The 69,833-nt window shown below is 51.4% G+C and overlaps 3 protein-coding genes across 52 annotated transcripts in view; all 3 read left to right on the forward strand.

Annotated features, from left to right (window-relative positions):
- Positions 1-3,217: 3,217 nt before the first annotated feature.
- Positions 3,218-18,079, forward strand: AMHR2 (anti-Mullerian hormone receptor type 2). The gene is made up of 11 exons (XM_038379311.2): positions 3,218-4,645; positions 4,808-4,990; positions 5,824-5,976; positions 8,564-8,650; positions 9,978-10,117; positions 11,637-11,864; positions 12,258-12,372; positions 12,868-13,028; positions 13,533-13,680; positions 15,422-15,558; positions 15,880-18,079. Exons 1-11 carry the CDS (start codon positions 4,348-4,350, stop codon positions 16,006-16,008), a joined length of 1,779 nt encoding a protein of 592 aa, XP_038235239.2. The 5' UTR covers positions 3,218-4,347; the 3' UTR covers positions 16,009-18,079.
- A 4,426-nt stretch (positions 18,080-22,505) lies between these two features.
- On the forward strand, positions 22,506-36,646 carry PRR13 (proline rich 13; the record flags this gene model as incomplete). The annotated part of the gene is made up of 4 exons (XM_038379314.2): positions 22,506-22,649; positions 25,652-25,697; positions 28,142-28,533; positions 35,945-36,646. Coding segments are annotated over 4 exons (630 nt in total), but the record flags the coding sequence as incomplete, so codon positions are not given.
- Positions 36,647-46,411: 9,765 nt separating this feature from the next.
- Positions 46,412-69,833, forward strand: part of PCBP2 (poly(rC) binding protein 2) — a 26,220-nt gene continuing 2,798 nt past the window's right edge. The window contains exons 1-15 of one of the 50 annotated variants that reach the window (XM_043506690.1): positions 46,451-46,756; positions 49,549-49,684; positions 50,635-50,658; positions 50,754-50,786; positions 51,222-51,338; positions 54,783-54,914; positions 55,708-55,836; positions 56,663-56,737; positions 58,684-58,770; positions 59,684-59,725; positions 60,917-60,989; positions 61,418-61,456; positions 62,570-62,622; positions 63,477-63,646; positions 66,672-68,636. In XM_043506690.1, coding sequence (XP_043362625.1) covers positions 49,616-49,684; positions 50,635-50,658; positions 50,754-50,786; positions 51,222-51,338; positions 54,783-54,914; positions 55,708-55,836; positions 56,663-56,737; positions 58,684-58,770; positions 59,684-59,725; positions 60,917-60,989; positions 61,418-61,456; positions 62,570-62,622; positions 63,477-63,646; positions 66,672-67,002 — 1,374 coding nt within the window. In that variant the 5' untranslated portion in view covers positions 46,451-46,756; positions 49,549-49,615 and the 3' untranslated portion in view covers positions 67,003-68,636. Of the gene's footprint in view, positions 46,757-46,992; positions 47,259-49,529; positions 49,685-50,634; positions 50,659-50,753; positions 50,787-51,221; positions 51,339-54,782; positions 54,915-55,707; positions 55,837-56,662; positions 56,738-58,683; positions 58,771-59,683; positions 59,726-60,916; positions 60,990-61,417; positions 61,457-62,566; positions 62,623-63,476; positions 63,647-66,671; positions 68,637-69,833 lie in introns of those variants that run through there. The other 49 variants (XM_038379388.2, XM_043506688.1, XM_038379368.2 and 46 more) reach the window with 49 other exon arrangements.

A 69,833-nucleotide genomic window follows, 5' to 3' on the forward strand; every position in this document is an offset into this window, starting at 1 on the left:
TGCCTACTGGAGATTTCCTAGGAGGTTTTATCCCAGAGACCGCGGTATGGGCCTGCTATCTGTTAAAGCACTTGGCAAAGGGGAATCTATACAGATAGTGACTTGCCCATCATGCCCGTGGCAGAGCTGGGAATAGACCCAGGTCTCCTGAGTCCCAGTCTAAGCTGCCCCCTCTCTCTCCAATGTACTAATGTTTTGACCCTCTGTAATGTCTCTTGGTCATGGGATACAATGTCCCAAAGCACCTAAGTCACTTAGGTTATGTCTAGACAGGGATAAAGAAGCCATAGCTAGCTCAGGCTCACAGGGCTTGGACTCGGGGGGGGGGGGAGGGGAGGGGTTACACTAATTTTTTTAAGACATCCAGCCTCGAGCCCCAGCTTTGGGACCTTTTGAGGGGGAAGAGTCCCAGAGCTCCGGCTCGAGCCCAAATGCCTACACAGCAATTTTTAGCCTTGCAGCCACAGCCCCCTATGAGCCTGAGGCAGCTGACCCTGGCCAGCCGTGGCTGGGTTGTGGGGCTTTTATCCCTAGATACGTGTACCCTTAGGTTCTTTTGAAAATTTCATGCCGTGATCTCCAAGCTCATTGATCGTGATCTCTTTTACAAACATTCATTAACTTCCTTCCATGAGATCTACTGATTACAATATGTAAGAGCTATGCATTGCTACCATTTAAAGGGGCACCAACAACTTAAGTCACATGGTTCTGAAGAACCTCTCCGTGGTATTGTTACCAAGGAATCACACAGAGGAAAGGGACGGTGAACCAAGTAATGTGAAATGTGCGAAGTAAACAACATGGGGAAACAAACTGCCCCTTCCTGTAACCTTCCTTCGATGCTACTCATAGCTACAGCAAGTTTCTTCTCAAAGAGGTGGGGGATTTAGGTTGATTATCCCTCCTGAAACCTCTTGATGAAAGCTGAGTCAATAATATCCCTCTTTGTTTAGCTGTGGAAATGGAGACAGAGGCGGTTGCCTTGAGCTTACTCAGCAAGGAAAGGGCAGTTAGGAACAGAACCCAGGAGTCCTGATTTCTATATTTCCTGCTCAAACAAGCCTCATTCCCCTCCCATAGGGCTTGTGCTGACCACTAGCTAGCACTAACTCTTAGGGCCTGATCCACATGAATACCCCTTAGTTCTGCTGCCCCCATATGGTTCCAAATGTTGAGGGCTCCATGGTGTTTCCAGCCTCTAGCTCTGGTCAGCACAGGCTGACCTGGGTTAAAGATGCTGGGCCCAGTGTGGATGAGGAGGGCTAGGGAGAGGGAGGGCTGCCTGGTAGTTACTGTCAGGCTCTCCTGCCCCTGGGGTGGAGTGGGGGAAATGTTCTTGATCTGAGAACCTGGCCATCAGAGCAGTGCAGGGAATTGATTAGCTGACAGGTGCCCGGATGATTCCCACTCTAAGCTGCAGAGAAAGGTAGGTAAAAACCCTTCTGAGGTACCAAGCGATCCAGCTTCAATTCTCTGCTCCACCACAGATTTCCAGTGTGACCCTGGGACAGTCTCTTAGCCTCTCTGTGCCTCAATTCCCCTGCTGTACAATGGGGATAATAGCACTGCCTTGCCTCACTGGGGCATGCTGAGGCTAAAAACATTAAAGACTGGGAGCTGCCCAGATACCATGGTGGTGGGTGCCATGTTGTACATACCAGCCCCACAACACAGCTCTCCTGCAGGGTTGCCAAATCTCACAACATTTCCACAAGTCACTGCTACTCTTGTGAATTTCAGCCTGGATGGGGGGGGAATGGGATACCCCTTCTGATTGGCTGCCCTTCCCCACTTGCCTGCCTTTTAGGAAGAGCAGCCAATCAGGAGCACTGCAGGAAGGTGGTAGAGTGCATGTCCCCAGCAAGGAACAGACATTCTCACCAGTGTGCTGCCCCTGACACATGGGGGAGGGGACTGAGAACTCAAAAGCCAGTGTAATGATTTGGGGGGTGAGGGAGAAGGCAGGAGGCTGCCTATAGGCTGCTGGCCTGACTCCCTAGGGCAGGAAAGAGTCTGTTGGATCCAGCACAATTTTATTCTCCAGACAGAAAACTCTGGCAAAACCTCAACCGCAAAACAGCTCCTTGGCCCAACCTGGGCTACTGCCCCTGTCCCGCTCCTGCTTCAGAGCCTTGGGCCAGAAGGCCAATTACGGGCCAGTAAACCTGATTTCAGTACCGGGCAAATTGGTTGAAACTATAGCAAAGAACAAAATTGCTGGACACATAGATGAACATAATTTGTTGGGGAAAAGCCAACATGGTTTTAGAAAAGGGAGGGTCAACAAGCATGTGGACGAATGGATATATGGGCCAATGGATATAGTGTATTTAGATTTTCAGAAAGCTTTTGACAAGTTCCCTCACCAAAGGCTCTTAAGTAAAGTAAGCTGTCATGGGATAAGAAGGAAGGTCCTCTCATGGATTGGTAGCTGGTTAAAAGATAGGAAACAAAGGGTAGGAATAAATGGTCAGTTTTCAGAATGGATAGTGAATGGGCCCCCCAGGAGTTTGTTCTGGGACCAGTCCTATTCAACATATTCATAAATGATCTGGAAAAAGGGGTAAACGGGGCAACATTTGCAGATGTTACAAAACTACTCAAGATAGTTAAGTCCCAAGCAGACTGCAAAGAGCTACAAAAGGCGCTTACAAAACTGTGTGACTGGGCAACTAAATGGCAGATGAAATTCAATGTCGATAAATGCAAAGTAATGCACATTGCAAAGCATAATCCCAACTATACATATAAAATGATGGGGTCTAAATTAGCTGTTACTGCTCGAGAAAGAGATCTTGGAGTTATTGTGGAGAGTTTTCTCAAAACATCCATTCAATGTGCAGCGGCAGTCAAAAAAGCGAACAGAATGTTGGGAATCATTAAGAAAGGAATAGATGATAAGACAGAAAATATCATGTTGCCTCTATATAAATCCATGGTCCACCCACATCTTGAATACTGTGTGCAGATGTGGTCACCCCATCTCAAAAAAGATATATTGGAATTAGAAAAGTTTCAAAAAAGGGCAACAAAAATGATTAGCGGTATTGAACGGCTTCCATATGAGGAGAGAATAAGAAGACTGGGACTTTTCAGCTTGGAAAAGAGACGACTAAGGGGGGATAGGACAGAGGTCTATAAAATCATGCCTGGTGAGGAGAAAGTAAATAAAGAAGTGTTATTTACTCCTCAACACAAAAACTAGGGGTCACCAAATGAAATTAATAGGCTGCAGGTTTAAAACAAAAGGAAGTATTTTTTCACACAACGCATAGTCAACCTGTGGAACTCCTTGTCAGAGGATGCTATGAAGGCTAAGACCATAATCAGGTTCAAAAAAGAACTAGATAAGTTCATGGAGGATAGGTCCATCAATGGCTATTAGTCCGGATGGGCAGGGAGGTGTCCCTAGCCTCTGTTTGCCAGAAGCTGGGAATGGGCGACGGGGGATGGATCACTTGACGATGACCTGCTCTGTTCATTCCCTCTGGGGCACCTGGCACTGGCCACTGTCGCCAGACAGGATACTGGGCTAGATGGACCTTTGGTCTGACCCAGTATGGCCGTTCTTACGTTTTTATGATCCCTTTCCAGCTGGGTCTAATAATTGAACAGGGCCATATGATCAGCTGGGAGGGTAGCTGATCTATCACCAGACCTTAATGCCCCCTACAGGGCCAGCCAGCCTGTGACAGGATCTGGCTCATGAGTTTTACACCTTTGGGGAGAGCGATACCGTTACCTCCTTGTCTGTAAGTGGGCATAGGAGCCCCACTACCCTGAAGCTCAGGCTGGTGGTGGTGCCACTGTGCTGGCAAAAAGCAGGGGATCGCTCTTTTGAGCAGCTTTGATGCAGCCCTTTTCCCTGGGAAATGCTTTTGCCAACAATTGCTGAATTGCAGCTGCCTCTGGGGTGGGGCACGGCAGCTGTTAACAGCCACACAGAAGTTCAGGCCCTGATCCAAGGAGGTATTTAGCCCAATCCAGCTGCAGCTCAGTGGGGTGAGGGTGTATTTAGGGAGGCAGGATAATTACTCCAGCTGGCATTGGTACTGCATCTGCGGGCCTTCTGCTGGGGCTAGAGGCACGGAGCCCAGTGTACGTACCTGACCCCTGGACTCTGATTATAAATGGAGACTGGGCTTTATGAGGAAGGCTCTGGGCTGGGAACGGGTCTTGGAGCTGTTTGCTTCTAGATGAGGGACCTGGGCACTGAAATTGCTGCCCAGCTCCCAGCAGGCTCTGAGCAGGCGAGAGTCACTGATACAGAACCCAGCAGGATACGCTGAGCTCGGGGCTGAGCACCAGCCTGCAGGCCAGGGGCCAAGGTGAGGAGCAGGGCCCATGGGGGCTGAGTCTCAGGGTGGGAGCAGGATCAGAGCGGGGCGCGGGGGAGCGCCACCCTCCTTCCCTGCACTCCTTTTGCTTCCTCCGGCCGTTGACAACATCTCGGCCCCATCCCACGCGCGGAGCCAGCCAAGTCCTTCCCACCTGTGCTGGGCCCTGGGGGAGGGCCAGCTGGGCTCACAGGCACGCTCCAGGTGCTGGAAGAAGGACCACTGGATGGATGGGGCGACCATGCATCCCCGGGCCCCCTGCCTGCTTCGGGGGCTCTGCCTCTGGCTGAGCCTGGGGCTGCCGGGTACGGGGCAGGGTGGCGCCCCCCCCGCCCCGTGCTCTCCTAGTGCACAGGCAGGGGGAGACGGACGGAGGGCCAGGCTGCTGCCCCTGGGGGGGTGGGCGGGAGGGAGAGAGCAAGTGTATGTCCTGCACCCACCCAGCTGAACCTCCTGTGTCTCTCCAGGCACCCTGAGCTGGAACCGGAGCTGCGTCTTCTATGAGCACCCCCACAACCTGCAGGGCTCCATGCGGCATCGGGGGCATCTCCTGGGGGGGGCCGAGAGCAGCACCATCCTCTGCAACTCCAGCCAGTGCTGCTTCGGGATCTGGAACCAAAGCCACGGCAGGCTCCAGGCAGTGATGCAAGGTGAGGGGCTGCTGAAGTGATGGGGTGCGGGTGGGGCATAGGGTGACCAGACAGCAAGTATGAAAAATGGGGACACTTTTATTTCGGTGTGGGGGTGGGGATAGTTGCCTATATAAGACAAAGCCCTTAATATTGGGACGTCTGGTTACCCCAAGAAGGCAGGATGCCTGGGATCTATATCTGCTCTGGGAAGGGAGTGGGGGCTGGTGGTTAAAGTGCTGGGTCTGGCTCTCTCTCAGGGCTGGGAGTCAGGACTCCTGGGTTCTATCCCTAGCTCTCCCAGGGGAGAAGGGTCTAGTGGTTTGAGCAGGGGACGCTGGGAGGCTGGACTCCTGGTTTTACCCCTGGTTCTCTCAGGGAAGTGGGATCTCGTGGTTTGAGCAAGGGGGGGGGGGGCTGGGAGCCAAGACTCCTGAGTTCTGTCCCTGGATCTGGCACCAACCTTTTGTGCGCTCTTGGGTGAGCCACTTCCCATGTGTTTGTGAAAAGTGAGTATAAAAGCGGCGGGTGGGTTTATTGCCCCTGCAACTTCCCATGGAAGGAAAGGCCTGTCTGCTGAATTCGCAGTGGCTGCCCCCTGCTCAGACAGCACCCCCCCCCGTGTCCAATTGGGCTGCGGCTGGCTCGGGCCAGCGAGGGGGGAAGGTCTCCCCCATCCCCAGGTAGCTGCAGGATCAGGGCTTGGGCACCCACATGGCGGACACTATACCTGAGGGCACGGCATGGGGAGGGAATTGTTCTGGGGTGGGGGGTAGAAGAGATTAGGCTGCGGGGGGCGGGGGGCTCAGTCCCCTGACGGCTGTCTGTCTGTCTGTGTCTCTGCGGGAGGCCAGGTTGCTGGGGCAGTGACCGAGATGGCTGCGACTCCCCAGCCTGCAAAACCAGCCCCATCCACACCATGGGGGCCATCCTTCAGCGCTGCCTGTGCCACTCTGACCTCTGCAATGCCAACATCAGCTGGCTTGGGGCCCCTGCAGCACCGCAAGGTGAGGTATCGCCGGGGAACATGTCCCCAGAGATAGGGGGCCCAGGGTGGGGTTAGCAGGGGGCTGCGGGTCAGGATTGAGAGGCACTGGCAGAGCTGGAGAAGGGAGATGTCTGAAGTAGCGGGAGGAGGGGTATGTGTTGGGTTTTAGGGGCACTGGCAGAGCTGGGGGGGCCCCAGAGTGGGCTTAGCAGGGGGCTGCGGGTCAGGATTGAGGGGCACTGGCAGAACTGGGGGAGGGAGATGTCTGAGGTCGTGGGGGGGATGTGTTGAGAAAAAATTGAGGAGGACACAAGATAAAGCATAAATAATTGCCCTTGCCCTTCCTGTCATGTCTGTCCCGTGCCTCCCCTCTTGCCCCCCTCCCCCAATGTCTGGCCCAGCTCCCCTCCCCAAAGTGTCCCCATCCCAGTCTCCTCTGTCCATCCCCTCTGCAAACTCCCTCCCCCCCAGGCTGGGAGAAGGACCCTGTTTAGCATGGGGCAGTCAGTGTGTAACCACCCCCCCAGCCAGACCCATGAAGGCCAGGCTCTCCTCTCCCTGCCCCCCAGCAGGTGCACAGTCCTGGGGGAGACCCCAGCTATCTGGATGCTCTTGCCTGGACGGTGCCCCACAGACCTTGGGGAGGCGAGCCAGGCAGGGGAGTGCGAGCACCAGAGCTCTGAGTCACCCTGATAAGCAGCTGGGAGGCAGGCGAACCCGGCACTCACACGAGACCGGGTTGGGCCGGCGGGACTGGGTCCAACCCAGCGATGCTGCCCACGACGCGTCCCCCCGAGCAGCTGCCATGTGGCTGCTGGACTTCCTGTGGGGAGTGGGGTCTAGTGGGGGGAGCCAGGATGCCTGAGTTCTGTACCCAGCTTGGGGGAGGAGTGCGGTTTAGTGGGTTAGAGCTGGGGGGTGGGGAGCCAGGACTCCTGGGTTCTATGCCCAGCTCTGAGAGTGGGGGGAGTGGTGTATAGTAGTTAGAGCTGGGGGATGGGGAGCCAGGACTCCTGGGTTCCATGCCCAGCTCTGAGGGGGGGGGAAGTGGAGTATAATAGTTAGAGCAGGAGAGTGGGGTTCACATCCTGATTCTTACTCTATCCCTGGCTATCTGGACCCAGGCTATGGGCTGCGGGATGGGGTGGCTATGGATGGGGGGCTGACCCGGAGGGCTCAGCACAGGGAAGGGAGTTGTGCCCTGGGGCTGTGCCCTGGGTGGCACCCAATGGGCTGCTCCTATGGTGCCGATCCCTGACCCTCTCGTGTGGGCTCCTGACCTAGGTTTGCCCTGATCAGGCACGAGGGACCCATGCTGGACCCCTGGCCGAGCCTCTGCCTGGCTCCCCAGTGAGAGCGCTCGGGGCCAGGGAGAGACCAGGGAGTGAGCTCTGGCCCCTGATGCTGTAGCCCGGGCCAGTCTGATTCCAGTGCATTAGATCTCGGGGGGCACGGGTGGAGAATGGGGGTGGGGGACCTCTGGAGCCCCAGCACAGGGCAGCAGGGTGCAGCGGGGCCAAAGGGGCAGTGGAGGGGTGTCACAGAGCAGCAGAGGAGGGGTAATTCCCCCTGCACCCCTCCATCCTGCTGCTTCCCTCTCATCTCCGGTTCCTTCGTTCCTGCAGCAGGAGGAAGCACTTAGCCGCAGACAGGCTCAGTGGGCAGGAGAGAAAGGGATGGGACGAGCCCCCTGTGCCTTGCCCCGAGATGCAGCTCCCCTGCACTAACCACTAGACCCAACTCCCTTCCCCAAGCTAACAATAGAACCCAGGAGTCCTGACTCCCCAGCCCCTGCTCTGACCACTAAACCCCACTCCCTGCAAGGGGACTATCTTGGCATCTGCCAGTAAGGATGCCTAGCTGGAATTGGCCAGGCCCAGGATCTGACTGCCCTGCTCCTTTAACAGCATGGCCGGGGCTGGATTGGGTCCCCCCCACCTAGCTTTGTAGTGCTGTGACACAGCTCCTCCCCCCCCCCCCAACCGGCTTTGATGGGCTGCAGCAGAGGGAGGATACAGGAATGTTGGCAGCTGAGAGGAGGGGGGGCAAAGCCGTCCTTTCTCCTGGAGTTTAATTAAAACTCGAGCAGAGGAGCAGAGGAGTGTCCCGTGGGCGGGTCGGGGAGCGAGGGCCAGATGTGAGGGGCTCTGACAGCCCCCGTCCAGTCTGCGCCTCTCTGCTCCAGGAGGGGGCTGGCTAGTGGCTAGAAGGGAAAGGTGGCCACTGGGCCCCGAGGAGACGGGAGGGAGGGAGGGAGGGAGGGTCATGGGAGCTGATTAAGAAAAGGGTCACTTAGGCTGAACATTAGGGGTGGTGGGCACCCCGACAGGCAGCATCCGGACAAGGAATCGCCCCCTGGGGGACGGGCTGGGACAGATCCAGCCGGGAGCGGTGCCCCCAGGGAGGTTTAGCACAGGACTGGGCCTGGTGCAGGGGGGAGCACCCGAGGGGGCAGCCAGGCGACGGCTGGATCCCAACGCCCCAGCGGGAGCGATATCTCGGGCGTCCTTCTCATCCGACCCCGGGCCCCGTCGCCCGCTGCCCACGGGCCGTGCCTGGGGCTGAGTTCTCAGTTCGGCCTCCGCCTCTCTCGGCCTTTTCCGCAGCCTCGGCTGGGTCTGCTCCGACGGGCACCATCTGGATCGCCGTGGCCTGCCCGCTGCTGCTCTTCCTCGGCTGTCTGGCCTTCCTAGGTATGGCCCCTGCCCCCCCCCCAGCTCCTCCAGGCCCTCGGCCCAACGGGGAATCTGGGGTTTTAGATGCCCCGGATCAAGCCGTCCTGCCGCCCCCTGCCCCCCATCACGGGTCTCCTGGTCGTCCCAGTCGTGGAACATGGGCCCCATTAGCACGGGCCCCAGTGGTGTGAGGGAGGCAGTGGCTCCGTAATGCGGCTGTGGTCCCTGGTCCCAGCCAGCAGGGAGCGCCCTGGCCAGGGACACAAAGCCAGTTAATTGCCCATGGACAGTCTGGACGCGGGTTGCCCTCTAGTGGGCGCAGCCTGAATTCTGTACAAGGCCCAACACCGACAGCCCCCGCGGGGAACCCCCTTCAGCTCGAGCGGCTTGTTAAGATCACAGGGCTTGGGGTGCTGGGGGGGTTCTTAGTATTTATTAGACTCCCTCCCCCTCCCCCTCAATCCCTGCCTCTGCCTCACACGTAGGTACACACACAGCCTGACACACGCACGCACTGGGTTGGTTTACAATTCACACACACACACAGGATCTGTCTACACAGTCTGTCTCTCTCTACACACACACACACACACACACACACACACAAACACACACATATCTGGATGTCTAAACACACACACACACACACACACAAACACACACATATCTGGATGTCTAAACACACAGACAGAGTCTGTTTGTCTCTCTCTACACACACAAACTGGGTTAGTGCACAATTTACACATACACACGCGCACACAGTTCATCTGTCTGTCTGTATACACAGTCCGTCTCTCTCTTTATACACACATGCACACACACTCAGAGTCTGGATGTCTGTATACACAGTCTGTCTCTCTCTAAACACACAGTCTGTTTGTCTCTCTATATACACACAAACAAACTGAGTTGGTGTATAACACACAAACATACACACCCACACTGTCTGTCTGTCTATGCACAAAGCATCTGTCTCTCTCTCTACACACACACACACACACTCTGTGTTCGTGTCTGACTCACACATACATACACACCCACACTATCTGTGTATACACTGTCTTTCTGTACACACACAGTCTGTCTCTCTCTCTCTACACACACACACATACTGGGTTAGTATATGACTCACCCTGTCTGTCTATACACACACACACACACACACGCATGCTGTGGGTTGATTGGTGATTCAAACCCTCACACATTCTCTATCTCTGCTGAGCAGCTCTGTGTGCTAGTCCCAGGGCACTGCACCATGGTTGGGCATTCGTCCAGTCCCAGTGTCACCGCCCCAGAGGAGCCCCTGTGTTACTGCAGGGGGAAATCTCTCACTTTCTCTCCGCAGTGCTGAGAAAGATGAAGGTCTGTGCAGTGCTGCTGCACCAGGAAGAGAGCAGGGAGCTGACCAAAGTCACCATGGACCCCCATTCCAGCCCTGAGAGGGAACCCCCCAGCCAGGAGCTGCCATCGCTCCAGTTCCTCCAGGTCTCGCTTGGTGGCTGCGTTGGGGTTGACAGCACGGACTGGCCTTTGCCTCTGTCTCACCTCTGTCTGTACGAGTTGCAGGCTGGTTCTGCAGGGGGAGAGCACGTGTCGCCTGGCATGTCCCCGTTGAGCTTAGGGAGGAGGTGGATCAGTTTTGGCCCATGCAAGCAGGTGTTTGTGCTGGCAGTGCCAGGCGGGGGCTCCAGCGCTGCGAGCTTCCCCGGGGCAGTGCCAGGTTGTGTCTCCAGCGCTGCAAGCTTCCTCGCAGCAGTGCCAGGCAGGGTCTCCAGTGCTGCAAGCTTCAGGGTGGACTGGTTTAAATCCCTGATTTTAATCTTGATTTAAATCAACAAGCAGGAAACCTTGACTTAAATCACTGATTTTAATTGCATTTTATATTTGTGTTTTTTACTTCTTTTCCTAACAGTTCGTTCTCGTTTGTGGGTAACCATTCAAACATGTTGATTCGCTACTAAATATAGCCTGTTCTCTAAATTTGGTCCTTCTCTTTGCTAACCGGAGGACACATTATGTCTATACACATTTATTTAAGCAGTTGCGTCGCTTAGCATTTATTTAGTGAGAATCTTAAATTTGACATTTTTGATTATGTTCAGAAAAGGCCAAGGACACGTTTCTTATTTGCTAGCAGATGATTGTTTACTTGTGATTTGTCTCAAGCTGCAGCTGGATGGAAATGGGCATTCCAATAAAAATGCACAAAACCAACATTTTAAAACGTTTTGATTAGTGAAATAAAACTCCTTAAATGCCCTGGATACTTAAGGGGCCAAAACTGTAAGTTTATCCAAACACATTTTGTATTCGAAACTAACTGGCTTATTCAACAGTGGGAGAATGATCTGTTGTTAGTGAATTGAAGGATTGTTTATGGTCACTATGGAGACTTTCAAAGGTATTTAGGCACCTAAAGATTCAAATAGGTGCCTAGAGGTATTTTCAAAGCTTAGGAACCTAACTCCCATGGGAGTTAAACAAAATAAAATAAATTTTATCCACCCTGCAGTAGTGCCCAGCCATGGACTCCAGTGCTGCGAGCTTCCCTGCCGCAGTGCCCAGCCATGAATTCCAGCGCTATGAGCTTCCCTGCAGCAGTGCCCAGCCATGGACCCCAGCACTCCGAGCTTCCCTGCAGCAGTGTCCAACCATGGACTCCAGTGCTGTGAGCTTCCCTGTAGCAGTGCCCAGCCATGGACTCCAGTGCTGCGAGCTTCCCTGCACCAGTGCCCAGCCATGGACTCTAGCACTGCGAGCTTCCCCACAGCAGTGCCCAACCATGGACTCCACAATGCTGCAAGCTTCCCCGCAGCAGTGCGCAGCCATGGACTCCAGCACTGTGACCTTCCCCGCGGCAGTGCCCAGCTGGGACACCAGTGCTGTGACCTTCCCCGCAGCAGTGCCTTACCTAGGATAAGGCTAGGTTCTGTGCTCCCCTCTCCATCCCAGGGAGCTGTCAGACAGGTCAGCATGTCACCCTATCTGTCTTTGTCCCCCACAGGTGCTCCAGGACGGGCGCTTCTCCGTGGTGTGGCAGGGCACCCTGCATCAGACGCCCGTCGCGATCAAGGCCTTCCCCGACGCCTGCTTCCAGCACTTTGCTGCCGAGTGGTCCGTGCACAGCCTGCCCCTGATGAACCACGACAATGTGGCCCGGCTCCTGGCGGCTGGGCGAGGAGAGGTGTGCGGGGATCAGGGGAGCCTGCTGGTGCTGCAGCTCTACCCGGCGGTGAGTGCTCGCCTAGGGCCAGCCCTGGGCATGGGGGGTGGGTGGGTGCCATTGCCCTCTGCTGGGCATGTGCAGAACTGCACAGGGACTGAGTGACTGCATGTGCACGGTCAGGGAGGGGATTTTGCTCGGGGATTCTGCTTATGCTCCAATATGGAGAGAGAGAATTTAGTGTATTCAGAAAACTCTTCCTGATGGGGGATGAATCCAAGCGGGGAATCATCCCCGGGGAAAGGGCTGGGGGCCCCGTTGCTTCCCGTCAGGGGGATGGATCTAGCCAGGGGAAGGACTGGGGACCCGCCTCCCCACTTGGGGTTTCACAGCCAGACTGAACGATGGGCCCCTGTGATTCTGGCCTGAGGTCTGACTGAACAGGGCTCTGTCTGCCTGCAGGGCTCCCTGAGACACTTCCTGAGCCAGCACGTCAGCGCCTGGGACGGCACCGTCAGACTGGCCCTGTCGCTGGCCCGGGGGCTGGCCTTCCTGCATGAGGAGCTCTGGCACAACGGTGAGAGCCGCCCTGGCTCCTGGAGCCCTGCAGAGGAAACAGCAGGCCCCTGGGGCAACACCCTGCACTACCCGAGCCCCAGGGCTGCGATTGCAGCTGTGATCCCCTTTTCCCCGCCCTCCTGGTGCCCAGCCGGCCGCAATGTGGCGAGTTAGCCCCCCCTACCGCCTCCACGCAGTGAGTTTGCCCATCCTCAAGGGTGAGCCCAGGAGCTGGGAGGTGGGGATAGGACACATGGCCCAGCAGCCTTTCCCTCCACTAGCCAGTCACAGCCAAGGGTTCGCCATGCCCCCACCAGCCCGTCCAGTGCACCCAGGCCCACGAGCGGAGCTGGTGGGGTCTCTGCAATGTCCCATTCTCCGTGCCTATCCCAGGGGTGGGGGCCAGGATTCGACCCTTCTTGCCCTCTGTTGGCACTGATAAGCACAGTGGCTCCCCCACTCCCTCCCCCCCCCCCAGCTGGACCCTTCCTAACCTGTGTCTCCTTGGTGCCAGGCCTACACAAACCCAGTGTGGCGCACCGGGACCTGAGCAGCCAGAATGTGCTGGTGCGGGAGGACCGGAGCTGCGCCATTGGGGACTTCGGCCTGGCGACGGCGCTGCCTGCGCACCTGGAGCGATGGGGCGGGGGCCGCATGGAAGCTGCTGTCAGGAAGGTAGCAAATGTGTGCGCGCGCATGTGCATGTGTGTGTGTGTGTGTGTGTGTGCAACAGCACTTGTGCTTAAGGCTCAGAGAACTGGGCAGTGGGTCCAGCTGGAGAGCCGGGGGGGGGGTGTGGGTCTGTGATAACCCCCCCCCCACACACATCTAGGGCAGAGAGGGGAAGTTTTAATGGGGGGGGTGAGGGTGGAGGCTGGGGGAGTCTGAGCTCTCCGGTATATGAGCGCATGGGGGGGATGTGTGTGATCACATGTGAGCGTGCCAGAAAGTGATTGAGCATTGAGGTAGGGGGGCGAGGTAGGAGAGCCCCTGGAAAGGAAGCTGTCTGGGGAGAGGTTGGGAGCCCCATATGAATCTGCCCCGTTCATGGGTACATGCCTGGGAGCCTCGGCCCTGGCATGTGCAAACAGTTGCACTAGCGTGGGCAAGCTCACCCTCACATGGCATGTGAGTGGCTGGTGGTCGGCGTCTGGCGTTGACCTTCCTGCCTGATTCCAGGCAGGGACCCAGCGGTACATGGCCCCTGAGATCCTGGACGACAGCCTGGACCTGCAGGATTGGGGCCGCGCGCTGAAGCAGGCCGACATCTACTCCCTGGCCCTGGTGCTCTGGGAGATCCTGACGAGATGCTCGATGCTCTCCCCAGGTGAGCGGCTGTAGGGCTCGGTGCTGGGCGTGACCCCCTGGACCCCAGCTGGGCCGTGCAGGGCAGGATCCAGGCCTGGAGCCCATCCCCCAGACCTCTGTCCTGCCTGGCTTTAAACATCCCGAGCACTGGGAGGTCCCACCCAGCCGGTCCCTTCCTGCACCCCGTGGTTCCTTGTGCCACCCCTGTATGCCCCCCAGCGTAACTATTGCTCAGCCAACCCCCCCCCCCAACCATGGCCGTGCTGGTGTATGCAGCCCCCATCCCTGTGGGCTGTGCTGCGGGATCAGCCCCTAGAAAGCCTCAAACCAAGAATTTCTCTGTCCCCCCCCAACCCCCCCCGCACCATCAAATCAAGAGCCGCCCCCAATCCCTGTGGTGGCGGCGCAGACAAATAAAGTGCTGGAAACTCTGCCACCTGGTGGAGGTTTGGAGAAATATCACCCAAATTCTCTCACACACACACACATCCGCGCCCCGCACTGGGCTGTCTGCACTGCACCGTGGTCCCTGCCCAGGGGAGGTATCTGGGAGCCCAGCCCCTGGGGAGGATACCTGCCCCCGGTGGGGGGTGGGAAGGGGAAAAGAGGCATTGCTTACAGGCTGGTTTCTGGGAGCAGTGAGCCAGGCTGCCCAGGAGGGAGGGGGCCCTGGGGCCAGAGTTGCACTTCCATACACTCCAGATCCAAGCGGGCTGATTCTCGTTTACCCCCTTCCTGGGCTGGTCAGGAACAAGTTTATGCTTCCCGTATTCTGGGCCCAGTCCCACGCTCCTGGTGTCAGAGCAGCCTCCGGGATGCTCTAGGGTTACCATATTTGAACATTCAAAAAAGAGGACACTCCATGGGGGGGGCGGGAATTTGCTTGTGCCCCCCTGCCCTGGTCCCACCCCAACTCCACCCCTTCCCTGCCTCTTCCCTGCCCCCATTCCAACCCCTTCCCCAAAGTCCCTGCCCCAACTCTGCCCCCTTCCTGCCCCATTGGACCTCTTCTCCAAATCCCCGCCCCGGCCTCGCCTCCTCCCCTGAGCGCGCCGCATTCCCCCTTCTCCCCCCTCCCTCCCAGCCGTGCCAAACAGCTGTTTCGTGGCACAAGCACTGGGAGCTAGGGGGAAAAAGCGGGCGTTCTCTCCAGTGATCAACATTCACTTTCTTTCTCAAATGATCAATTCTTCTTTGGGGAAGAATAATAATGGCAAAATCCCGGACGTTTTTAGATTTTTAAAAATTCCTCCTGGACAGCAATTTAAAAACCAAAAAGCTGGACATGTCCGGGAAAATACGGACGTATGGTAACCATAGATGATCTAACTTACACTCTGCTCCCATGGGCCCCGGGAGGTAGGGAATACCCATAATGCAGTGTGCTTTGGCCATGCCCTACTCCGCCCCCTGCACTGGGGCTGGGAGCAGAGCCCTTACATGGTCATGCCAGTCCCACACCAACTGGGGAGCCCACTGCATGGGGGGAGATTCCCCAGGGGGCCACATATCCCCACTGGAAGGCCTCTCTGTGCTGCCAGTGCAGCCTGAGTGTGCCGGGAATCAGGTCTCTTGGGTCCAAGGGGAATCCCCGTTAGCCAACAGCAGTAGTTGGGCTTTTATCCGCTCTGCTGGCCACTTTAGGGTGACGCACACCCACAAACTGAACCAGTCGCTGGTACCCAGGTCATCTTAGGGGCTGGGCTGGATGGAAGCCACAGCCATTTGACTCCCACGTGTCCCACTCTCTCCTCCCCCAGGCTGTGGGGTCCCTCCCTTCCAGCTGGCCTACGAGGCAGAGCTGGGCAGTAGTCCCACGTATGGGGAGCTGAGGAGACTGGCCGTGGAGGAGAGGAGGAGGCCATCCATCCCCGAATCCTGGAAGGGGACAGGCCAGGTAAAGGGGTTTGGGGGGAGGGGAGGGGGGACACTAGTGGGAAGGGATGAGGGAGTAGTGGAGGGGAGGAAGGACGCAACTAGCTCTGCTGCTGGTTTAAAAGGCCAGCGGTAAATACATCTATGTAGTGAGACCCTTTGGCGACCCCCCCAGATTTTATTATATTCCTTGGGGGCTTTACACCCCTGGCCTGAGCCCCACAGGTGAACAGGGTGGGGGTGGAGGTCTTGTCTTTGCTGCAGCAGGTTCTCTCTCAGGGCGACCCCTCAGCCAGCCTGGGGTCCGGAGCCACCTGCACCCTGAGAGACCCCTCTCTCCTAGGTCTCCATCTGCCTGCGGGAGCTGCTGGAGGACTGCTGGGACCCCGATCCTGAGGCCCGGCTGACGGCTGAGTGCACCCGCCAGCGGCTCCAGACCCTGGGAGCTGAGTTGCCGGCGGGGGTGTGCTGAGCTGGCAAGGGGTGCTGCCCCCCTGTCCTTGCCCGCCACTGGGCCACGGTGCCTGGGAAGGCTCCTTAGGCCTCTGGTTGGCGCTGACGGAGAGGACCTCTGGGGGCAGGGACGGCGCCATGCCCGTACAGCTATTGCCTGTGCTGGATATAAACAGGGCTGGCCTGTGCCCTGCTGCTGCATGGCCTCAAGCTGCCCGGCCGACCACCCCCACCTGGGCCGGATTCGAACCTTACACTCTGCTCCCATGGGCCCCGGGAGGCAGGGAATACCCATACTGCAGTGTGCTTTGGCCATGCCCCCAGGCTGGGAGCACAGCCCTCCCACAGTCATGCCAGCCCCACATGGAAGGGAGGGTGTTCAGCCCCCAAGTTACCCCTATCCCCTTCATGGACATGCCTCCCATTATACCTCTCCCCTCCCGAATGTGCATGCACCTCTTCTCCCCCTGCAGGCATACACACCCTCCTCCCAGACACATACACACACAGGGCATATGCCATCAGCCACTCACGCACTGATGGGCATACACCCCAGCCACACACACAGGTATACATCTTCCATGCACACTGTCCTGGCCCTTCCTGGGGCTGTTGCTCATGAGCTGCCTGGCTCTGGGCTATGTTGTTTACATGCTAGAAGCAGGACCAAATGCTCCCTGCCCCAAAGAGCTCACAGTAACAGCCAATATGTGTGAGGGGAAACTGAGGCACTGAGTGGCAAAGTGACTTGCCGAAGGTCACCCAGCAGAGCCAGGAATAGAACCTGGGTCTCCAGAGTCCCAGTCTGGTGCACTATCCACTAGCCCACACTGTCCCTCAAAGCTCTTAATGGGGATTGCAGATCTTGGCCATTGGGAGCTGGGCGGGGGATAAATAGTGGCATTGGGGTGTCAGATTCAGATTCTACTGTTTCCTGCAGACCTTAGAGTGGGTCGAGACTGGGCTACTGCCTGGGAACGCCAGATGGCTTGTGATCATACCACCTGTCAGGTGACTCCTCTAGGAGACTGTGGGGCACCATGTGCACCCCCTGCCCAGCTGGCCCCAGGCACTAAAGGGTTGGGCCTTTCTCCTTACATCTGGGAGTGAGTTATGGAAGGGTGTTGCTCAGCAAGAGCCTGGAGTTTATGATAATACTGTGCACTCACAAATCCCCCATCTCCCTCATTTCACAGTAGGGGAAACTGAGGCATGGAGGGGGAGGGGGAGGGCGAAAGGACTCACCCAGGAATAAAACCCAGCTCCAAGGCCTCTGTGCTAAGCACAGGGCAGTGCTGCCTGTCTGCAGGCCGATAGTGCAATGCCAGGTTTTGCTGACCCTCGGGGCTCTGTGCCAGCCGCCTCTCGACAGGGAGGGGCTGGGGGACACAGGCATCTGCCAGGGGTCACTCAGCTGGAGTGACAGTCCCATGTTTGCCCCTGCGCCAGCTGCAGTGACTCTGGGAGCTGGGCTGCAGGCCCACTGAGCTCCTCCTCCTGGCTATTAGTAAGGACGTAGGATGACCATGGCTCTCCCTGCTCCACTGCTCCCTTGCAGGGTAGAGGGGGCCAGACCATTCCACCCCCAGGGGGTGCCCAGGATGTGACAGGAGAGGGCCGCTGGGGGTGGCGGGATCCAGAGGAAGGAGAGGGGGAGCCTGGTTCTTGGGGAAGAGGGGATCAGGGGAGAATACAATAGATGGGAGAAAGGTTGGGACAAACGGGGAAACAATGGTCTTGTGGCTAGTGCCCAGGACTCCTGAGTTCCATTCCCAGATCTGCCCTGACTCACTGTGAGACTCTCCCATCACCTCCCTGTTCCCCAACTCCCCTGTCTGGGGATAAAGATATTGACACGCACACGCCCCAGGGTTGATGAAAGAGCCTTCATTTATTCTGCTTCACGGTGCGGGGGGAATCGGGAATCCCGCCGGGCACTCGGCCTGCAGAAAGAACACGTGAGGAGCAACACAGCCCTGTCCAGGCTGTTTCTGAGCCCCAGATGGGGCAGGCGAGCTGCTTGCTGGGGTAGTTTGACACTGAACGTTTGTACGAAGGGCCTGGCTGGAAATAAAGCCTGAGTAATACACCAGTACAGACTGGTCTGAGTGATCTGGTATGGGAGAAGGTGAGGTAGATGGGCCATTGGCGAGTGAGCTAAGGATGGGCCAGTGAGCTCACCTGGTGTCGAAGGATGAGGTTTATAGAGCTAGTTTGATTTGTTGCAGCAGGATATGCATAGATCAGTGGTCCCCACACTTTTGAGGGTCATGCCCCCTCTCACCCTTGTCCGCCTCCCCAGAGCTGGGTACAGGAGCAGGGATGCAGCTTCTCAGGACAACGACGTGGACGGGGGTCAGCGGGCTGAGGCTGGGGGTGGGTCTGGGGCCAGGAGCTGGGCCGGGGTCAGAGCCGCGGCCAGTGACTGAGATTGGCGCAGAGGCCGGGAGTGGAGCTGCTAGGAGGCGGGGGGTAGGGCCAGATGGGGGGCCAGAAGCTGGGGGCCAGGCACGGGGCCAGGAGCTGGGGACGTGGCTATGAGCAGGACTGGAGCAGAACTGGGGGCAAAGAAGGGCTGGGTGGCACTCCCTCCCTGGCCCCCATGGGGGCTGCCCCGGCCCTCCCACACCCCACAGGTTGGGGACCTCTTGCATAGATTATAAGGCCCAAAGGGACGCCTGTGATTGTCTCATCTGACCTGCATAACACGGCCCTGAATTACATCCTGTTTGAAATAAAGTGGATTTTTTAGAAAAACCTCCACTCTTGATTTAAAACTTGCCTGTGGTGGAGAATCCCGCATGACCCTTGGACCTTGTTAGACCTTTGTCTGCTCGCCTGACCAGCCCGCAAGCACATGCAGGTACTTACAGACTGTGATCAAGTCACCCCTTGGCTTTCTTTTTGTTGAGCTAAACAGACCAAGCTCCTGGAGTCTCTCACTGTAAGGCAGGTCTCCCAACCCTGTCGGCGTTCTTGTGGCTCTTCTCTGCACCCTCTCTGAGACCAAGGTGCTGCTACAGCAAGAGGTGTAGGGCTGGACAGATCCAGTGTGGCCGGAGAAAAACACCCAGGCATCTATCCCTGTGCAACACCCAGGTTCTTACCTGCTCCCCCAGAGCATCCAAGCACCTTCCAGTCCAACTCCCACCTGTCACACGTGGCTCATTCCCCCCACCCCACAGAGGGAGAACTGGGTGGGCAGCGGAGGGTTTTGTTTTGGTAGGGTCTTGGTTTAAATGTACACTGGGTTTACAGTCAATGGGCACCCAGATCTGAGCCCACAGGGAGCTGAGGATTCTGGGCAAGACAAGCCAATGGTCTGATGGAGGATTCTATGCTGGATGGGCCACTGGGAGCTGGTGTTAAACAGGCCAGAGAGGATCCAGCACTCGCTAATCACACCGCCTCATGCTTTTCTCCCAGAGATCTCCAAGCGTTTTACAAAGGAGGTCAGGCTCATTAGCCCCATTTCACATACAGGGAAACTGAGGCACAGAGTGGCAAAGTGAGTTGGCCAGCAGAGCCAAGACTAGCACTCAGGTCTCCCGAGGCCCAGTCTGATGCTTTATCTGCTAGACCCTAGTGCCTCCCAGAGCAGGGAATAGAACCCCCAAGTCCTGATGCCCAGTATCCTCCTCTAGCCATTGGTCTGTGATCTGGTGCAATAGGGCCTCAGATTCTTGCCCTTAGCAGCAGACCAGAATAATAACACTTAACAATACATCCCTTCAGCACAAAGGACTCCAGAGATTTGCCTCTGAAAAGTACGGGGAGGGGGGGACACATAATTCTTATTGCTGGGCAAGACTGGCCCCAGGCCCAAACCCTGGGGCTTCCTCATCCCAGGAGAAATCCAGCCAGTGATTTCTCCAGGCCTTGGGATTCTGAACATGCGCCTGACTTGGGAAGACTCTGGGGCAGGACTTTTATCTGTCACTAATATTTGCACATCTCAGGCATCCCCCCCCTTTGTCCCAGGTCAGGGGTGTTGTCCCCATTTTCACAGGGAAGTTAACTAAGTCACAGGGTAAGCAAGGTATATGCCCAAGTGTTACCAGTCATGCCAGAGCTACAAACAGAGCCCATTGTGCTCAGCATTCCCTTCCACGGCAGCTGAATCCAGGCCAGGATTTACAATGGCCCCATATAGAATCATAGACTATCAGGGCTGGAAGGGACTCAGGAGGTCATCTAGTCCGACCCCCTCCTCCAAGCGGGACCAATCCCCAATTTTTGCCCCAGATCCCTAAATGGCCCCCTCAAGGACTGAACTCACAACCCTGGATTTAGCAGGCCAATGCTCAAACCACTGAGCTATCCCTCACCCCATCATGGCACTAACCAGAGGGAACCTCGGGGTCAGTCTGTGTCCAGCAGCCTGAATAAAAGATCCAGTCTATTCATTATAGCTGTGTCCTGCCTCCCACCCCACGTGCTGGAGCCCATTCCCCTCCCAGAGCCAGGGCTAGAACCGGGGAGTCCTAGCTCCCAATCTTCTGCTGTAACCACTAGACGGACTAGAAAACAACCCAATAAAACGTTGCCAGTTTTCCCGAGAGCTTCCCCCAGCCCCAAGTCCCTTTCTCCATGTTTAGTTCCAGCAGATCCCCCCACATTGCCGAACGTACTGGGCAGCGCTCCGTAGGGACACTGTCCTTTGAGTGCAGCCACGATCTCACTGACCTTGGCGCTGCTGTCAGGTGAGCTTTGCTTTCATGCAGTGTCATCAGAGCTGTGTGTAAACACTTGGTGCTGTAACTTGGCTGGGCTCCAGGACAGGGCGCGTCCCCTTCAGACACCCGCACCCCGCTTGCCAGCTTGGCCCTGATTAATCTCTCAGGAACAGGCCCTGATCCTACTGCTTAAAGCATGTGTGTTTGGAGGTGGGGGGGTCTGTCTCTGAAGGGTGCACCCCAAGATCTGTCTTACAAAAGCTCTTGCTCCCAGATGATAGACTCCCACTTTTTTCAGACCACTTGAAGCGCTGCTTGATCCCCTCTGAAGTCACTGCTGCATCTTAGAGAGCCACCAGGCAGCCTTTGGGCACTTTAGATCTGATGATTGAGTATCTAGCTAGGAAAGGTCATTGCCTTGCTGCCTGATCACTTTTGTTTCCTCTAGCCTGCGCTTGTATGGTGCCCATCACCATAATACCTGGGTGCTTTACACTTATTAGCAGATTTTATCCTCACATACCCGTGGGGTATGATCCCCATTTACAGGTGGGGAATCTGAGGCACAGGGTAGACTATATGACTTGCCCTAGGTCACCCCGGACAAATGTGGATGAGGAAAGAATAGATCCTAGGTGTCCAGCCTGGTGCCCTACCCACTGGACCATCCTTCCTAGTGCTTTCTCTGCCTCTCAAAAGAGCACTCAGTGCCATGGGTTTCAATGGCATGAGACTGGACAGCCAGAATGTTTCTTTGCCACCTCATCTGAGGATCTCAAAGCACTTCCCAAGCATTAGTGAATTAAACCTCACAATCCACCTCCTCCCCCACAATGCCCCCACTGTGCATTGGAGTTGTTTTCCCTGTTTCCCAGGTGGGGAAACTGAGGCACGGATAGCTGAAGACACAGAGCCAGGTGACACAGCAAATCAGGAGTTCTGGATACTGCTCCCTTGAGTCTGACCTGGGAACCACACTCCCGTATAAAGCCCAGAATCGAACAGAGGGGTCTGGCACCCCCCCAGGCTCCTGCTCCAAATACGAGACCACGCTCCTCCTAGAGCCAGGAAGAAAACCCAGCAGTCCTGATGCCCAATCCCCATCCCTGACCACTACGCCACACTTCCCTCCTGCAACTGGGGCTAGGCCCGAGGAGTCCGGATTCCCAGCCCCCACCTGCTTTAACCCACGAGACCCCACCGCCCTCCCGGAGCTGGGGAGAGAACCCAGGAGTCCGGAGTCCCAGCCCCCCTCCTGGAGCTGGGGAGAGAACCCAGGAGTCCGGAGTCCCCGCCCCCCCTCCCGGAGCTGGGGAGAGAACCCAGGAGTCCGGAGTCCCAACCCCCCCTCCTGGAGCTGGGGAGAGAACCCAGGAGTCCGAAGTCCCCGCCCCCCCTCCTGGAGCTGGGGAGAGAACCCAGGAGTCCGGAGTCCCCGCCCCCCCTCCCGGAGCTGGGGAGAGAACCCAGGAGTCCGGAGTCCCGGAGCTGGGGAGAGAACCCAGGAGTCCGGAGTCCCCGCCCCCCCTCCCGGAGCTGGGGAGAGAACCCAGGAGTCCGGAGTCCCGGAGCTGGGGAGAGAACCCAGGAGTCCGGAGTCCCCGCCCCCCCCTCCTGGAGCTGGGGAGAGAACCCAGGAGTCCGGAGTCCCCGCCCCCCCCTCCCGGAGCTGGGGAGAGAACCCAGGAGTCCGGAGCCCCCACCCCCACGTGTAGCGGGTCCCTGCTCCCGGCGGGGCCAGCTGCGAACCTGCCCCTCCCCCCACGCCCGGGGCGGGGGCGGCCCCGGCCCTTGTAAGCGGAGCCAGCGGCCACCTCCCGCCCGCGCGGCTCGGGGGTGACGGACAGCGGGGCCAGCCAGTGCGGGCCGCCCCGGGCCGGCGCCAGCCAATGGGGCCGGCCGGGCGGGCCGGGGACACCAGCGCTTCCAGGAAGCCGGCGGGGCAGAGCTGGGCAGCTCGGGAGCGGAGCCACCTGGTGCCAAGGTGATGGCGGCTTTGTCTGTCTGTCCCTCCCCCCCCCCCGCCGTGTATCCCCCTGTCTGTCTGTCCGTCCCCCCTCCCTGCATGTCCCCCCCACAGCTGTCAGTCCCTCTCCCTGTCTGTGCATCCCCCTGCACCCCCCTCTGTCCCTCTTCCCTGTGTGTCCCCCCTGCACCCCCCTCTGTCCCTCTTCCCTGTGTGTCCCCTCGTCTGTCCCCCCTGCACCCCCCTCTGTCCCTCTTCCCTGTGTGTCCCCTCGTCTGTCCCCCCTGCACCCCCCTCTGTCCCTCTTCCCTGTGTGTCCCCCCTGCACCCCCCTCTGTCTGTCCCCCTGTCCATCCCTGCCCCGCTTCTGTCCTTTCCTCCCCCCCACACCCTTGTCCTCCCATCCCTCTCACCCATCCCTGTCTGTCTGTGCATCCCCCTTGCACACCCCTCTGTCTGTCCCTCCCTCCCCTCGCATGTCCCTCTCTGCACAGCTGTCTGTCTGTCCATCCTTCCCACCCCGCACACCCCTCTGTCCGTCCCTGCCCCCCTACACACCCGTCCCTCTATCCGTGCATCCCCCCTGCACACCCCTGTCTGTGCACATCCCTCTGTCCATCCATCCCTACCTATGTATCCCCCCCGCACATCCCTGTCAGTCTGTCCGTCCCTCCCCGCCGTGTATCCCCCCGCACGCCCCTCTGCCTGTCCATCCCTGCCCCATGTGTGCCCCTCCTTGTGTCCTCCCCCACTCAGCTGTCAGTCTCTCTGTCCCTCTGTGCATCCCCCCTGCACACCCTTCTGTTTGTCCCTCTCCCATGAATGCCCCTCTGTATATCCCCCTTGCACACCCCTCTGTCTGTCCGTCCCCCTCTGCATCCACCCTGCACACCCTTCTGTCTGTCTATCCACCTCTGGTGCATGCTCTGCTGTGCAACCCCCATGTATACCCCTCTGTCTGCCCCCCATCCCATGCACACCCCACTTCTGTCCCAGTAATCTGCACACCCCAAATCTTATTCTCATCTGTTGTAGGTAGCTAGACTACTTCTGCTCTGGCTACAGACCTCTTGGGGGCCGCTTTCCCACTACCCCCTGAATTTTCAGAGGGGTGGGTGTGAGGCTTGGCTTGGGGTATCGTAACTCTGTGGATCCTCAATGGGTTGCAGTTTGTATGGGTGACTGACCCTCTGCTTCCCCCATCAGCTCTTTGGCTGAGCTGCCAACCTTCATGAGAGAGAGCTGGTCACTTCTGTGCGGCAACACAGCTGTGCCCAGTGCTTAATTTGTGCCAGGGCTGAGCCCTGGTATCTCTGGGCTTGGCAGTTTGTAGCCCTGGCACCTCTGAGTTTGTTGAATCAGTTATGAATGTAAAAAAAAAAAATGGCTTGGCAGTTTGTAGCCCAGCATCTCTTTCAGCACAAATTAAGCAATGGCTGGCTGCCCTGTGCTGCAGGGCATGGGGAGGGGTGTCCCTGAGCTGCTCCCTGCTCCTGAACTTTAAAAACTGATGAGATCTCAAGGGTGGGGCAATCTAGCTGAGTCACTTTGTGCTGCCTGGCCTTGGACCCAGCTCTGCTTGGGAGGGTGGCTGGGATGGGCTGGGTCGGTTTCACTTTGCTCTGAATCGATTTGACTAGCCTGAATTGTTGTTGTTCTTTCTGTGCAGATCTCTGTGTGGCTTTGTGTGTTGCAGGAGCGGGAGGGACGGTGTTGGAATGGGAGCTGTGGCTGCATTAGGCTCATTTCTTGTAGCAAAGCATTGTCCCCTGAATGTGTCTTCTACACCAAACCCCCGCCCCCCTCCACATGCGCACACACAATGCACCAGGTGCAGATACAGAGCTGAGTGCTGACTATAATTGCCCCTCATGTGGGAGGGCTAAGGGTGGCTGGAGTGTCTGCTTTCCCATGCTCCTCCGAGGAAAGGCGGTTGATCCAAAGGAAGTCTGGAGTTAGTCTGATACTGAGGAGTGGGGGGGAGTCTCTGGGTCTGCATAGGGGACCCCTTCCCCCATCTCAATCCAGCTGTAAATTCTTGTTTCACGGTGACTGTTGCCGAGCAGTGTCTGGGGAGAGAGGAAAAGAACACTAGAGGTTTGGGTTTCAGATACTGCATGGGGGGTTTCCTTGCCCAGAGCTGGTTTAACACTATTGGAGCTGTGGCCTTGATTGTAAGGTCTTTGGGGCAGGGGGCTGTCTGGGGGTGGACAGCACCTAGCGCAAAGGGGTGGGGAGGGGAGCTGATGGCTTGAATCGGAGATTAAGTTGAGTTTGCAGAGGGTGGTGCAGGAGTTTGGAGGGCATGTAGGGTGCAGTGTTGGGGGATGGCAGAGGAAGCCGGGGAGGTGATGGGGCTGGAGCAGTGGAAGCAGGAAGATGTGGGGGTGCCTGTCAAGCAGTTCAGGGTGGGGGAGCTCTGAAATAACCCAGCGGCCTCTCCTGTGTAGGCGTCTCAGTGCCTCTGTCTGTGAGGGGGTGTGCACTGGTGGGAGAGTTACATTGGCTCCGAGTCCCCAGAACCAGAGTTGGCGGAGCTTGGGCTGTATGCATTGCTCCAAGCCACACCTGCTTGGCTAGATGGTTACAGCAGCTGCTTCCTCCTGTGATCCTCTTTGTTCCTCTGCTCATTTGCATGGGTACACACGCTGCAGGACAGCAGGAGAGGAGACCGGGAGGGTGGGGGTTGTGGACTTCTCCTCCCAGGAGGGATGGAAAATCAGTCACCAGTCTGAGCTGCCTCTTGATGAGGACATGGGGCCTGGTGGCTAGAGCATTGGGCTGGCAGCCAGGAGACCTGGGTTTTGCTCCTGGCTCTGCAAAGGTGGCCTAGGGCAAAGCACTGCGCCTCTCTGGTCTCCTCTTCCATCCTTTGTCTAGTTAGACAGCAGGCTCTCTAGGACAGGCCCTGATCTCTGTTAGGGATGCAAAGAGCAGGTTGTCCCCGTCTGGTGGTGTTTTCTCCATGCTTCCCCTGTGATACTTACCCACTTTGCCTAACAGTGTGTCTTTCCCTCCAGGTGACAGGACACTTCTCCTCTCTAACCATGTGGAATCCCAACGCAGGTGAGGGACAACAGGAGTGATGGCAAGTCTGGCAGGTTTCTCAGCTGCTCCCCTGGCTTTCCCTCTGGTGCTCCCCTGTTCTTTGCCTCAACAGGGGAAAGAAGGGGTACGGGGCTCCCTCTTGCCTCTAAAGCGGCAGGTTCAAATCTAGCCCAGCTTGGGTGGTCCACATGAAATAAGCTGGAGGTTTTGGTAGCAGGTTCTGTGGGATGCAGACACAGCATGTGCCCCATGCTAACTCTGCATCGGTCTTCCACTGCAGAGCACGAGAGGGAGATTCCCATGCCTGAGCTATTCTTTTTTGGTGACAGATTTGAGAAACTGTCCCAGATAGCGGTGTCAACAGAGGAAGTTATGGAATAAACAGTAATCAATCAACAGGACCAGATGGGATTCACCCAAGAGTTCTGAAGGAACTCAAATATGAAATTGCAGAACTACTAGTTAAACTATGTAACTTATTGTTTAAATCAGCCTCTATACCAGATGACTAGAGGGTAACTAATGTAACTATTTTTTTAAAAAGGCTCCAGAGGCAATCCTGGTAATTACAGGCTGGTGAGCCTAACTTCATAGTAGGCAGATTGTCTGGAACTATAGAAAAGAACAGAATTGTTAGACGCATAGATAATCATGATATGTTGGGGAAGAGTCAATGTGGCTTTTGTCAAGAAAAAGCATGCCTCACCAATCTATTAGAATTCTTTGAGGGAATCAACAAATATGTGGCCACGGGTGATCCGGTGGCTGTAGTGTACTTGGACTTTCAGAAGGCCTTTGAGAAGGTCCTTCACCAAAGGCTCTTAAGCAAAGAAGGCAGTCGTGGGATAAAGGGACAGATCCTCTCATAGATCAGTAACTGGTTAAAAGAAAGGGGAGGAATAAATGGTCAGTTTTTACTGTGGGGAGAGGTAAATAGCAGTGTCCCCCAAGGATCTGTGCTGGGACCAATGCTGTTCAACGTATTCATAAATGATCTGGAAAAAGGGGTAAATAGTGAAGTGGCAAATTTGCAGACGATCCAAAATTACTCACAATAGGTAAGTTCAAAACTGACTGCAAACAATTACAAAGGGATCTCACGAAACTGGGTGACGGGGCCCATGAAATTCAATGGTGGTAAATGCAAAGCAATGCATGCTGGAAAACAAAAAATCCCAGTTATACCTGCAAAATGATGGGGTTTAAAGTAGCTGCTACCACTCAAGAAAGCAATCTGGAAGTCATTGCGGATAGTTTTCTGAAAACATCTGCTCAATGTGCAGTGGCAGCCAAAAAAGCCAATTGAATATTAGGAACCATTAGGCAAGGGATACATAATGAGACAGAAAATATCATATTGGCATTATGATAAACTGTGGTACACCCACCCCTGGAATACTGTGTGTAATTCTGGTCACCCCACCTCAAAACCGATACATCAGAAGTAGAAAAAGTACAGAGAAGGGCAACAAAAATGTTTAGGGGGATGGTACAGCTTCCATATGAGAAGAGATTCAAAAAACTAAGATGACTAAGGAGGGATATGATAGAAGGCTATAAAGTCATGACTGGTGTGGAGAAAGTGAATACGGAAGTGTTATTTATCCCGTCCCATAACACACGAACCAGGGGTTACCCAATGAGATTACTAGGCAGCAGGTTTAAAACGAACAAAAGAAAGTACTGCTTCACACAACGCACAGTCAGCCTGTGGAGTTTGTTGCCGGGGGATGTTGTGAAGGCCAAAAGTATAAGTGGGTTCAAAAAAGAATGAAACGTTCATGGAGAATAGGTCCATCGCTGGCTATTGGCCAAGATGGTCAGGGACACACCCCATGCTCTGTGTGTCCCTAGCCTCTGACTGCCAGAAGCTAGGACTGGATGACAGGTGATAGATCACTAGATAAATTGCCCTGTTCTGTTCATTTCCTCTGGAGCACCTGGGATTGGCCGCTGATGACAGGATACTGGGCTAGCTGGACCAGTGGTCTGAGCCAGTATGGCCATTCTTATGGCCGTACCCTACTAGTAGCGGAAATGTGTACAGAGGTTGGAGTCTTCTAAGCCAATGGTGCTGTTCCTTTAGCTCAAGCAATTGCAGCTGGTACTCTTGGATCCCCAGGACCTGGTCAATTACCCCTGCTGGCAACCCACTTGTGGGCATCACTGCAGTCCAGAGGGGGCAACTGCACCTGCAGGAACCAGGGGACTTCCCCCCCCACCCCCCAAAGCAGCAAAGCGGGGAGGCAAAGCTAGGGAGCAGCAGCCAAGCCTGTAACACTTGGTGTTGCTCCCCTGCACTGTCACAGGAGGGGACGGGGGGGGGATGGACACTGAGGTGGGGAAGCCCCAGTGACGCTGCAAGGTGGGGCTGGGAGCAGGGCAGTGTTAGAGGGGAGGATATTGCTCCACAGGGTGTCTCTTCTCTTGCTGACTGTGACACTGGTTTATTCTCCTTCCAGGACAGCCTGGTGCCTACCCTGGAGCGGCCTTCCCTCCCAACCCCATGTACCCGCCTGGTTCCAATCCTGCCTACCCTCCTGCTGGGAACCCTGCCTTTCCCCCAGGCACAGCGCCCCCTGGCTCCTATCCCATCCCTCCAGCAGGGGTTCCAGGGCAGCCTGCATACCCCCCCGGCCACCCCATTCAACCCCCTTTCCCCAGCCAGCAGCCTGGCTGCCCTCTGGGTCCCTATCCACCACCTGCTCCTGGCATGCCCGGGGGGATGGGTATTAACCCCCTGATGCCTGGGACTGTTGCCATCGGGACACGAGTGCTGGACAAGAAGGCGACGAAGAAGATGAAGAAGGCTCACAAGGTGCACAAGCCACACAAGCTGCCCAAGCATGGAAAGGTCAGTGGGTGCGAGGTGGGCGGGGGCGCATTCTGGCGTGGTGGTCAGAGATGTTAGCCAAAAGTGGGCCAGCTAGTAAGCTTAGGGAGGACTAATGACCCACCAGAGTTTGGCAGAAAGCAGCACATTTATTATACCAATAGCTAAGCTCAAAAAAGCCTCGCATACTCACGCTTCCAGGACAGGCACAGCACTGGAGAGGTCAGGATCCTTCAAGGTAAGTGTTCCACAGTGCAGCCATGGATGGTGCAATGAAGGTAAGTCTTCCCGAGGCACGATGGAACGCAACGCAGCGGACCACTGGCCAGGCGGTCCCCGGGAAGGGCCATCCCGGAAGGTACAATCTTGTGAGTGCACTCCTGAGCACTGGCCTCTTCCCCTTTTAAGGACCTTCTCCTCATGGCCTGCGACTAGAGATGACTTGGCCGCATCTGGTTGGTCACACTCCACCTCGGGCAGTGTCCATGCATTGGGTGTGTGATCGCTGCCTAATCAGAGTCCCAGATACCTTGTCTACCTGGGAGCTCTTCTGATCTAGCAGCCTATTCATCCCACAAGCATTCCAGGAGGGAGGGGTGGGGGAAAGGTATTCAAAGAGGGAGAGGAGACGGGGGGGGGGGGGGAAACAGACCTTTTGAGTAGCAAGTTATACACAGCATACAGATCACTGGTGCTCCTACAACAAGAGGTACTTGCTGAGTTGGGGGAGGGAAAGGAGAAGGCTTGTGTGTTGGGGTTTTTCTCAGCACCTGTGCATGGGTCCCCCCCGCCCTCCATCTGTTCAGCAATTTGTCCCTGCTGCCTGGTCCTCGCCACGCTCTTCAACCAGTGCAAGCGATTCTGCCGGACTCCCAGCTCCTGGAAGAAGGCCACGACGGTACTAGTGTACAAGAAGGGTGAGCAGGACGACCCCAGCAACTGGAGGCCCATCTCCCTCTGCTCCACAATGTACAAGCTCTATGCCAGCTGCCTGGCATCGAGGATCACTGAGTGGTCAGTGAGTGGGGGAGCCATCAGCTCCACCCAGAAAGGCTTCATGTCCTGTGAGGGCTGCTATGAACACAACTTTGTCCTCCAAACCACCATTGAAACGGCCAGAAGGGCGCGGAGGCAGTGCACAGTAGCATGGCTCGACCTGGCTAATGCCTTTGGGTCCATGCCCCACCACCACATCTTTGCCATGCTCCAGGAGTTTGGGATGCCAGAGAACTTCCTCCGTGTGATCCGAGAGGTGTATGAGGGATGCAGCACAACCATTTGCTCGGTTGAAGGGGAGACCGCTCCGGATCGGGATCTCAGCGGAGTTAAACAGGACTGTCCCCTCAGCCCCATCATCTTTAACCTTGCCATGGAGCCGTTGCTGCGAGCGATCTCCAATGACACAGATGGCTTCAACCTCCACGGTGAGAGGGTGAGCGTCCTGGCTTATGCAAATGACCTGGTCCTGACCGCAGACGACCCAGAGAACCTCCAACGTATGCTAGATGCCACCAGTCGAGCTGCCGATTGGATGGGGCTCCGCTTCAATGCAAAGAAGTGCGCATCTCTCCACATCGACGGCAGCAAAAGGGACTCGGTGCAGGCGACAGGGTTCCAGATCCAGGGCAAGCCCATCATCCCCCTGGCAGAGGGGCAGGCATACCGGCACATCGGCACGCTGACGGGTTTCTGTGTCTTGCAGACTCCCGAGGACACCATCCAGGAGATCTTACAGGATGCCGCCAAGATTGACGCCTCCCTGCTAGCACCGTGGCAGAAGATAAACGCCCTGAACACCTTCCTGATCCCCCGCATCTCTTTCGTCCTAAGGGGATCCGCCGTGGTGAAGGTACCCCTCAACAAGGCAGACAAGATCGTCCGGCAGCTGGTGAAGAAGTGGCTGTTTCTTCCCCAGAGAGCCAGCAACGAGCTGGTTTATATCGCCCACAGGCATGGCGGTGCCTGTGTCCCCTGCATGGGTGACCTGTGTGACATTGTGGTGATCACCCACGCCTTCCGCCTGCTGATGTGTCCCGATGCCATGGTAAGGAACGTCGCAGCAAACGCCCTCCATGACACAACAAAGAAGTGGATCGGCAGAGCCCCCTCCAACCAAGACACCACCAGATTCCTGAGCGGTTCTCTGGATGGCGAATTTAATAATAGGTTATAATGGCTGTAGAATGACTGTGCCTAATAGGGTACAAAATGTGAGCGAGGCCAAACAGCAAAAATTAAGATGTTTATACACCAATGCGAGGAGTCTAGGTAACAAAATGGAGGAACTAGAGCTACTGGTGCAGGAAGTGAAACCAGATATTATAGGGATAACAGAAACATGGTGGAATAGTAGTCATGACTGGACTACAGGTATTGAAGGGTATGTGCTGTTTAGGAAAGACAGAAACAAAGGTAAAGGGGGTGGAGTAGCATTGTATATCAACGATGAGTTAGAATGTAAAGAAATAAGAAGCAATGCAATGGATAAGACAGAGTCTGTCTGGGCAAAAATTACATTGGGGAAGAAAACTAGTAAAGCCTCTCCTATGATAGTGCTTGGGGTGTGCTATAGACCTCCGGGATCTAATTTGGTTATGGATAGAGCCCTTTTTGATGTCTTTAATAAAGTAAATACTAATGGAAACTGCGTGATCATGGGAGACTTTAACTTCCCAGATATAGACTGGAGGACCAGTGCTAGTAATAATAATAGGGCTCAGATTTTCCTAGATGCGATAGCTGATGGATTCCTTCAACAAGTAGTTGCTGAACCGACTAGAGGGGATGCCATTTTAGATTTAATTTTGGTGAGTAGCGAGGACCTCATAGAAGAAATGGTTGTAGGGGACAATCTTGGCTCAAGTGATCATGAGCTAATTCAGTTCAAACTAAATGGAAGGATTAACAAAAATAAATCTGCAACTAGGGTTTTTGATTGATTTCAAAAGGGCTGACTTTCAAAAATTAAGGCAATTGGTTAGGGAAGTGGATTGGACTGAAGAACTTATGGATCTAAAGGCAGTTGAGGCCTGGGATTACTTTAAATCAAAACTGCAGAAGCTATCGGAAGCCTGTATCCCAAGAAAGGGGAAAAAATTCATAGGAAGGAGTTGTAGACCAAGCTGGATGAGCAAGCATCTTAGAGAGGTGATTATGAAGAAGCAGAAAGCATACAGGGAGTGGAAGATGGGAGGGATCAGCAAGGAAACCTACCTAATTGAGGTCAGAACATGTAGGGATAAAGTCAGAGAGGCTAAAAGTCGAGTAGAGTTGGACCTTGCAAAGGGAATTAAAACCAATAGTAAAAGGTTCTATAGCCATATAAATAAGAAGAAAACTAAGAAGGAAGAAGTGGGGCCGCTTAACACTGAGGATGGAGCGGAGGTTAAAGATAATCTAGGCATGGCCCAATATCTAAACAAATACTTTGCCTCAGTCTTTAATAAGGCTAAAGAGGATCTTGGGGATAATGGTAGCATGACAAATGGGAAGGAGGATATAGAGGTAGATATTACCATATCGGAGGTAGAAGCGAAACTGAAACAGCTTAATGGGACTAAATCGGGGGGCCCAGATAATCTTCATCCAAGAATATTAAAGGAATTGGCACCTGAAATTGCAAGCCCATTAGCAAGAATTTTTAATGAATCTGTAAACTCAGGAATAGTACCGAATGATTGGAGAATTGCTAATATAGTTCCTATTTTTAAGAAAGGGAAAAAAAGTGATCCAGGTAACTACAGGCCAGTTAGTTTGACATCTGTAGTATGCAAGGTCCTGGAAAAAATTTTGAAGGAGAAATTAGTTAAGGACATTGAAGTCAATGGTAAATGGGACAAAATACAACATGGTTTTACAAAAGGTAGATCGTGCCAAACCAATCTAATCTCCTTTTTTGAAAAAGTAACAGATTTTTTAGATAAAGGAAATGCAGTGGATCTAATTTACCTAGATTTCAGTAAGGCATTTGATACCGTGCCACATGGGGAATTATTAGTTAAATTGGAGAAGATGGGGATCAATATGAACATCAGAAGGTGGATAAGGAATTGGTTACAGGGAGACTGCAACGGGTCCTACTGAAAGGCGAACTGTCAGGTTGGAGGGAGGTTACCAGTGGAGTTCCTCAGGGATCGGTTTTGGGACCAATCTTATTTAATCTTTTTGTTACTGACCTTGGCACAAAAAGTGGGAGTGTGCTAATAAAGTTTGCAGATGATACAAAGCTGGGAGGTATTGCCAATTCGGAGAAGGATCGGGATATTATACAGGAGGATCTGGATGACCTTGTAAACTGGAGTAATAGTAATAGGATGAAATTTAATAGTGAGAAGTGTAAGGTTATGCATTTAGGGATTAATAACAAGAATTTTAGTTATAAGCTGGGGACGCATCAATTAGAAGTAACGGAAGAGGAGAAGGACCTTGGAGTATTGGTTGATCATAGGATGACTATGAGCTGCCAATGTGATATGGCTGTGAAAAAAGCTAATGCGGTTTTGGGATGCATCAGGAGAGGCATTTCCAGTAGGGATAAGGAGGTTTTAGTACCGTTATACAAGGCACTGGTGAGACCTCACCTAGAATACTGTGTGCAGTTCTGGTCTCCCATGTTTAAAAAGGATGAATTCAAACTGGAGCAGGTACAGAGAAGGGCTACTAGGATGATCCGAGGAATGGAAAACTTGTCTTATGAAAGGAGACTTAAGGAGCTTGGCTTGTTTAGCCTAACTAAAAGAAGGTTAAGGGGAGATATGATTGCTCTCTATAAATATATCAGAGGGATAAATATAGGAGAGGGAGAGGAATTATTTAAGCTCAGCACCAATGTGGACACAAGAACAAATGGGTATAAACTGGCCACCAGGAAGTTTAGACTTGAAATCAGACGAAGGTTTCTAACCATCAGAGGAGTGAAGTTTTGGAATAACCTTCCAAGGGAAGCAGTGGGGGCAAAAGATCTATCTGGTTTTAAGATTCTACTCGATAAGTTTATGGAGGAGATGGTATGATGGGATAATGGGATTTTGGTAAGTAATTGATCTTTAAATATTCAGGGTAAATAGGCCAAATCCCCTGAGATGGGATATTAGATGGATGGGATCTGAGTTACTATAGAAAATTCTTTCCTGGGTATCTGGCTGGTGAATCTTGCCCATATGCTCAGGGTTTAGCTGATTGCCATATTTGGGGTCGGGAAGGAATTTTCCTCCAGGGCAGATTGGAGAGGCCCTGGAGGTTTTTCGCCTTCCTCTGTAGCATGGGGCATGGTTGACTGGAGGGAGGCTTCTCTGCTCCTTGAAGTTTTGAACCGTGATTTGAGGACTTCAATAGCTCAGACATGGGTGAGGTTTTTCATAGGAGTGGTGGGTGACATTCTGTGGCCTGCGCTGTGCAGGAGGTCGGACTAGATGATCAGAGTGGTCCCTTCTGACCTTAGTATCTATGAATCTATGAATTTGGACGGGACAGTGGCAACATCGCTTCGCTGTGGTCCCGCACTCACAATGCCACGTGTCGCCTGGGGAAGCGCATCGGCTGCAGCTGGGAGTGGCACAAGGAGCGCCAGGAGCTGGGAGTCCTGGTGCCGCAGATCAGATCCGACGACAACACCATCGTCACCCCGAGTGCCAGGGGCATGTTGGAGAGGACCCTGTAGGCGGCCATCCACTCGTTGTACATGGAAACCCTGAAGCGTAAACCGTACCAGGGTAAAGTCTTTGAACTTATCAGCAAGTGGGACGCCAGCAACCACTTCCTCGCCGGGGGCAGCTTCACCCGTTTCGCCGACTGGTGGTTCATCCACCGTGCCTGGGTCAACTGCTTCCCACTCAACAGAGCCGTCCACCACGGGAACCGAGACAAGCGTTGCAGGAAGTGTGGCTACTCCGAGACCCTGCCCCACGTCCTGTGCAGCTGCAAGCCCCACTCCAGAGCCTGGCAGCTGCGTCGCAACGCCATCCAGAACTGCCTGGTGAAAGCCATCACACTGTGCCTGAGGGATGTCGCTGTGAACTCCTCCATCCCTGGGACAGACAGCCAGTTGTGACCTGACGTGGTAGCCACCGACGAGGACCAGAAAAAGATCATCCTCATCGACATCATGGTCTCCTTCGAGAACAGGACCCCGGCCTTCCATGAATCCCGAGCTCGTAAGCTGGAAAAATATGCCTCCCTGGCAGACACTCTGAGAGCGAAGGGCTACGAGGTGCAGACGGATGCCCTGATTGCAACAAGCGTGTGCTGCGGACCTGCAGGATCGGTCGATGGTATGCACGGCTCATGCAGCGCCTCATGGTCTCAGACACAATCTGATGGTACAGGGACATCTACATCGAACGCATCACCGGCCACGGACAGTACCAAGAGGTGTGAGCCGGTACAACATCGTGCATCAACTATGGGAAAGGGACTGAGACTTTTTTTTTTTTCATTGGACCATATGAACTGGAACCATAAACTCACTGAACTCACTCACTGAAATCCCACCAAATGAGGGTAGATCCATCCTCATATCGTATCCGCTCGTTATACTCCACACCTGAACATAGCCACTATATGGACAACATACCCCCATATCTCAATGTCTGTACTTTGATCCATTAAACTTTTACCCCCAATGGGGGAGATTGCAGAGTATGTATTCCTTATGCCACCCGCTCCTAAACTGAACTTCACACCCCTTGATAATCTGTACCTTATTCCCTGATAACCAGAAACTTCTATGCCTACACTCTGTACCGTTTTCTTTTTACTTCAACATTATCTTAATAAAATTATTAAATCTGTCACTGAACTGTGCCAGGGAGGGCAGCTGGCTCGCTCAGGGCTTGGGACGGGGACCCTTCCACCTCCTGGATGGTGGTTTGAGTGCAGCCAGTGCCACTGGTTCCTCATTACAAGTCTGGAGTAGGGTGACCAGATAGCAACTGAAAAAACGGGATGGGGGTGGGGGGTAATAGGCTCCTATATAAGAAAAAGTCCCCCCAAATGGGACTGTCCCTTTAAAAATGGGACATCTGGTCACCCTAGTCTGGAGGGTCTTGGCTTAGTTCCTAGTCTCCATGGTTAAGACAACCCCCCACTTTACAGTGTGGGGAGGGGGCAATGCAGTTAGTGGAACTCCTCTGGGCATGGCAGGGGAGCCCCTGTGATACAGGTGTGTGGCAGGGGTGGGTGTTGGTGCACGGGGTTGGCAGTAGACCCAAGACCTCCCCGCCAACTGCACAAACCCTGTGACATGGGGGTGGGGTGGCAGTGGTTGGTGGGATGGGTAGGGGGTCCCCTGTGGGGGCTGAGCCCTGCTTCCATGGGCAGCAGCTCAGGACCCTGTTACCCCCTCTTTTCTACTCCCAGCCATTCACTTGCCAACAGCCTGTCAACCCCCTGGGCTGAGGTCCAAGCCTCATGATTTCTCTCCCCTTTCCTGCAGCATTCGTCATCGTCATCCTCCTCCTCCTCCAGCAGCAGCAGTGACTGACTGAGGCTTCCCTCCGCCTTCCAGCCACGCATGCTTCCTGCCGCCGACCAGACAGTGATCTTCCCCAGCTACAACCAAGCCACTGGCTGACTGGACTGGTGCCAGCCACCTCCCTAACAGCCTATATAAACAGGGCTAGGGACAGAGGCTAAAATCCCCAGGAAAGACAGTGGCACAGAGCAGGGAGCCCCGGAGAGCCATTCGCTAATCTGGATGTCACTGATCCGGTGATGGAGGGCACTGGTGTAATCAGAGGTGTAACCTTATCATTAAAAGCAGGTGCACTGGGGGCCAGGTGTTAAAATGCAGGAGCCCTGGAGCAATATTGCAGGTGGGACTCTGAGCTTTCATGACAAGTCCCTTCTGGACTTAAAAATTGGAGTCTCCTGACTCACAGCCTACGCTCTGTTCATGATGCAATGGCAGAATAAGCCCTCGCAAATCAAGGCATCTGCACCAGCCGCTCCCTTCAATCCTTGATATCCTGGCTTGTTCTGGCCTGCAGAAATCTGGGGATGTTGCTGACTGGCTGGGAGGCAGGTTTGTTTTCAAGGGCATAAGGAAGTTGGGCATCTAAATGACTTTGGAGAAATCTACCCCCAGTTGTCCCTTTTCTGGTGGGATGTTCCTTTTGGGGCTGAGGGAGGAGGTAGTGTGTGTGTGTGTGTGTGTGTGTGTGTGTGTGTGTGTGTGTATATGTATATATATATATATATATATATATATATATATATATATATATATATATAATATAACTAATCACAAAAACACAAAGTCTACATAGTTTATATAAAAACTAATCACAGAAGTGCTTGGAATAGTAGCTCTGAATTAAAATTCTGAATATCTCATGTCATAAATGAATGTACATGAACAGGGATAACTTTATAAGAGTTTTATTTTAGTGTGAGTTTTCTTCCCTTCCCCCTCCTCCTTGACAAGGGTCTTGGAAGGAAAGGGTTGGAAGTGGGGGCCAATATTCCAAGAGCTCCCCTTGGTGGGAGGTGTGGGGGCTACCTAAATACAGCCTAGCTGACACTTTATAAAACAAAACAGAATGCAACCATACCCACTTGCTAACCTGAATGTATAGCCTTAGAAGACTACAAGTCTCAGCATGATCTGATCCCTATTGCTGGGCTGGAGCATGGGCTGCTGGGATCTGTAGTATCTGTAGGCTGCCTCTTCGTGCTGAAGAAGGTGACTCAGCGCTGCAAGGTGGAGCTGTGTGACATGGCTCAGGGCTATCTTTGGGATGGTTTTGGAGCCCGAGCTCTGCACATGGGCACAGAGGGGACCAAGATGGATCTGGACTAGCCATGATGGCTTGTTGTATGGTGCTCCCGTGCATACTTTATTTTAATCCCTCTGGCTGTGGAAGTTGCCTCTTGTATCCACTCATCGCTTCTCCAATAAAGTTTTTTGGTTTTAATACTGAACTGCAGTCAGCGTATCAAAGGTGCTGGTGGCTTCCCAGAATCTGCTGCACCCTTCCCCACGGGGGGCACCTGCTTTTAATTGCAGATTTAACCAGCTGGGCAGCGGGTGTTCTCAGGTTCCCTATCTGCAAAGGACAGTTGCAGCCCTACCTGAGGAACCTTGACTCTTTAGTTCAACTTGCAGCTGCTTGTGCTTTCGGCTCTGGAGAGCCCCAGTTCAATCCCCACCATTAGCCAATAATGCAACTGTCGCCCAAGCATCAGATTAAACTTCCTGCCACCTCCCACCATATCTCTGGTTGCTTCCTGAATCATGGTCAGTGTGCCAGGCTGAAGCTATTATTCTGGGCTGAGCTGTAAGCGAGTGAGACCCCAGTCTGCCCTCAGGGCTTGTGCCCCCCTCTATGGGCTTGTGCTATGTTCCCATGGGCTGCAGCTTCTGGTTTGGGATCTGCCCCCTCCTCCCAGTGTTGGTAAATCTCCCAGTGTTTTGTGTGGTGTGTGGTTTTTTGTTTTTTGTTTTTTTTTTCTTCCCTTAAAGCCCTAGCTCCAGAAGTCATGATTAGGTGAGAATTTCAACTTCCATTTTAAAAAAAGTTTCTAGCCTTCAGGGGTGCAGAAAAAACTTAAAGCTTTAAAAATGACATTGTTGCTATTTTTCTTTGTGTTGTGGTGAGTCGGGGTCCTGGACCAGGACCCCACTGTGCTAGGTGAAGAACAAAAAGATGGTCCCTGTCCTAGTGGCTTAGACTAATGGTTCTCAACCCAGGGGTACACAGAGGTCTTCCAGGGGGTACATCAACTCCTCTAGATAGTTGCCTAGTTTTACAACAGGCTACATCAAAAACACTAGTAAAGTTGGTACAAATTAATATTTCATACAGACAATGACTTTTCTACTGCTCTACGTACTATACACTGAAATGCAAGTACAATATTTATATTCCAATTGATGTATTTTATAATTAGATGGTAACAATGAAAAAGGAAGCAGTTTTTCAGTACTAGTGTGACTGGGATTCTTTTTTTGAATTTTTATGCTTGATTTTTGAAAGCAAGTCCTTTTTTAAGTGAGGTGAACGTTGGGGGTACGCAAGACAAATCCAACTCCTGAAAGGGGTACAGTAGTCTCGAAAGGTTGAGAGCCATGGGCTGAGATTTAGAAATTAGATGGCAAATAACACCCCAAATCTTCTGGAAATCTCATGGGTTAAGCAAATCTCATGAGTTTTAACAGTGATTGCAGGAGGCCTTGAAGTACAGCATGGCCAGTGAATGCTCATCATCGATCCCATGTGTTGCTGAATATTAGCAGAGCCCTGCATGGATACAAATTTATATCCACAGATAGAAATCAGTATCCACTGAACTGCAGGGCCCTCCCGGGAACCGCAGCAGCCAAAGGAGTGAACCGTGGGGGCTGCCACTCCCAGGAGCCAGTGCCCCACACTGGCAGCTCCTCCCATGCAATTGTACCACCCCTGTCCCTGCCATGCAGCTGATTCTGTGACTGTCACTCCTGATTGGGGTCTGTACAACCATGTCAGAAGACAGGGCTGAGCTGCCGGCGTGGGGCGCTGGTTCCCGGGAGCTGCACCCCCACGGTTCACTCCTTTTGCCGCTGCGGTTCCCGGGAGAGCCCTGCGGTTCAGCGGATACAGCCTGCAATCTGCGGATATAAATTTGTATCCACGCAGGCCTCTAAGTATTAAATCCTGCTCCAGATAAAAAAATGAACAACAAAGCTGGTCTCTGGCTGCCTCTGTCTGTGCTCTGGTCTATGCTTAAAATTTAGATCAACCTAGCTGTGTCGCTCCAGGCCATGGGGATACTCACAGCCCAAGCACCATAGTTAAGCCAACCTAACCCCCAGGCTAGATGCAGCTAGTTTTTCGCTGCTCGGGGAATTGGATTGCCTAGAAAGCCCTTTTGGTGGATGTAAGAAGCGTCTACGCTACAGCACTTCACGGCATCCCTGGTATAGACGTTCTCTATCTTGCTGCCGGTGTCCGTCTCATGGCCTCTCCGGCTCAGCAGTGGGCTGGATCCCAGCAGATCTGGGTTTTATCCTGGCACATCACGCAGTCACTTAAGCTGTGCTGCCAAGTGAGACTGAAGGTGTTTCGCATGCTCCGGTGGGGTAGATGCCTGCGTACAGGGCTGGCTCACAACCTTTTGGCACCTGAGGCGGAGAGCTCCAGTGATGCCCCCATACCCCCTCGCTTGGGCCAAAACTTTGAAACTCTGGATCCTAGTGTCTGGCACCTGAGACGGCCATCTCAGGGTAAGGCCAGCCCTGCCTGTGCACGTGGCGAATCGGCCCTCCTGAGGCCACGTCTGCGCTTCGCTGCTGTAGCGCCATAGCGCAGATGCTTCCTATGTGGATGGAAGGGGGTTTCCCATTGATGTAGGTTACTCACCTCCCTGTGCGGTGGTAGCTAGGTCAACAAAAGCATTCCTCTTTCGACCTACCCCATCTACAGCAGGGCTAGGGTCAACTTAACTACAGCGTTCAGATCTAACTTCTAAGTGTAGACCAGGCCTGAGGACCAGTTGACGCAAGATTTGTTTAAGGTCACAGACACTGTTATGGTGCTGCTGATACTAATAATAAAGATTTTTATGACGGCTGGGCTTTTCTCTGAGCGGCTGAGTAACCTGGCTTCTCCTGTGAAACCTGGGCAGCTAGCCACAGCGGGCTTGGCCAGATGGGAGAAACCTCGACTGGGAGACAAACCTCAAGTGCTATGAGGTCGGGCCTGCTTCTGATCTCAGCTCCCGCTGGTGTAAATGGGAAGTGACTGCACTGAAGTCAAGGGAGTGATTGTGGTGTCAAACCAGAGCCCCAAGCCAAAGAAGCCAGGTGTGAACAGCCCCCTGTAATTTTACTGGGCTGCTAACACTGATGAACGATTGTGCCAGTTTCACCCTCAACAGTCGCTCTTTCCCTGCTAATTTATTTTAGCAGGTACATCTAGCTATTCTGGGAATTGGGGTGGTGCCAGCCTTTCTGCCCAGCTGCAGAAACAAGGGACAGGCTTTCTCACTGCCTGAATTGCACCAGGCTTAAAAATTTAGTGCTGACTAATGGAACATGATGGCAGAGGGCTGCTTGCAGGAACCCTAACCACGGAGGGGAGATGGTTAGGAAGAAGAGAGATGGTCATGTGGCTGCAACAGAGGAGATCTGGCTTCAATTCCCAGTTCTTCCTTGTGTGCAAATTTCTGGATGTCTCAGCTTCCCTATCTATAAACTAGAGATGATAACACTTCCTAGTCCCTTCTGGGTTGCCCTTGTCTATTTAGATTGGAAGCCTTTTGAGGCAGGGACTGTGTGTCACCTCACGTAGACATTCTCTCATATTCTGGAGTGGTGTCAACCATGGGGAAGTTATATCAGCCTGATTATTATTCTGCTGTAGCTACACTGGTCAATTGCCCCATGGTGTCAAACCCCATGTCTGGACAGCACTTAGCAGGATGGGGCTCTGATTGCTGCTGCAGCTTCTAGGAGTTAATGCAATATAAAACAACTAACAGCTTGAAGGACAGCCCAAGGCCAGGCCTGTAAAAACTAGAGAGAGTTGTAACGGGGAAAGGGGGTGGGGGAGTTGGATGCTTTGTATAAATCCAGCTGCTCTGGGAAACCATGATGTACCCACAGTAGGGAATGGGTGAGCTGATGTCATGTTAAAGAGGAACTCCCTTTGGCCTGAGTAGTTAGCTACTAGTTGGGGGCCTGACTGGGTCCTTTCCATTTGGAGGTCTGAGTCAGATCCGTTCTTCGATGCAATCCTGCTTGTTTACAAAGAATGCACACATCTCTTTTCCCCTGGACTCCATAGAAACAAACAGCAGCAGGCAGGTTCTTGCTCACAGTTCCTTCCAAGGCTGCTGCTCCAGCTGGGCCTGGCCCCAAGGAGCTCGGGATTTGGGCATTGCTTTGCGCAGCATTCCAAGGCCTAAGTGACATGGGTGGCTAAATCCCATTTTTCAAAGTGACACAGGACCTTTGGCCTTAAAGGTGTTCAGGCAGGGGAATTAGATACCTAAATACCTCATCTTTCAGTGAGATTTAGTTTCCTCAGACGCTTCTGAAGATGGGACTTGGCCATCTAAGTCACGTAAGGCCAGATCTTTAAAGGCATTCAGATGCGTCCTGGGATTTTCAAAAGCACCTAGGCCCCCAACACCCTATGGGTGCCTTTGAAAATCCCACTAGGTGCCTAAATACCTTTAAAAATCTGTCCCTTAGGCTTTGCAATTCTGAGTGGCACAGTTTGCTGCCAGGAAACTGCCCCAAACCAGCCTGATTGGTCAAAAAACCTAACCGGACCACCTCAAAATAGTGGAGGAAATTTGCATCTGTGCGGCATGAGGCTGGGTGGGGTTTGAGGCAAAATGTCATCACGTTGGGAGGAGTTTGAACCAAAACACCATTGCATTGGCCACAGGTTATAGTCCAAACAAAAATAAGCGGCCAGAGGCAAGAGGAAAAGAATTGCAGGCTGCAGCTGTATGGAAACTGCCACCCATCTTAAAAAGCACACACTCAGAATTGCTCATTTACTGCTAGTTGGGCAACTGTTGGAATCCTAGCTTAGTCCTGCTCAGACTTTGCCTTGAGGCTGATTGCCTTGGGCAGTAGCTTCAATCATCTCCAGCTACCTTGCTCTATAAAGGGGCTTAAGTGCTCCTTCTGTTTAGGCAGAAAGAAGAGCAGTTAGAGCACCCATTAGCTTTAATGCGATCTATGATTGTCTGTGGATCCAAGACCCACTTGATGGCAGTTGAGAACACATTCCAGGGCTTCTCCCTGATGGTCTAATAGTGAGGAGTTAGTGTGAATATCTTCCCACACAGCACTATTTTACATTGATTAGAATGTTACAAACAAATCTTAAACGGAAATAAATAAGTAGAAAAATGAACCACAACATACACAATAATTAGCATGTTGACAATTATGCTGTAATAATGCATGATGGAATGAAACTGCCTTTCAGTTCTTTCTTACCACATTTTCAAAGTTCCATGCTACACTTTTAATCTTTCTGAGGCTGATTTTTTCTTCCTCTGCATGGCATTTTTCCATTCTCCCAAGAGAATATAATGAAACAGTATCTACTCTTTAGATTTCAAAACACTGTTGATCTGACCTCCTTTCCACGTCTCTGTGTCTTCAAAGGTAATGCACATGCGGGCAAGTGCACACTAGCTAGGAATATTTAGATAAATTAAATTGATTTAATTGAGTAGGGCCTGATGAAATTCATCCTAGGACATTTAAAGAACCAGCTGAAGCAACCTCAGAAGCCTTAGCGATTATCTTTGAGAACCCATGGAGGACAGGTGATGCCCCAAAGAACTGGAGAAGAGTAAACACAGTACCTATCTTTAAAAATGAGAACAAAGAGAACCTGGAGAATTACAGGCCAGTCAGCCTGGCTTTAATACCTGGAAAGATACTAGAACCACTTATTAAAAATCAATTTTAAACACCTAGAGGAGATTATAGTGATATAAAAACCAACATGGATTTGGCAAGAAAAAAGTCATGTGAAACCAACCTAATTTCCTATCTTGACACAGCTACTTGCCTAATGGGTGGTGGGGAAGCCGTAGATATGATATAGCTTGATTTTAGGAAGTCTTTTGACACAGTCTCACATTATAGTCTCATAAACAAACTAGAGAGTGTGGTCTAGATTAAATTACTATGAGGTAGGTGCAAAACTGATTGAAAGAGAGTCCTCAAAGAATTGTTATCAATGGTTCACTGTCAAACTGGAGGGACATATCTAATGGGGTCATCATGTAGGGGTCTGTCCTGGGTTCAGCACTATTCAATATTTTCACTAATGCCTTGGCTAATGGAGTGGAGAATAGGCTTACAAAATCTGCAGATGACATCAAGCCAGGAGAGGTTACCAGCAACTTTGGAGGGCACAATTAGAATTCAAAATGGCCTTGACAAATTGGAGAACTAGTCTGAAATCAACAAAACAAAATTTATTTAAGACAAATGCAAAGTACAACACTTAGGAAGGAAAAATCAAATGCATAGCTACAAAATGGGGAATGACTGGCTGTACTGCTGAAAAGGATCTAGGGGTTATAGCGGATCACAAATTGAATATGAGTCAACAATATGATGCAGTCGTGAGAAAGGCTAATATCCTGGGGTGTATTAACAGGAGGATCATATCTAAGACATGGGAGGTAATTGTGCCACTCTGCTTAGCACTGGTGAGGCCTCAGCTGGAGAATTGTGTCCAACTGTGGGTGACACATCTTAAAAAAAATGTGGACAGGGGAAAGCAACAAAAATGCTCAAAGGTTTAGAAAATGTATGAGGACAGATTAAAAACTGTGGAGATGTTTTTTCTTGAGAAGAGGAGACTGACGGGGGACCAGATAACAGTTTTCACATGCGTTAGGGCTGTTATAGGATGGTACTCATTTGTTCTCCATGGCCACTGATGTTAGGACAAGAAGTAATCAGCTTAATCTGCATTGAGGGAGATTTAGGTTAGATACTAGGAAACACTTTCTACCTATAAGGATAATTAAACTCTGGAACAGATTTCCACAGGAGGTTGTGGAATCCCCAACATTGGAGGCTTTTAAAAGCAGACTTACATTTCTGGATTCTATTAAAACTGGAAGGCAAGGAAGAGTTTAGGTATCTTGTTTTCCACCTAACACCTACATACAGCTTCAAAAACCAAAGAAATTCTCCCTGCAGAAAACCAGTTAAAAACCAGTTTAGCTGGCTTAAAGGCATCATGTGCCCACACACACCCTAAAATCAGGGAATGATCCAGTTAAGAGACAAGTGATTTTAAAGGGCTCATTGACACTAGAAAGTTATCTGCTTTAACTATATTGGTATAAGATGCGTATAGCTCGTATGTAGCTCATTCCAGTGTGGGAAGCAAAATAAGCAAAACCAGTTTAAGGCCCCTTTATACTGGTATAAATGTGGCCCCACTAAGGGTTGTATTGGTATAACTATATCAGTAACAAAATCACACCCTGAACCAACATAGTTATACTGGTGCAAAACTTGTGCCTAAACCAGGGCTAAGTTAAAACGTACTAACATCCCAATTTAGATCCTATGTGGATGAGGCTTATGTGTCTGTGCAGCACCTAGCGCAATGGGGCCCTGGTCTCAATTGGGATCTGCTGCCCAATGCAAATAATCAGCAATGAGAACAGTTCAGATAGTTTTTAATAAAGCTTAATTCCCACACATCACATTGGCTGCTTTCACTGACAAACTCTACCCCTCTATAAATGAGTCCCTTCCACTTCTCCCACCAGGAAAAACAGTGTGTTTCAACTAGACTGATTTAGTTAAAGCAGCAAATCCCACGTGTAGACCTGGTCTACGCTTAAAAGTTAGACTGACATAGCTACATTGGTTAAGGGTGTGAAAAATCAAGACCCCTCGCACCATAGTTATGCAGACCTAACTCTCAACATAGATGAAGCTAAATCAACAGAACTCCTTTCGTCAGTGAAGCCACTGTTGTTCAGGGACATGACATTCCGTCGCCTACAGAAAAATGCCTTCTGTCACTTTAGGCTGCATCTCTTCGATGGGGTTTTGCAGGCATAGCTATGGTGACTTCATGGCTTTTGGTACCTGCACTACCTACATCACAGCTATTAGGTAGCATACTGTAGTCACACCCCAATTGTAGTGTAAACATATCCTTACAGAGACGCTGTAGTCTAGGGGATAGGACACCAGATGGGGCACAATACTTCCTTCCTTCCGTTGTGTCTTCCCTCCACAGTTAACTTGAGTTAGCTTGCCTACACTTGAAATGCTAGAGGTCTATAGTGCTTCAGTGTAGACACTCACTACAGACACAGGAAGGGTTCTCCCATCACCATAGTTAATCCATTTTCTCATAAAAACATAAGAACGGCCATATTGGGTCAGACCAAAGGTCCATCAAGCCCAGCATCCTGTCCTCTGACAGTGGCCAATGACAGATGCCCCAAAGGGAACGAACAGACAGCTTATCATCAAGTGATCCAAGCCCTATCGCCCAATCCCAGCTTCTGGCAAACAGAGGCTAGGGACACCATTCCTTCCCATCCTGGCTAATAGCCATTGGACCTATCCTCCATGAATCTATCTAGCTCCCTTTTGAACCCTGTTATAGTATTGGCCTTCACAACACCCTCTGGCAAGGAGAGGTTGACAGTGCTAGAGTGGGGGAACAATTCTTCTGTTGACCTAGTACTGTCTACACTAAGGGTTAAGTTGTCTTAGCTGCATCACTCAGGGGGGTAGACTTTTCACATTCTGGAGCCATACAGCTGGGTCTACTTAACTTTTGACTGTAGACGTGACCTTAGTCTAGCTCCACAAGAGCAGCCGTGGTGCAAAATAACACTCCAGGTGCACAGAGTGATTGTGGCTAGCAGCTGTAGCCGCTAGGAATTTAGGAGCCTAAATACTTTTGAGGATCTGGGCCTAGCCCAGTGTATCAAGTAGGATTCACTTCTGAACGGGGCCCTGGTGTCACTAAACTGGAGGGGGCTGTTCTGGCACAGGCCTGGCAAAGATGCCAGCACCACCACAGCTTCTTCATTCATCCTCCCTCTGCTGCCCCCCCCCGTCTTCTGCCCCTGGCCCTCTCCCCTTTCTTCTCCCCCACCTCTGCCCCTCTCCTGTTTTCTGCCCCCCATCCTCTCCCCTACCTTCTGCCCCCTCCACTGACCCTCCCCTCCTCCGCCTATTCCCTTCTGTCCCTCCATTAGCTCGCTCTGTCCCCACCCCCTTTCCACTTTCGTCCATTGTCCCCACAGCCCCACGCAGCAGCGCCTGGGAGGTCTGTGAGCGCGCAGCCTGCAGGTGGCGCTGGAGCCCATCGGCTGCCCTGTGGCATGAGGGGCGCTCTATCTCCCGGGGCCCCGTTCATTCCCTCTGCCCGCTCTATGGTCATCTGGCGGTGGACGCTCTGACCTACGCGTCTCTGTGGCGTGGCGGGGTCCATTTCCGGGTCAGGGCGGGGTTGAAATCGCCCCGCTCTTCGCCTCCCCCTCCCAGACCCGCCGAGGCCGCCGCAGCAGGAGCAGCAGCCGCAGCCCCTCCGCCCTCCTCCCGCCGCCGCTATCCCGCCCGCCCGTCCCGGCTCTCTCCCTCCCCCCGTCTCCTCCCTCCCCCTCCGAGGGGGCCCCTCCTCCCTCCGCCCGCCCCGGAGACCCCGTCACCCGCCCTCCCTCCTCCCGCTCCCCCCTTCCCCGTCCCTCCGTCTACGGAGCGGCCGATCGGCCGGGCGCTCGGCCACCCCGCCGCCAGGTAAGGGAGCGGCCCGCTTCTCCGCCCGGATCCCCGGCCTCGCGTAGTCCCGCTCCCCGCCCACCCCCTCGCCTAGCCCGGCTCCGCTCTCACGTCAGCCCGCGGAGGCGCCCGCGGCCTAGTGCGGCCTACTCGCAGTGTGTGTGTGCGTGCGTGCGGCGGGGGGGAGGGGCGGCGCTGCTGTTGCGCACGAAGGAGGCGGCCAGAGAAGCAGGCCGCGGGGCGGGGGACGGGAGGAGGCCGCGGCCACGGGGAGGAAGGGAGGCGGCGGGGACTCTGCGTCACATGGCGGACGCCTGAGCGCTGGGCCGCGGGGCTGGGGGCGGGAGGCGCCCGGAGGGGGAAGGGCTTTGAGGGGATCGAGTCCGCCTGGTTGGCGGACAGGGCGGGGGAGGCCTCTACCCCCCCGCCGCCGCCTTGTGTGCGCGCGGCAGGCCACGGGGCCTCGCTTCCTCCAGGCGGCGGCTCCGGATCGGAACCCCCTGCTGCGCTATGAGCTGATGTGGGTATGGCGTATTATGGGGGGAGGGAGTGGAGTAAACCGCCCCATCTCGGGGGGCAGGGGGGAGGCAAGTGATGAAGCTGGGGGGGGTATGTGAGAGGGAATTGATACCCGTCGATCGCTATTTGGGGCAAGTATTGCGGTGCGGCGAAGGGGGAATCATCCCTAGGGCAGAGTAGAAAAATTAAGGCGTAATATCTAGAGGGAGTAGAAGGTACCTTTTTGCCCCTTTACTTGCCCCCCCCCTCCCGTGCGCAATCCTAAAGAATGGAGGCTGCGATGAAGCAATAAGGACTTTAAAAGCTCCTGAAATCGGACGATCTCAGCTGGCTGTTCAGACTAAGGAATTATTTCGAGTGTTTACTAATTAAAAGAACCCCTAGCATATCTCAGATGTAGTGTGGAGGGAAAGATAAGCCAATTTGCAATGCCCTTCCCTCTAGGAGCAGGATTAAAATACTGTTTTAGATAACTTTTTGGGGCGGGGTGGGGAGGAGAAATGTCTACGCGATTGTTTGTGTGGGGTGGTGGGGCTAATGGTAAGGAACCATTCTGGGAGAAGTCTCAGGCTTCTGGGTGTGAGGAAATGCCCCCCCCCACCATAACTAAAATTAGAATTTATACACTGGCTCATTGCTCCTCTGTGCACCAGTAATGATTGGAGACATCACTACTGACTGCAGTCTCATTAGCAGCTTCTAGTAGCTAGCAAACCTAGAATCATTACACAAGAACTCAGAAGTGTCTTAAACATTGTTTTGATCAGCTGTTTAGTGCTGGATAATCTAAATTTCATGAACAAAAAAAAATTACCTTTTTGTTTAGAAACCACTGTAGTGGGGAGAAAAGGTGAATAAAGTGAAAAAACCACTTGGTTTAAAGCATGTTAATTTGTGTGAACTGGGTAGAAATCTACTAATTTAGTTGGTAGAAGAATGGTTAAAATTCCTAATGGTGGTGACAATGCCAGATGAGTCTTGTACTACCTCCAGTAAACTGGGAAGAAGTGTAATCATCTGGACTTGGCAAGGGATTGAGAATAAGAACTCCTGGGTTCTGGTCTTGTCTCTTCCACTGACTTGAAGACCATCCTGTTCTTTGGCATTTTTCCCCAAACTAGGACATAGGAATGTTTCCCTACTTTAGAAGGATTTAATGGGGATTTATATATAGATGGCATCTTGAAAATATGGTCCAAGTAACACTTCTCTTGGGGTCATAATAGAGAGCGAACCACAACCTCCTTTTTCCTAGTTGTCTGTTTTCTTCATATAGCATTAGCCTGGAAATAAGGCGCTACTATAGAGCTCAGTTCCAGAGTTCTGATTTGGGACTGTAGGTCACAACTCTGCCAATTGAGCTCAGGTTAGTTCTTCCCACATTGGAAGTTGTTTTAGTTAAACTTTAGCACCTCACTGCTTTGCCACACTAAAGGCTCATCTGCACACAGTTCGCAGCAGTTAACTAAAATTAGTTCTAAAGTTAAGCCAACAACTAAATTAACTGGTGCAAAGCCCTATGTGGGCACACTTAAATTGGCTGTTTTGCTTTTGCCTAGCTTAATCTATTAAACTAAACAGGAATAAATGTTCTTGTTCTGGAACTAAAATGTCCACACATGGATTTATTCTAGAGTAGCTGTTGCATTTTAAATTCATACCCTCCCTCATCCAAATTCTTTTTCAAGTGTAGAGAAGCCCTTAAACTGGGGTAACCTGTATACAAAGACTTCTGCAGGCTGAAGGGTGGGGAAGCAGGGAGGAGAATGGACACAGACCTCATCCACTGAAGCTATTAAGCGGGCACTGTGGGAGGGAGCTGGAGAATGGAAAGTGACAACTGATCTCTTTACAACCTTGGGTTCTGGCATCCAGGGGGTGGGGAGTTTAGGTTAGTTGCTCAATACCCTTGATTCAGCAGATCTGCTCAAGCAAATGGGTAATGTAAGAATTAACACACTTGGAAACATCTAAGCTTATTACACCCTAGTCTCTACCATACAAATAAGTGCATGCAAGTTGAGTGCCAAATGACTAACAATTGTAAATACACTCAGATCTGTTCTGACAGCTTGTTGATGCCACTCAGTTAAGAGACAATCCACTCTGGTCAGATTGAGCTAACCCTCTAGAGAAATAATAGTGCAGAGTGGATTCACTATACTTGAGAGATTGTGAGCCATGTAGAAAAGGATGTGTCCTTAAAATGTTTGTTTTGCTGTAAATAATAAAAACCAAGGATGAACTGGGTGTTCTCAGGGCATGTCATGAGACATCCTCTCTTCTGTTAGTTTCTATCCCCCAGCGACCAAAGATTTGACCACTGACAAAGCCTGACTCGTCAGAACACAGCTCAAGATGGACACCGGTGTTATTGAAGGTGGTTTAAATGTCACACTTACCATTCGACTACTTATGCATGGAAAGGTACTTGCCATATCATCTCTTTATACCTCTGGTGAAACTGGGTCGTAAGCAAATGTCTTGAAGACCCTTTTTGTCTGATCAGAAGATCAATTCTTTATAGGAGTGTCTTTTTGTTGTAACCCAGTGGGAGTCTAGTAATTTAAATAACGCTAAATAAAGCCAGCCTAACGTTTCTTTGAAATGGCTCATCATTAGAGCTATTAGCTTCTTGATGCTGGGAACTTCTTGGCATGTGGTCTGTTCCTGGTAAAAGGATATCTAGTGACCATTGGAGCAGAGTTTTTGAAATCTCAATATATCGGTAAAGAAACTAACACACACTGAAGTTCTGCATGTGTGTGGGGGGCATCTGTTCTATTTAAAAACTCACAAGGTACCAGATATTAACACTTTGTGTATTCGGGAGGGGTTGAATGTCAAGCACCCTATAGAAGGTTTATTGTAAATTTATTTCCACTTTATACTGAGATTCATAGATTCCAAAACCATATAAGGGACCATTGTGTTCATTTAGTCTGACCTCTTGTATAACACAGCCCATAGAGCTTTCCCAATATAATTCCTAGAACAGATCAGATCTATTAGATAAAACAGTCTCCACTTAAAAATTGCTGGTGATGGGAATCCCCTGTGACCCTTGGCAAACTGTTCTAATGACTGTTACCCTGACTGTTAAGGCATAATTTTTTTATGTCCAGTTTGAATTTGTCTAGCTTCTATTTCTGACCAGGGAGCATTTTAATCACTGTAGACACAAGTAGCTATAGACACACAAGTGAGTTGGCTAGGAGAACAGTGAGACTTATCAGACTTACTGAAACAATCTCCTATTGAAAGAAATTGCTAAGCTTCACACTGATCTTGATCAGTAAGGGAAAACTTATGCCATTAGCTTGAACCCATGTCCTTCAGTCTTTAAGAACTAACTAGTGCTTTTGTCCCCATTACAGGAGGTTGGGAGCATCATTGGGAAGGTAAATTACTAAATTTAGTCCTTTATTTTACTACTGAACTGAACGGATAAGTAACATGTAACAGTCTCTCTTCCTCTTCTCTTATCCCCCTACAGAAAGGAGAATCTGTAAAGAAGATGCGTGAAGAGGTAGGTTTTGGGGAGCAGGTGGCCACAAACTGGTCTTTAAAATCAGTTGAGAGAAACTTGGGTGGATCCTGGGGCCCTTGTACGAAGTCTTATACAGAAATTCAACAGTTGCAGTTGCAGCAAATAAACTCGTGGGATGAAAGGCTTCTGGGAAATGTAGTTCTGACCAATCTCAGCACTGATCTAGCAGATGGAAACTAAGATGGCTGCCCAAAAGAGCAGAGATGAGCAAAGTGAGGGGTGGATTTCATAGCATGAAATAGAAATTATTTGTGTAGTAGCACTTTGGGGTCTTGTGCTAGGCACTGCACACAGGTAATAGAATTGACTGTAGTAACATTATCCACTGCCCTGCCAGTCCAAGTGGGAGTGCTGGATGGTGTCAGTCCCATTAGCATAGCATCTCTGCTCTTTACATTCACTTTGTTCCTTCAGAGTGGTGCCCGCATTAACATCTCTGAAGGGAACTGCCCAGAACGGATCATCACTCTTGCTGGACCGACCAATGCCATCTTCAAAGCATTTGCTATGATCATTGACAAACTGGAAGAGGTGCGTGTCTCTAGCCCTAGAGTGGGTCCTGGGAATGGTCAGGGATGTACCTAATGGCTTTTATGCTAGCTAGAGGCAAGATGTTGACTCTACCCCTTTTTAGGTAGAGATGCACTGTTGTGGCCAGCCAGAATTGCTGCAGTCACTCAACATACTTTGAATCTGGAACACTTAAGAAAACTCTGCTTGAGTTGAATGCAGGGTAACTAACCCATGGGTGAAGGGACAGTCGACACGGGATGATGTATCCCAGCTGTGATGCTTACATGGTGAGAAAGGGGCATGGATCATCTGTGGATTACCTGTTCGGCCCCTGGCACAGGCTGCTCTAACTGGCAGCCTTGATGTGTTGGGCCACTTCTTTGGGTGCAGAATTACAAGGGTGTAAAAACAGGCCCCATCTGCTTCAAAATCGTGTGTGCGCGCGCACGCACTGATGCAGTTGCAGAAGCTTGCTGTGGAGTTTCCACTTCACCTAGTATGGGTCTGTGTTATATCGGGTAGGAATAGTGAGCCCTTTTGTGCCAGCATGCCTGAAACAGTGGCCACAGAGCAACATGAATTGGGCATGGGGGTTTAGGCATGGGTTATAGACTTCAGCAGTGCATCTTCAGTCCTATGTATGAGGTGCCATGCTGGCCTGAACCTCTGGCCCTTGCACTGGCACTCCCCTTCTGTACCATTCAGACCTGAGCCAAAGAACTATATCGGAATCTGGCAAGATAACATTCATGGGGCAGGGATTCACGGTTGTTAAGCCAGCACTCTTAAATCCAAGTATCCAGCATTGTCAAAACAGCTTTCTCCTGGGAACACTGAGTACATTCATAATTTGGTATTGTGATGACCATCAAGTCTGGTGGGTTGCCTGGTCAATCAGCTATTTCAGAGGGTATAACACTCCTCCCTTCTGGTAGACTGAGTGAAGTACTGTCCCACAGGGCAGCAAGGTCTCTTCCTGACACCTAGTGACAGCTATGCCCTAAAGCAAAAGGCTTTGATGGCTCATGTGACTTTTTAGCCTAGCCGGTGGAACAAATGTTTTTCAGCAGGATGGGAGGCTGCTTCTTAAAAAAGCCAAATGTCAATGTTTAGTGGTTTCTCCAAAGCCAGATAGGCTCTTATCTGTTTGTGGAGCACTGTCCTTGCCTGGGCTCTGCACTTGGTGTGTGACTTTCAATTTTGAGACCCAGTGCCCAGGCCAAACCATGAGCCTTTTTGCAAGTAGCTGCGTGTCGGTAACCTGAGAACGTTGGCCCTGTGCCTGGGATAAGGCTTGCTTGGCAAAGCCTGAACTGCTGCCCTTGAGCAGTGGAAATGTCCCACTGTCACCAGGATGGGAACATGCTGCTCTGTGGCTGCTATTAAGCATAATTTGACAATCCTAGGAGTCACTTGTGTGCAGCTGCAGGGGTCAGATTAATAGAGAAGGGAGCAGATAACTGGATTGCAGGGTTAGAACTCCACTGAGAAGTTTCTGGTAATGCAAACAAAGAACTGAGCTTCATAGCTTTAATTTCAGACCCCTGAGATAGGGCAGCTCTGGGTAAAGCTGTGGCCTCCTTACTGCTGCTTTCCTTGCTGGCTCCTCTTTGCCTCCTATCCACAAACACCAGTTATTTTATATAATAGCTGCTGGGTTAACTATTCAGAGGCTGTTTTGGGACTAGCCAGTGATCTGATCCCATATCGTACTCGTGTAGCTTGGTACTGAACTAGAATCCTTACCTGCAGGATTCACAATACGATAGCAGCAAAGCTCTTCTATCCACCCCGGTAGCTTTTAAGCTGTAAACCTCTTGATTGTAATAATCTGAATAGCTAGGTGTCTCCAGATACATATTTGGAGTCCTCTTGAAGTTCCTCTAAGGAACATTGGGTTCTGTGGGAGCAGCTGATCTCCAGCTAATACAAGAGTGCTTTAGGGTGACTAAAACTTCCTGGCAGCTGGTGTAAAGACACATGAGTTTATTCTTTTTCCGTAAAAAGAAAAGTAGTACTTGTGGCACCTTAGAGACTAACAAATTTATTAGAGCATAAGCTTTCGTGAGCTACAGTTCACTTCATCGGTAGCTCACGAAAGCTTATGCTCTAATAAATTTTAGTCTCTAAGGTGCCACAAGTACTGCTTTTCTTTTTGCGAATACAGACTAATACGGCTGCTTCTCTGAAACCATTCTTTTTCCATGTTACTCCTGTTGTCTGATGCCCTTATGCAGAGCAGGAGAATGCAGTTCCCAGTTAGGAGTATGTGATGTGATCTTTTTTTTAGCCACTACTTGTTGGCTATACTGTTAGACTAAGGGTGTCATGGACTTCAAGGCCAGAAGGGACCAGCATGATGATCTAATCTGACCTACGTCACCCACCCATTCCTGTAGTAGGCCCCATAACTTCTTGCTGAGTTATTGAAGTCCTCAAACTTTGATTTCTGGACTTTAAGTTGGAGTCCAGCACTTACTCCAGTTGAAACCAGCAAGTGACCCATGCTGCAGAGGAAAACCCCCAGATCTCTGCCACCTGACTTGGGGAATTTTTCCCCAACTATGGCAGTCAGTTACACCCTGAACATGTGTGCCAGCCCCACTAGCTGGACACCTGGTAAAGAATTCTCTGTAGTAGCTCATCCTCCTTCCCTGGTGTCCCATCTCCAGCCACTGGAGATACATGCTGATAGCAATCAAAGATGGGCCATGTGTCAATGTAGGCAATTTTATCATACCATCCTCTCCATGAACACAGCAGGTTCAGTCTTAAAAGCAAGGTAGGCTTTTTTGCCCCAACTACTCCTTTTCCAGAACTTCACTCTTCTGATGGCTAGAAACCTTTGTTTAATTTCAAGCCTAAACTTACTGATGGCCAGTTCATACCAATTTGTTCTTGTGTCAACATTGGCTCTGGAATTAAATAATTCCTCACCCTCATGTTTATCCCTCTGATATATGACTAGAGCAATCCTGTCTCCCCTCAGCCTGCATTTTGTTAGGCTAAACAATTCAAGTTCCTTATTCTCCAGGTCTATTCTGAACAGTATTGGATGGGAGACCTCCAAGGAAAACCTGGGATGATGTCTGGAGTGTTTGGAGATTGGCAGTGCCCAACAGGATGGTGCCTCACATGGGTCACTGAAGAGCCCATGGTGCTCCTTGCAAGGGCAGGTGTCTAGGCTAAACACCAGTTAAGGTTAATTACACTGTCTCCATACATGTCTCCCAGCGTTTTCAACAGGGTATTAGTTTCTTGAACTGGACCGTTGCTGTGAAATGGCACCCCTTGTACCCCTCAGGCGTGGGTGATCCCAGTTTTAGTACAGGAATTCTGCTCCTCCGAGTGCAGGGCACTACACGGTGTAATCGGATGATGGACTGAGACTGGGTAGACTAGCTAACTTGCTAAACACTGCAGTCCCAAGGCATCCCTCTGAGTATCTCCTTATCCTTTCAGGACATCAGCAGCTCGATGACCAACAGCACAGCTGCCAGCAGGCCCCCTGTCACCCTGAGGCTTGTGGTACCTGCCAGCCAGTGTGGCTCCCTCATTGGAAAAGGAGGCTGCAAGATCAAGGAGATAAGAGAGGTTTGCACCTTCTGACTCTGACTAGTCTTTTGTGGGTAGTCTTGCTTTGAAGAGGAGTTTTCAGCTCCAGTAGTATCTGCAGTTCAACAGTAGGAGCTTTCTCTGTAGCGGCATCTTTTTGCTCCACCCTCCCCATGCCATAAGTGCTGGGTTGAATACTACATAGTAGAGACTTGGCATCATCCTGCCTTGAAGAGCACCTTATATTTTTAGTGCTTGTGAAACTGAGACCAATACAGTGGCCGGCGCCAGGCATAGTGGAGTCAGGTGCTGTTGAAGATCCCTTCCTCTCCAGCTATGTTTTCAGCCCAGTCCCAGCCTGATTACTTGAATCCTCCCTTTCTAAAGCAGTGGGAGGAGGAGTTGGCCTAGTTGGTGCAGGGGAATGGGGTGCAGATCTGCCACTTGATTGATGAATGACTCTAATTTATCTTCTCTGTGCTTCCACTTCCCCACTGGCAAAGCAGGGGCAAGGGAATGTGAGGATTAAGGCTGTCCAGCATTCACATGCCACCTAATGCTGTGAACCACCAGGTCAGACACCAAAGAATTAATTCAGTTCAGCTTCACTGCTCATAGACACACATCAACTTGCACATCACAGCAAAGTTTAGCTTTAGTTTGTCTTTGCCCTGGGGTTCTGATGACTGAATTATTCCAGCCAGGACTAAACCACTTTAGACTGTACAGAGGGAGGGTAGAACTGAAAGCATGGGGTTCATTGCTGCCACTGGATACCATGAGATCAGAGAGTGGCATGCTTGACTTTCTATTTTTAATCTTAAACTTTAAGAGCACAGGGGCGCAGGTCCAGGTGGCAGGAGACATGCTGCCCAACTCGACTGAGAGAGCTATCACCATTGCTGGGATACCACAGTCCATCATCGAGTGCGTCAAACAGATCTGTGTGGTCATGCTGGAGGTGAGCCCCAGGGATGAGCTGCTAGCTTCCCTTGCATGGAGAGGCAGACAATGTTGGCAAAGTGGCATCTCCATGTTAGTTCCTAGAAGCTTAATGAGGGACAAAGGACAATCTAGATGCCATTAGCCTTGTATTCGGACTCTGTGGCCAACAACATTATTAAACAGAAATTGACTTGGACTCTCCTACCTGACTACAGAGAAACTGGTCCCACTTGAAATGGTGTCTGGGGCCTTGTAGGGGCAGGAGAAGGATCGCCTATTGGTTTAGGGTCACTCTGTGGCTTGCAAGGTAAAATGCAAAAGCGTTCAGTTAGGACAGACATGCCAAAACCAAGGTTAAGATGAGCTTGTCAAGAAGCTGGTTCTTCAGGAGTCTTTGGCTTTGCCTGACTGCCAGTTAGACAAGTGGCACCACACAGCAATAATCATGGCTTCACCACATCAGCCAGAACTTTCTACTCACCAGGCTAGTGCCTAATACCCTGGCTAGCTCTGACACTAGGCTATACCTATTGAAGCTGGCTGGGTGTTGTGACATAGGCACCAGGGCTGGAAGGAGGGAGAAGTGAATTGCTGTTTGCTGTAACTGGTTGCTCTAACCCAGAATCTGAACCACCTGAGCCACTAACAGGATTTTTAGACTATTCCAACTCCTAGAATCCTGATCTCTAGGAAACTCCTGATCTGGGCATTTGCTTCCTTTAAGTCTAGGAGTATAAAGTAGAGGCTTCATGTTTAAGCATTTGGGAAAGTCTTTAGCTGTGAGTACCAGTGAATCTCTCTAGAGTCTAATCTCTTTCCTCTCCAACTCTCCTGTAACCCAGTCTCCCCCGAAGGGTGTTACCATCCCATACCGACCCAAGCCATCCAGCTCTCCGGTCATCTTTGCAGGCGGTCAGGTAAGGCCCTTCCTCTACTTGCTGGGCATAGGGTGCGGGAGAGAAGGTGACCTACCAAGTTGCAACATTGCCAGCACACATCAGCCCACTCTGTGCATGCTTGTCAGCCACGCTACCTACCTGGCCACTATAGAGCTGCCTCTGCTGCTTTGGTTGGATTCTTCTGGAGGCTGCTCTGAACGTTCAGCAGCCTCTGACTTCCAGTAGGAGTTGGACACTCTGAGGAGCAGAAGGGTTTATTGTAGAAGGGGTGACAAGGTTCATGGGAAACAGTTTTTAAGCTTCAGAGTAGCAGCCGTGTTAGTCTGTATTCGCAAAAAGAAAAGGAGTACTTGTGGCACCTTATTTGTTAGTTTTTAAGCTTGGTGCCTGAGTAGCCAGTCCAAGTCCTGTATGTGGCATTCAGACAAACCACCACAGCTTGAACGTCTAAATAGAAGACTTACATCTTCGGTTGGGGTGCTGTTTGAAATTTGGTGTTAGCCAGGTGGCAAGCCTTGATATACAGCAGAATGAAGCAGCAGGGGTTAATGTTTCCAACAGAGAACCATTGGGGAATGAGGGATAAGTCAGACTCCATAACAGAACCAGGGAGGAGGAAGGATCTTCCCAACTCCACCAGATTATGCAGGTGTCAAATTGTGAAACAAGCAAGACCACTGGGGTCTTGGCCATTTCTGTAACAAGTTGACTCAGGAGGGCACATGACCACAACCGTCAGCACCATGCCTCCAGGGACTCGTGTGGTTGGTAGTTAAAACATGCCATGTATTGGGCATACTATGCCATGGCATGTGACCATATATTTGAACGCTCACTGTAGCTATGAAGCAAGGCATTTTTGTGGCTGTTATCAGTAGCACAGGCCTTCTAACAAGACAGGATGGTGTTGAAGCCTCTTATCTCTACTATCATAAATTTCAAAACCATGATTGAAAGAATCCTGTTCAGGCAGATTCTGTGACTTCAGTCATTTTGATGTTTCAGACTTGTCCTACAGATAATTACATGTGAATAGTTTGACCACCAGTTCAGGCAGACAGTTGTGTGGGTGGTCAGGGTGGATGTGGCCTTGGGAAGCCCTAGAATCCCACTTCCTGAGAATACACCTGAGGTTGCTTGGACTGTAATACTCTGAGGATTGCACTTCAACCAGTGCCTCCACACTAGAAAGGGTTGCATAAGGCAAATACAATACCAGAGCCTGTAGCAGTTACATAGTTTAAAAGAGAAAAACCTTCCATAATGCCCAGGGCTTTCTTGCATGGAGCAGAGGCTTGTATAGCTAGGAAATAGTGGTGCCTGTAGGAAAATACAGCAAAGTAACTGAGGTAGCAGCTGCATAGTGAGACAGGAGCTCTTCCCTAGAACCAGAGCTACATGAGAATATGCCATGTGTGTTGGGTTAACCTACTGTTCTCCCAACAGGCTGAGTTTGGGAGCAGTTCTGTCATGTTCTTGTTCCTCGCCTTGGTCCCTTCCCTTTCCTCTCCATCCCCCATTCAGTTCCCCACTCTCCAAAGGCTTTGGTAGCTGGCTAGGCAGCTATCTGCCAGTAGAATGGCCCATGGGAGGTGATTGGAAGATATTGTGGCCCAGTTCTTTGGCTCTTGCAAACAGAGGACTGTACTGGCAGTTAGCCTTGCGGCATGAGTGCCCTGCCACTAGAGCAGTGAGGAGCAGGCTCATTTGCAGCTGCATTCTTCCCCTGGCTCCACCAGGCGCACCCAGCGCCAGACTAACATTCAGACTGGCTCCCTGGCAAGCTCGTGGTGGTTGTGCTTCTCAGTGGCAGTGATGCTTAACTTGCAGCTCAGAGTGAACCGTGAGTTTGTCTAGCACAGGGTCAGCCCTCTAAACCAGAGTAATTTCTGTGTGAATTTCGTATTAGCGGAAGGTTTCGGATTGACAGCCCTGGAGACTGAAGTCCTCTAATTTATCCACAGGACAGGTACAGCAGCGGCAGTGCAAGCTACCCCCACACCGCCCCATCAATGTGCCTCAACTCTGACCTGGAGGGACCACCTCAAGAGGTGAGAGGGGAGTTCAGTCTCCATGGCCCATTCAATCCTTGGCCTCTCTGAGACTGCCAACAAGGGTGGCAAAAATTGCAGTGGCTTTTTTGTGCTGTGGACTCCTGTCCACTGGGAACTGGATTAAGGCCACCAGCCTCTCCACACAGGCCACCCAGCAGCTGTCACATGGTAATGACTTGGTCAATTCCAGCCTGGGCTGCATTTCTTGCAGTGATGTGGAAGTGAGAAGTCCTCCCTTTAGCCAATCAGTCCCCACACAGTGACTGACCCTCTGTGGGTAGCTTCAGTAGGAATCTGAACTCTGGTTTTCTTCCCCCTTAATCTAAAAATACATGGAACCAGCAGGTCAGCCTCTTGCCTCATTCTCCTGAATGCCTTTTGCATCAGTTAGCATTGTTAGCCAGCTCCCAGCATTACCTTCAGCTGTAGTGTCCAGTGCTGTTTTTAGGTGTGTGGAGTAGTGAGAATTTAAAGCGGGGTGAATGGAGGTTTTTCCCAAAAAGCCCTTCAAAATCATGGCTGTTGAAGGGACTAGAGCTCTTTCCCTTCTTTGGGAGTGGGTGGGGGTTTATGTGCAGGGCAGGAGGGTTAGAAGCACTATCTGACTCTCCACTACACTCTCTACATCTTCACCAAGAAACCAACCCTTATTCTTGTGTCTGACTCTTCTTGGGGAGGGGGGGGCAAAACACCAGATCATCTTCCCCCGCCTTTATTCCACATATGGCCAATTCAAGTACCATCCCTTTAGAAACTGCCTGTTGCAGCATTTTGTCCCTTTGTCATCCCCCCTTCTCCCCCCCAAACAATTCTCCACTTTGGCTCTCTGGCTTCCTGGCTAGTTGAAATCTGTCTGTCACTGGGTGGCTGTCCGATGGTTTTTAATAGGACTGTTTTCCTCCTTTTGTAGGCCTATACCATTCAAGGACAGTATGCCATTCCACAGCCAGATGTAAGTTTTGTTTACACTTCTTGTCTTGAAATCCACCCCTTCTCCCTTCCAAAATTTTTCCGTGCTTTCTCAATGCTAGCAGTCATCTTGGTCTGAAATCAAATCTGATCTTTAAACCAAAAAACTCCCTCAAATTATTTGCACGTCCTTCAGTCCATTTCAAACTAATCTAATCTGTCCCCCTTTCCTCCTGGCGTGTGACACATACACACAGACACCCTGAGCTTGGTGCTTCACACAAGCTCCAGCTCTCCCCTTCAATTTGGCACAGAGCAAAGCCTGTAAAGAGAAAGCGAAACAAAACAAACAGCATGGTATACTGTCATTGTGGTTCTCAGGGCAGGGCATGGGACACCTGGTATAGCAAGCTGGTGAGGGGGAGTTGCAACTGTCTCTCCACATGATGCTAAATGCATCAAATATAAATCCTTTCCGCTGGGGTGGCTGCAGGGCAGGGGCAATGACTCTCCAGGTGGAAGACTGGCTAATGCTGGGCCTGAAGTGTAAAACTCCCATTTTTAGCAGAGCAGTTAAGCTGTTATACTCTAGCTGTCCTGGTGTCCTGACTTGCTGTGTGAGCATCTCCCTTCTACCTGTCACCCTTCCTTATTACTTAGGTGCAGAGCTAGGTGGATGTGCTCTTGACTTTCTAGAGGCAGGGTTAATGAGGCTGATCTCTGCTCATGGCATATTTTAGACCAGGGAGGGGCTAGGGCAGGGAAGAGGTGACTAGAAACAGCTGGACTACTAGGAATTAGTGATCAGGGGATGGGGAGGATATGGAGGCTAAACACTGACTCTATCCTGGTCTCCCTTCATAACATACCTCTACCTTCCAAATGCTTGACAAGACCCCTGCATGGTGTGTGAAGCACCACTGCAATCCTGTCTATCTCACCCATTTGTGCTTGTCTCTGGAGCATTCCTGTTGTAATTACTGCAGATGTCCTCAATTAATCAGGGCACTTGGGACTGGGTGGTGGCTTTTGCACCTGCAGTGCTTTCCTCCTCCCTTCTGCACCCATCTCTGCACAGGGAAAGCATTGCTTACCCAGCTGTCTCCTCTGCCCCCAAGGGGGTGGGCCTCTTGGGCGAGTCCATGTCTGTTTTCTGTTTTTAATGTTTACTGACTCCCAGACAGGTTGAACCTGTGAAATGCCTGACACTGGCCTTTTCTTTCTCTCCCTCTAGCTGACCAAGCTGCATCAGTTGGCAATGCAACAGTCACACTTTCCAATGTCTCATGGCAACACTGGATTCAGTGGTATGGAAATTCAGTATTTCTTCTGTATGCTAGCATGGGCCCAAGTACAGCCCATGAGCCACCGCTTGGCCTCACTGTAATGCAACCTCATGGTTTAATCTTCGCTAGTGTGTCTTAATGTGTCCAAACCAGGTAACCATTCTGCCAAATCTCTCTGGTTGACCCTACAATTGAGTGGGGCAGCTTGAGTGCAAGATAGGCATAAAACAGGCAGGGCCTTCCTGCTGCTTCCTTCACCCCATCCTCCGCAGCTCTGCCAGTGCATCTCCCTTCTGACCTGCTGCAACATCCTCTCCCCTCCGGCTATTCCAGTCCTGAGCAGTCAACTGCTGATTGTACCGAACTTGTGTCATGTGTAATATGGCTAAGATGTCCATTAAGGCTTTAGGCTGAGACCACCAAACTCATTGTCACTTGTATCTTAACAGGCATTGAATCCAGCTCTCCAGAGGTGAAAGGCTATTGGGGTAATGATTAAAAACCAAAATCTGTAGTATTCTATTGTGTATTAATACTGGTCAGTCTCGTTTGCCTTTTTTGGAAAAAAAAAAAAAAATTGCCAGCAACATACACAGGGGGCTGAAAGAGTTTGGGAAGGGATATAGGTACTGACTGGCTTGATAACACTTTGTTCTTCCCCTCCCCACCCAGAAGGCGGCCAGCTGGAATCTCTCTAGCAGAGAGCAGAACTTCCTGGACTGATCAGTCAGCGTCTGGCTAACCCACCCCTCTAGAAAGCTGTGGGCTTTTGGTGCCTCCTAACCTTTTCCTCCTTCTCTTGGGGAGGAGAATTTCCATAGTTGTTGCTAGACTGGATCAGGTCACTAGTCTTCACCCCCTATCTCTGGTGGCAGATCCTGATGCTTCAAACAACTCCTGGTGGTGCATCTCAGTCACTCTGTAGTGGCCATGTGTGGGTGGGCAGGGCAGGCTTTGCTTTTCTGGCTGTTGCTGTGATCCCTTATGTCTGGAGGCTTCAAGGCCTTATTTCAACATAGGATATAAAAGCAAGACCCTAATGGGGAGAAGAGCTTGAAGGGTGTTAGTGATAGCCACAGCTGACAGTCAACTGGTTTGGACTCTTCCTTTAGCCTTATTGGAAATGGGGGGTATGTGTAGGGAGGGGCCTGTTGAGGGTGAGATTTGGCAAGGGTGTGCTTTGCCCCATCTGTCGCCAGACAGACTCCACATCAAGCACCCAGCTAACTGGAGTAATGTCACCCTGCGGTGCTGTCCTGGGGGAGGGGTTGCATTGCACTTCCAAAGCTGGCAATTGAGGGTGGTCTGGTTCCAGCAGGCATGGGAGCCACATGACTGACTGGAGCCCATGTGGCTAGTGTGCTGCTCTGTGACTGTCCTGACCGGAAGGAAGATCTGTGGTGGTACATCTTGGGGACTGTGTTTGGTGGGGGTTGGGGTAACTTCTTACAGCTTGCTCTTCCCTTCCTGTTAAACAGTCTTCAAGATAACAATGATTCCAGCAGCAAATGCTGGCTTGGCTGGTCAGGTGTCTATTCTGCACCAGGACATCCCACTGCCTTGTATTAACCTTGTCCTGGTCTCTTCCTGTCTTTTAGCAGGTTTGGATGCATCTGCTCAAACTACTTCTCACGAACTCACCATTCCAAATGATGTAAGTATCCCACAGGCAGCATCTTGGGGATCTCCAGCTGGCAGAGCAGGTCAGGATCTATGCTGGGGTCTGAAAGCAAATTGCATCCATTCCCCAGAGCTGTCTGCAGAATCTTCCATTAGAAGTAGAATGTGCATGGCTGTGCATTTCCTGGCCAGCTGTACAAAACCACAAACAAAATGAACAGGCCTCTGATATCAGTGCTTCTAACATTCTCTTGATACAGGTTGTTCTACAGCCCCCAGGTTAGTCAGAAGTAGGTATGTCTAAAGACACAGATATCTCTGCTCCAGCTGCCCCTGCATCTCAGGGGTCCCCTGGTGTCTAGCACCCATACTCTAAGGTAACACAAGAATGGGTGATCTCTGCAAGGTGATGCATACAGCAGAACTACTGTGTATGCAGGGAACAGCTAGTTGAAATAGCTACCAATTGGAGTACGTTGTACTCTGCAAGAGCAGGGTGTAATCTTCTCTCCAGAGCTGTGAAATTCCTTATTCTTGCCCCCAAAGTAGGGATGCTATTAAATGGCCTTTATGGCTGCAAGACTTAAAAATAGCACTTTGGACAGCTTCACAATTAACACACTACGGACAGGAGAGGTTGGCAAAACACATGAATGTTAAACTCTCCAGTCATGTGACTAGTAGCTAAAGCAGGGGCCTGGAAATTGGGATTTGTGGTTCGGGGGGGACCTTACCTCACTGCCTGTTTTCTCACCTGTAGGATGGTGAGAGTTGTGCCCAAGGCAGGGGAAGGAGGGTGTGTCCTCAGGTTTAGTACTGAAGAAATAAGGATGTTAAACCTCATTCTTGGCTGACCTAATTTGTAACTAGAAACACTTTCTCCCTTAGTTGATTGGCTGCATCATCGGGCGTCAAGGCGCCAAAATCAATGAGATCCGCCAGATGTCTGGGGCGCAGATCAAAATTGCCAATCCAGTGGAAGGATCTACTGACAGGCAGGTTACCATAACTGGATCTGCAGCCAGCATTAGCCTGGCCCAGTATCTAATTAATGTCAGGTAAGTATCTGAATGGCAGGTTGTCTAAGTGCATGTGGGGGTGGAGCAGCATGACTAAAGTATTCTGCATTCTAAACTAGGGCGATGTCAGTATCTCATCTGCTCAGCTGGTTGGATTGTAGCTCTTGGGAGCAGTACTCCTTGTATTGCAGAGGGTGTAAGTGATACAAGCACTTACATCACTGACTTTTCTGGTGCACCATTCCTTCCTCCCCCACAACTGCTGGAGAACCCAGCTCCCCTACCTCCCGTTATGTAATTGCCTTTTAGAATGTGGAAGGTTTAATCCATTTTGGCTAATCTAGTCCTAATCTGATATTTTCCTGAAGCTGTTGGAGCCCTAACAGGCCATTATTCCGTCCCAGTAAGCCAGGCTGGGATATATTTAGTGGAGGACCAGGTAGCTGGAGATACAGGAGGCATCTTCCTGTGTCTTGCAGCAAGGATAGAAATGGATTAGCCTGATCGCATATTTTATTGTGCCAGTGTTCTGGGTTCGTTAACATGGGGTCCGCTTGGTAATGTGCCAGTCAAGGAAATCTGTGATCGGAAGCTCTCCTGAGCTGTAAACACTTGTTAGCAGCAGTTTTTGGCTAGCAGCTTTAAAAAGGAAGAACGATGGAACCAGGGCTGCTGCTGTGGCTTTGCTTCAGTTTGAGATCACTGCGCAGCTCCTTACTGCACTGGTGGCTACTGGGAGAGGCCTGTGCATTAGGAACTTTCCTGCCAAAGCTTCCCTCCAAGCTGCCATCTGTAACCACCCTAGCTTCAAGCTGCTGCTGAGGTCTGCGGTTGTCAGGTGTCCTCGCTAACTGCAGCATACATCTGCTGCAGGTTTCCACAGGCTCAGTCAAAGAGCTGAGCTGGCACTTGGCCCTCTGCAGCTCTCCAGCTAGTCAGATCTCATAAGACTAAAGTAAAAAAGCATTAGCTTAATGGAGAACTAGCTTTCCTAATTAAAAACCTAGGGCAGAGCAGCTGGGCATGCATGTCCTAGATTCCCTCCCTCCCATGCAGCCTGCTGCAGCTGTATTATGCTGCAAACTAAGCCAGGCTCAAGCCTAGGATCTCTAGCTACGTAGGTCTAGGGCCCAGCTCTTACAGGGTGAAACAGTAAGCTCTGGCAATGTTAAATTCAGCCATTAGCCCCTGCCAGGCTTCCATAGACTGTTTTTTGGGTACTCTGTGCTTTAGTCAACCACAGTGACACATGGCGCAGCTTATCTCTGGCCCCAGCTTGTACTTGCTAAACTCTGACATGAAATAGGATCCCCTCGTATAGGAACTAGGCATTCAGACCCTGTTTGTTTAAGATGTTTGGCAGGGAAGGGAACCTTTTTCCTTTTGGAGGAGATTGATTGGTGGCTCACATGGCTTTTTGCTTGAAAACGAAGATCCAGGACTTAAATATCCCAGTACCAACCCCTACTGATGGTGTGAAATCGCAGCTCCATTGAAGTCGATGAGTCTTGCCACGGACTTCAGTAGGGACAATATTTTGCTCTGTCTCTGGGATGACTTGAATGCCCCTAGCTCTTGTGCATCCTAGCAATCGAAGTTCCTCAGGGAAACAGCACTTGTTGCCATGAGCTATGAAACCATTGCAGATGCCCCAGTGAACATTAGTGTGTTTAACTGATGCCATTTGGGAGTTGGGCCAGGGGTGGATTTGACCTGGGGTCTGGGCATTAGGAAAAGCCACTCTTTAGTAATGTAGGATTTTTAAATTAGTCAATTGGAAAAACAGGATTACAGATTATATTAAAGCAAGATGTTCTAGGGATGTGTTTTTAATGGCGGTTAGACTTTGGTTGTCAAGACTTGACGCTAGCTAGTTAATGGGTAGCCAGTGAGTGGCCTGTAGGTGTCTTTTTTTTGTTTAGACATATTCTGGTTATCTGTTGCATCTTGAACTGAAAAATTCTAATGAGCAAAAACAGGTGGCTTTTGTCTGTCTGCCATGGGAGCAAGTCTCGGCTGGGAAGCCTGCTCTGTTACAGTGCTTCAGAAAACTTTGCAGTGTGTAGACTGTCTCAGATGACAGCTCACCAAATCTAAAACCGTGAATCAATACAGCAAAACTGGCTTTGCTGTAACATACTAGCAAATACGGACAATTCCCTTCCCTTAACTGTCTGTAGGTCACATTTAAATTGATCCAGTGGCAGCTGAACATTGGTTTTTAAAGGTGGTCAGTACAGAGTGCTTAATGTTGATGCCAGACCATTTAGAGGTGGGATTGATTTCCCTTTTTCTGTGAAAGGGGGGAAAAAACCTGACTCTATTTTCTTATCTTTTCTGTTGCTCAGTCAGTAAAAAAATTCCTTTAGGCTTATTCTGTTGAAGTTCCCAATTTTCTTACACTGTTCAGAAGGCACCATCATTTTATTATATTTCTTACCTAAGCTGTAAACACTTGATTGTAGACTTAATTGCAGGTTTTCAAAATACTTCTGAGGGGGCCTTACTAGAAAAGGACTCAACATGATCCCAGCTCCTAGAAGCTACATCTCTCCAGACATTAAAGCAATTGAGCTACTAGAATAGCTCTTAAGGCCGAAAGGGACCACTGATCCATTAATCTAATTGCCTGCATAGGATGGGTCATAGAATTTTGCCCAATGATACCTGCATCAAGCCAATAACTGGCTGAACTACAGAATATTTTTAGTTAGCATGGGAAGTGGCTTAGTGTACAGGGCTTGCTCTGCATCTTTCAGTTTTAAACCAGTTGACTTTTATCCTGCCTCTTTGAGTACAGTATAAGATGGGAGACCAGTTTGCGTATCAAGTTACCTAGACTCACGCTTGTGTTTTAGACTTAACTTTTACCCGGGCGCTAGCTAAGCTGGATGCTCCAAGGCTGTAGAGGAGACTGAGCTGCTTTTAGCTAGAACCCCGAGTGGGTGTGCAATTCAAGTTTCCAGGCTAGGCTCATGCTATTTAAGCTGTTTGTCTCCTGTGCTTTTTTTGTGGTGTTCCCATCCACCCACCCTTTTTTTTGTTCCTTTTTCCTCTGTTACAGTTTAGAAAGCGCTAAACCCTCCTCCCAGACAGCCTCCGTCACGATCCCCGATCACCTCAGCATCAACCTCTCTCAACCCTCCACCCCTTCTTCTTCTTCCTCCTCCACCACCACCCCCTCACTTGCGACAGCAGGGGTCTCCGACGCACCCTCCAGCCTCCCCAACCCTCTTCCGACCGCCCCTTGTGTCTCCAGTCTGCTTGGCATGAAACCCGTCCCTCTCCTGGCTCTAAATGTTGTGTCTGCTGCTAAGGGTGCCTCCACCACCTCAGCTATGCCATGTGTTACTAACAAACTGAAAACGGAAAAACAGAGATTCTCTCCTTATTGAATGTCTGCTTGTGACCGTAAAGGAACAGCAGATTGGTGTCAGCCTGGGGATCCCGTAGAGGAGCCTTGGAAGAATTTTTTTACTTCAAAAAAAAAAGTGAGCTTGTGATTTCTTAGAATGGAGTTTTCTTTTTGCTGGTGACCTTGAGTAGGTCGAGAGACAATTTAACAAGTCCTGGAGTCTAGTGATCTGTTTAATTCCTTGATTTTATGTAGTCATAGCTGTTGCTTTCAGTAGCTTGTTTGCATTGCTACATGAAGAAAATGTGATAGGAGGGTCTGTTTAATGAATAAAAGATTCTCAATTACTGCATTTTGGTTAAGTTGCTAAAGAGGCTGATCAGCCAAACCTGTCTCTGATGTCTGTACTTGTAATAAAGTTGCCACAGAGTATCTGCTCTGATAGCTGATGTGTGCTGAAATGGAGGGGGGACCAGGAATTACATCTCCCCGTGTGATAGGGACAAATCAAGCTGTGCACCTGACAATTGTCAGCATGCCCTTGACCTCTGGTTGGACTCTAACCATGTTCAGAGTTGAGCAATGAGATCAAATGTAAATCCCCTCCCCTGTGCTGGATTAACATGGCCATGGGGGATTCCTAGACCGCCTTTAGAGGCAGATGTTGGTAGCCCACACTTCTCCTAATCAGTACCATGAGGAAGATATGCTCTTATTCAAGGGTAGGGAGCTAAAACTCCTAGCTCTTTGTGAGGTCGGCAGTTAAGCACCCCAGCATAGTTTGAATTGCCACTTGTCATTGAAGCAATTTGTTCTAGAGCAGTAGTCTTGAACAGTTTTGCTTTTCAGACCCCTACAATTTTAAATGGAGGTGCAGACTTCTTTGGGAATATTAGATCCCAGATTGAAAACTACTGTTCTAGAGGAATCGTACCCTAACTCTTACAATTCCCCCAGCAGCTCTGCTCACACCCCATAAAGCACAGAATGGCTCTGGGGGGCCTGGAGGTCAAGCCACAGGACTCCCCCATCCCAGACAGAACAAACCAAACAAGACTGTACTAGTGTTAAGACAAATGGTAAAGCTGGAGACATGCAAACTGTACCACAGCCAGCTGTGGGTTAAAGGCCTTGTGCCTTGAGACCCTAAAGGCACCAGCTGCCTCTGATTCGTTGTCCCAGAGCCATTTCATACCTGTGAGCCCTGGGCAGTCCAGTCTGGAAACAGCTGTTGCATACCTCTGTCTCTGAAATAGAGAAATCTGACTTGGGACACTCCTTCCCTGCAAGCACATACCACCTGCCTTCCCTGGGAGTTGGAAATGATCCATTAGCATTCCTTCTGCTCTGTAGGTTATTGGCCTGTGACTCGGGTGTTGTGATGCATCCCATGGCAGAGAGGGACCAAAGTGGCTGTCTTTATGCTCCTTGAGGGGCTAGTAGCTGGTGGTGGCCCCTGGCCTTTTGTTACAGTAGTTCAGTGAGTCTTGCTCCCTTCAAAGATACAGAATTCGTCTCCCCTCTGCTGGGCCTAGGTCACCACCTCAGTAGCCTGGGGCTGCCACACTTAACCCTTCAGAGGCTGCCTTTCAGTGGGCTGTCGGGCACTTTTGAAACTAAACCCTGAGGCAACCATGTGACTCTGACCAGTGCTGCTTGGAACTTGCTAGATTGTCATGTGAATAAAGATGGAACTGTTAGTATCAGTGTGGGGGGTGGTTGGGGAAAGAATTAGGGCACAGTCTGGTGTGCAGCTGCCTATGAGATAGGTGGGATTGCTCAATATCATTGGTGGGAGCAGTTAATGGGCTCCCTGGATCTCCAAGCTGGCCTGCCAAGCCCTTAATTCTTGACTAGCACAGATCCTCAGTGGTTATTGATTTCTGCAGTAGTTTAACTCTCAGCTGTAACTTACACTGTTCTGTGATGTAGTGTAACCACGTTAAGTAAAGATTGTCCACTCTTTACCCACTTCAGGCCTGTAGAGTCTGTTTTATATGGTGCACTGGAAAGTACCAAAGATTATCTGGCTGCTCCCACCTCCCTTCCCCTGCCCTGTCCTAGGTTGGGTGTCCAGCTTCTGCAGTGCAGGTTAGGCTAGGAAACAAAGGCAGGGTAGCAGACTAGGGGTGGGGAGGTGACTTCTATTGACTTGCTCTGACCTTGGGCAAGTTACTTATTCTCCTTGCCCTCACCTCCCCCTCTGTAAAACTGCTAATGCATTTGAGTTGCAGGTGAGAAGCTCTAAGTGCCAGAGGCATAGCAGTCCTATGGGCAGTGGGAGGGCTGGTGAAGAGCAGACCTGCTCTGATCAGGGCTGAATTCTGGGAGGTTCTATCCCACATGAGTAAGAGTTTGGGATCTGACTGCTGAGGGTTTGTCACCCAGATGTGCTGGGCTCTAAAATTTTGCCGTTAAGGGCTCCCCTTGGGGGGAGGGGGGTGTCATACACCTGGGGTGGAAGAGGGCCAGCTTTGGAGCCCTCAGTCTTGGCTTCTGTCTGAGCCTGCAGTGGTGCAGGGAACTGCTGCCTCTTGGCACAGCTTTCCCAGGGAGCCAGCAGTCCCCAGCTGCCCTTTCCATGTACTTGAAGTGTCTTGAATTCTCCTGTCAGCAGAGACCAGTTCCCCTGTCCAGCTGGCTTGAAGGCAGCCTTCAGTTGGATTGTTTCTAGCAGTTGGACTACAGGGCTCCTTCACACATTTGTGGAGACCCTGCTGATCCCATCAAAGTTGGAGGCCAAATCTCATGGGGGTGGGGGGATCGCTTTGTTCCATTCCGGATGTCATGCAGCATAGGGAAAAGCTTGTCCAAGGAAATGCCCTAGCCTGTAGGTGCCCAGCCATCCTTAGAATTTCCTGCCAAAAACTA

This window comes from Dermochelys coriacea, chromosome 20 (assembly GCF_009764565.3).
Source record: "Dermochelys coriacea isolate rDerCor1 chromosome 20, rDerCor1.pri.v4, whole genome shotgun sequence".
In the NCBI taxonomy this organism is placed as follows: domain Eukaryota; kingdom Metazoa; phylum Chordata; order Testudines; family Dermochelyidae; genus Dermochelys; species Dermochelys coriacea.

Coding starts and splice junctions, on each gene's coding strand:
- AMHR2 (XM_038379311.2), top strand. CDS start 4,348: ATGGGGGCTGAGTCTCAGGGTGGGAGCAGGATCAGAGCGGGGCGCGGG. Junction 12,373..12,867: donor TGAGGAGCTCTGGCACAACG/GTGAGAGCCGCC, acceptor CCTTGGTGCCAG/GCCTACACAAACCCAGTGTG. Junction 15,559..15,879: donor CCTGGAAGGGGACAGGCCAG/GTAAAGGGGTTT, acceptor CCTCTCTCCTAG/GTCTCCATCTGCCTGCGGGA.